Here is a 72,089-nt window from a genome sequence, read left to right on the forward strand (position 1 = left end):
GAAATATCTAATAACTGTTGGATTATGTGATTAAAACAATTCATGAAGATATTGAATTTTCTTTCATTTTTTCAGTATAGCACAAAACACATCATTAGTGCTTTAGAAGAAAAAGGTCATGTTATTAAATGCCTGCTTGTCTGTGGTGGTCTTTCTAAAAATCCTCTTTATGTTAAAATGCATGCTGATGTTACAGGTAACTTACTCAGGTTACTTGTTCTGGAATGATCTGTCTTTTAACTACTCTGCAGGATTTCTAATATATGCATTTCATTTCAAATAGATATTTTTCATTTTCTTAAATATAATACATTTATTGAATTTATGTTGCATGCAGATTTGCTTTCTTGGATATTGAATATTTAACAAGAATGTTGATTTTGCTTGATTTTAACTTAAATTATCTGCATGTAGTATTAACATAATAAATATTTTTATTTACAAATAGTTGATAAAAGAAATTTTTTATATTAAAATTGTTATATGTTTTTAGAAAACTAATTAAAATTCATATTGGAAAAGTATAACACAGTAAGTTACATAGTCATGCAATATTTTTGTAGTGAATTACAAAGTTGAAATGATTTTCTATATTTTAGGATTGCCTATAATTGTTCCAAATAGCTCTGAACCCGTTTTACTGGGTTGTGCTATTCTCGCTGCTAGTGCAGCTAAGTACTATCCATCAGTAGTTTCTGCTATGACAGCCATGTGTGGAAATGGAGAACTTATAAAACCGAACATTAATGACCAAGAGTAAGTGAAAACTTATTCTAAATGTTACTCTAGATTTAAATTTAACATTCATTATCAGTAATGAATAGAATGCAAATTAAAAAAACATAAATGATTATGTTTTTTTTATAATTTCTTTTTTGTACTCATTAATTGCTTCCAAATCAATCCACTCTTTTATTTATGGGATAAAGAGCGCCAGTAAATAATTGATGCTTTTTTTCTGCTAGCCAGATAATAGTCTAAAAAATGCTGAATGTTCTAATTTCCATTAGAGGGAAAATATTTTACAGTACTTCTAGCTTTCTAGGGCTATTCTTTTAGGATCAGTACATGATCCCTGCACACTTCACTCATTCTCCATTTATTTATGCATTTCAGCGAGTAATGAGATTTTATAAATGCATTCATTACTAAAAATAAAGTTAAATTATTTAAATTGCATGAAAATTACTTTTAGTTTTTTTTATCAATTGCTAAAAACTAAATAAATTTCCAAAAATAAATTTTCTTGATACCTGAGATTTATATATAAAAATGTTAGTAGGCAAAAATATAGAATTTTAAGATGCTTAAAAATCAAATTTACTTCTGAGGTTTTGATAAAATGTATTCATCAAAATTGTTTGACGTAATGGACATGGAAGTAATCTCTTAAGGAAGTTAGTATTAATAAGTTTAGTTTAGTCATATCAGTCAACTTGGATGAACTGCATCTTCTGATAAAAAGAGTAATATTATTTTATCCTATTATTTTAAATTTACATGGGCTATAATGAGAGAACATTCTGAATGGTTAAATATACTTTAAAATGATGATGCTCTGTGTGTGCAAATTTCACTTCATACAATACACACTTTACGCTTCTATTTCATTTATTCTGACTGGATCTTTTTATGAATGATTTAAAACTTTCAATTGCAATAACATCTTGTTTTCAACAATTTCAAAAGATAATTGAAATTGTTTGATTTCAACTCAATTTACACATTATCCAACTAAAAAAAAAAAAAAAAAAAATCACTAAAGTCACACATTTTTTACAAGTATGTAAAGAATACAAAATTGTGAGCTGTTGCCAAATGACAATTAAGAAATTCAGCCTGAATTTGCATCCACATAAGGTTATATATATATATAACATTGCTTACAGTAGGTACAAAATATGAACCATTGCTGTAAATTTTGCTTTTTTACTGAATCTATTGTCATTCTGGGCAAGTTATTTCATTATGGCATGTGGTTAATAGTATCTGAAAATCTAATTTGTGTTTTAGATTTGTTTTTCACACCAGATTGAAACAAAAATTTGACCCAAAACTACACTAGTATTTGTAAACTGACATACCAAGTATGATGTATTTAAATAATTTCTCTTTTTTTTAAAGTTATTGCATTTACATTTTTCTAAAAGTACAGACAATTAGCTCTTGTTTGATATAACTCAAAATTCGATAGGTGCCTAGCCTATAGAAGTTAATTCAGCATTTTGAATTTTATCTATCTATCTTCTTTTTTGTAGTCAATGTATCAACTCATATTTGAAGAGCCAGACAAATAGACTTCCTCTGAACAGATTTTTCACAAAATTTGATATAGATTTACAAATTTTGTATAAAGGCCATATACTAAATTTCATCCATCTAGCTCAAATCGTTTTTTAGTTATCTTTGCCACAGACAGTTAGATGCACCTTTTCCAAAAATGTGTTTTCTGAACTCGGGAAAGTCTAAAATGTGGAGATTTTCCAATGATTGATGATTACTATAATTTCCCCTTATATGAGAAAGTAAAAATGTTAGCTGTGAAATAATTTTCTTTGAAAAAACAAAAGTTTAAAGATTTATTAGAAAGTTTATTAGATTTTATGTTTGTTATGTTTTATGTTAAGTTTATTAGATAAACTTAAAGAAAAGTTTATTAGATTTTATGAAGTCTTTGATATTGAAGTTACATAAATATTATTTTAATACAATGTTGTTCAACTTTTAAGAGACTGAAGAAGTAAGGATATAAATGAAAGAAAAATGCATAATCAAAGATATGTATAAAAATTACATTTCCCTTAACATGTATAAAAATGCTGAGAAAAAATTAATTAAACATTTCATAAATCTATATTAATAAGAGTCTATAATATTTCTCTCTTATTCTTAAATCAAATAAATATTCAAAGTAAATTAATTACTGATAATGCATTTGCATTTTAGTTCTGCTTATATAGTGTCTAGAAAAAATATATTTAAAATACTGTGTAATACATTCTTTTAATTTAATTATCTTTCATAGTACAGACATGGAATCAGCTTAAATGTAATGAATGCTTTTCTCTGCATGAAAACATTAAAATTGTAATAATTACCATTTATTGCAAAACATAATTATTGCTTCTTTCCAAAATATGTAATGGAAAACGAACTTATTTTCATGACTTTATATTCTTTCTTCTCTATGTCTTTCAAGTACATAAAAATGACTTTCACTCCCCTTCCATTGTGACAGATGCAAGAGTTATATATGCTGGGACTCATTGAGTCAAAACATTAGTGTATTTCTGTCACCGTTTTAAAACCAGTTCTGTTTAAACAATTAAAAAAAAAAAAAAAAAAGGCTCCAAGTCACTAGGCACTTATGGTGGCTGGCCTCATCCAAGACACTAGCTATCCACAAAAGATATAAAGATTATTCAGAAATATTACTGGTAGGTTGAATACTTTCTTTATTTTGCTGAAATTGCCTGGCATTATCTAGAAAGCAAGAAGCAAACAATTTTATACACATAAATCTGAGGATATTAATACATTGTAAACATAAGAAATCTGATTAAAATCTACTAAAGATATTTTAAAAGACAAGAAAACATTAAAAATAGGAGAGTAAAAGCAGGGTAATATTGTATGAGCTTTTTTTTAAATCTGTAAAAATTACATTCATTATTATATAGTTTTTTCTACTCTCCTTTGCTATTTACTTGTATTAGTATGCACTTTTAAACCCAATGTTACAATGCTCAGCAATCTACATATTGTGGAATTTCAGAGTATTATTGTATATATTGGTCTTCAAAGCTATTATTATGTTACATGTTATTAAGAGACTTTTGTATGTAAGAGTTTGTTCTTATGTTGAGTATAATGTCATTTACCTTATATAATAAATATTAAGAAGCATAGAACTTTTTTTTAATATTTTTCTTCTAAAATTGTAATTAATTAATGTACTATTTTAGATACCATAAGAAGAAATATAAAGCATATCTCAATCTGTTGAAGTGTCAAGAAGATATAAAGCATATCATGACCATTGCTGCATCTTGAGACAAGTTTTTTTATCACATATTTTAAGAAGTAAAACTGGTAGAATTATGAAATTATTTTTTACATTATATATAAAAATGAATAGTAAAATAAAGCTTCATTACTTCAAGTGATCAAGATCAAATGCAACAAGATCTTTTTGTATAAATTACTGTTATCATATATACAATGTTATGAAAACTATAAGTCTTTAAAATAAGTTGTAATATATAAAAATTATATTTGAAATAAATTTCTTTTTTTTTACTGGCTGTAACATCAATTGTTTCTAAAGCATTTTAAAGAAGAAATTTCTTTTGTTCTATTACTATTAACTTATTCTTAAGTTCTGTCATAATAAGATTAATTTATCTGTTTCTAGGGTTTTATTTAGTTATATCATAAAAATCCATACTTTCATATTGAAAAAATATTTTTACAAGAGCTAAACAAATTTGATTTATATACTAAATTATACTATTATTGTACTAAAATATGAGTTTTAAATTCATTTTTAGTTTTTTGTCTAGATTACAAAAAAAAGTCAAATTAAATTAATAATTTTACTGCTTATTTAAAAGATATTAAGAGTATTAATTTTAATTCATTTGCTATTGTTAATATAAAAGTTTTTTTTTTCAAAAAAAATTGTATTTTATTATTTTATGGAAGTTACTAATGCTAAAATCATTATATTCTTTGCAAAATATCAAGTATGTATTATAGAAAAAAAAAATCAGAAAAGATTATAAAAATATAATTAGATTTTTTAATTAAAATTAATATATTATTAATTTTAGATATTCATCAACAGAAATCATAAAAATTTCTAATTAATAAAGATATAATTATGCAAATAAGATCTTAGTGATCTACATTACTAGTATAAGATGTAATTTTTTTCCCCTTTTCCTTTATGTCAATACTTAAAAGTTGTTTAGTTATATCAGTGTTTCTACTTTGTTGGTTATTTAGGTTTCAAATTAGAAATTTTAAATCATGTTCAGATGACACATGTCGGTGTTATCTTTCAAATTTCCATCCAAACTAACAGAATTAAATGGATAAAACTCACATATACTTACTATTTAATTTTTGAAGGAAAAAATATCTTATTTAATTGAAGCATATACATAAAATTTATAATTGACAATCAAAATCTAATCTTTCAAAACTTTTTGCAAATATTGTTGATTTTTGTAAAATAATTTGATATATCGGAATATTTTACTATTATAACAAACTAGTAATGCCAAAATATTTCACCAGGATTTAACTAAAATACAACCAATATTTAAAATTTCTAAAAATGCTAAATAAGTGAATATGCGTAATTTTGGCATAGTACAAAGATACTCATTTATTTTAAAAATTAGAAATGAGCTAATTTTAATAATTTTTATTCATTGCTGATTTTTTCATGTAATATGATTTGATAGATCTTTCAGTTGGACATACTATCTGTCATTTTTTTTGTTGCAAATTTAACTCTTAAAACTAAATATGAAAAATATACAGTTCAGAAATACTGTTATTTAACTGAAATGAACACATTTACACTCAACCAATTAATGCTCAAGGTTTTCATTTGAAAGCAACTAACTGCATTTTCACATCTATTGACTAAGCTGACTTGCTTCCAGTTTCTTTATAATTTTATAAAATCTCAATATATTTTCCCAAAACTCAAGCAGGTTTCTTCTGGGGTATACCATTCATTAAATACATTTGTCATACATAAAATCATTTTGTAGTCATATAAGGAAATTGAATATATTATTTTTTTGATATTTCAAAAATCTTTATTTTTATATAAAAAGAGTTTTAAATGATTTTCTACCAATTTTTTTAAAAAATAATTCAGAATTTTATTTCATAGTTATTTTTAACATAATTTTTAAGAAATGCATGGCTTTAAATTAATTCAGATGTTCATTAATCTCATGAGTCATTCTGTTGCATTAATTTTACATCAAAAATTAAATTTTGAAATATTACCAACATAAAATTACACAAGTATAATTACAGAAAAGTAAATATTATTGGTTTAATGCCTATTATACTATGACGTTTTAAATACTTTGTTCAAGAAAATTTGAAGGCCATGAATAGCAGAAAATTTATCAACATTCCAGATTGCTAAAGATAACTGTTAGTATAATTAATTATAAATAATTTAGATGAATGAAGGATCTTTCTTTCAAATCAATATAATATTGTAGACTACAGAAATATGCAAATTATTTTTAATTAATATTCATACAGTTTACTTTTTGATAAGAAGAAATTGGAATAAAATATTATGATAATTAAATTAGTATCTAAAGAAAATACTTTAGATAATCTGCATAAAAATAAATGTCAGTCATAATTTATTGAGTAAATATAATGAAATAGGATAAATAGCTTTTTAAATATGGCAAGAATATAAAGTACAAATTAAAAAATGCATTTTAATTTTTTAAATACATAACATTAAATGATATTGAATTTTCTTAAATAGCCTCAATGATGTCACCTGCAATATCTCCTATATTAGAGTCATTAATGACAATCATGTAAGTCTCTTCATCCTTAATACTGTTTTCTTCCTCAGACATCTCAGTTTTAATGACAATCTGATCATTCACAACCCAAGAATTGTTGCTGAGACTTGCAGTAAAATTTTCACCGCTCTCAGATGTCGACATTTCATCGTCTGTGGGAAGTGGATCGAGAGTTTCAAACTGTTCATTTCTGTTGCAAGTATTTTTTAAAGCATGTCTTTTATAACTTCCCATTTGTAGGAATTGTTTACCACAATGATTGCAGCTATAAGGTAAGGAACCTGAGTGAGTAACTAAATGCTTTTCAAGATTGCCACTTCTTTTAAAAGATTTGCCACAGACTTCACAAACATGAGGTTCTTCGCCACTATGTATAGATAAATGCTGTTTCAAACCAGCTTCTGCGCTAAATGTTTTGTCACAAACCTCACATGTGAAAGGCTTATTTTCAGAATGAGTAACCATATGTTTTTTCAAATAACCTATTTTTGTAAAATCCTTCCCACAAACTTTGCAGGTCAAAGACAATTCTGCTTCCTCCTCATGTTTTTGTATATGCCGCCTCATGCCACCAACTTGTATAAATCCTTTACCACATATATGACAAGTATGAGGCCGTTCACCAGTGTGAATCATCTGATGTTTCTTTAAATCACTAAGTTGATTACAGGTTCTTCCACAGATATCACACACATGTGGACTTTGTCCTAAATGAACCATTAAATGAAGTTTTAAATGATGAAGTCTGTTGAATTTCCTGCCACATATATAGCAGCTGAATGGCCGTTCTTCTTCTGGCATATGAATGATCATATGTTGTCGAAGTTGATTCATTTGATGAAAACTTTTTCCACATTCTTTACAAGGAAATAAGCGTTCTCTTTGCATTGTTAATATATTGATATATTAAAGGATGACACTAAATAAAATTGTTTTTCCAAATATCCTTCTTGTATCTCATTCACCTCTTTTTTTTCCCAACTGATGGTAATTTCTGTAAAAAATAATAAAATTAGATATAAAAGCAATCAAATTTCAATAATTAAAACAGATATCTTAAATTATGAATCATTACACAACTGAGTGTCATTAAAATGAAAACAATTTATATTTCTTATTCATTTACTGGTTAATTTTGAAGAAAATTTATGACTGCTTATTTGCTATTTAATATATATATATATATATATATATATATAATCATAACTGAATATTTTCATTTTCTTCTTATATGTACACTTCAGAATGCCATTTCTCTCTCCTTCCCCTTTCCAACCTAGATAGGGTCAGAAATTTTTCATAGCTAGTTCAAATTAGAAATGTTTTAATAAAATTTAAGTTAATTTGAGATAACATTTTTTTTTACCCCATAGGGTTAATTTATATTTAAAAAATCCATATTATCACTGATAGCATATCGAAAAATTTACAAGCATCCCAAAGCCAATGAAAATTATAGGAATTATCAATAAAGATAATTTTACTTAAAAATATAGGATTTTATGCACCTATTTAAAATATTAAGATGGAATATTGCAAATTACCCACTAATCCTTCCAGAGAAGGACAGTGTGCAACCAGATAATTATATGAAAAAATTTTAAATAAAAATATTTTGTAAGAAAGTATTAGTTAAATAAAATTAATTTGAAAATAGAATGCAAAAGAGGAGTTTCTGTAAGATCTGATAAATGTTTTTGTGTCAAGAATGTATGGCCAATATGTTACCTCCTCAATTTTGAGCGAGATCTATTAAGACTAGATGAGAAAAAGACAGCTTTTTTTATCAATTGTTAAATTATTTATTATTGACTTTATTATCTCTGGAACTATATCATGAGGCATTCATCAGAGTTTGTAAAACTTTATTTTGAGGAATGAAATAGCTTCTTCTGTTAAACATGATGCTATTTTTGTTACTACATCAAAAATATCACTTACAGGCCAGTTTTATTCGGCATTCATCAGAAGAAAAAAAAAAACTTACGATATCTCTATCAAGAAGTTTTCATTTTTTAAATACTTTTATTAGTACTTATATATTAACTACATGCCTATAATTAAGTACCAAAAAAATCACAAACAATTTCAGGTTTACAATTAATCATATGCTAGCAGTAAGTTGCCAATTAAAATTTGGCTATTTGATTAATACATTAGTAAACATTTTTCAACAATGGAACAATGTCACACAAAATAATAAACAAAGGGTAAACATTTTTTTTTAATTAGCATATATAACAAATAAGCTAATTTTGAAAATGACCTAGTTTTTTAAACAATTTATACAGCAGATAGATTTCACAAGCAAACTCCGTGCAATATTTGGGTACATTTTCAAAGACAATGTGATCACAGTAAACATAGGCTCCTTAGAAAGCAAACGGTTTGTTTCTTAGCAGGCTGTATACAAAAGAAGCAGTCAGCACTTTAGTAAAACAGAAGTATCCTCTAAAGTCAAAATAAAACTTTCTTTTCTAGATAGAGAAGGTTCCTCTTTAAGCAATTTTAGTACCTTACAGAGCAAGCTTTGCATGACAGTTTATTTTATTTTTTGTAAAATCATAAATAAACTCCTATCTTATGGCTTGTTTAAAGTTATAAGTGAAATCCAATTGAATTGCTAATGTGAGATCGAACATGAGAAAAATGCATAGAAGTCCAAAGCTCTAACCACTACTCCATCTCAGGAAAAGTTTATGCAGGTCATGTAATTTATATATGTATAGCCACATATCAGTATTTAGTTATATATATATATATTATTTTTTTTTGAAAAATCGTGGGGTTTTTTTTAGGAAAGACACTTATAAATAAACTTAGAAAGCAAAACATTATTTAAACATAAAATTTGATCCAAATCATTAGAACCATTTCTGAGATACACAAAATAAATTTATATGTATACAATAACTGCTTGTTTAAAGTTACAAGGTAATGCTATCAATTTTACAAAGTGCCTTCGTTCTATATCCAAAAGATGAAACTAAGATGGGTTATTTATATGATTGCAACAGAGACATAATATATGTTAAATAAACAATTACTAAAAACCAAAATGAAATTATATATTTTGAAGGTTATTTTATTTCAACACCATGATGATACAGATAATCATCTAAACATCCAAGGCAAAATTTGATGGGAATAAAAACACAATGAATATAACATAACAGTTTGCTGATTCATTCCTCTCCCCTTTCTTTCTTGTAAGATTTGTGATCAGATAAAATCTGAGGCAGGTGATAATTAAAACAATTCCAGAAAATCAAAGTAGGATAAATTCAATTCATCACACACAAACAAACACATATATAAGATAGAATTTGAAAGAAATTCAAGAATAAGTTTGAGTGGGAATCTTCTACACCCATAAATAGAATAATCTGCACATTAATTATCCTGATATGGTCCTGATATTTACTTTTAGTAACCTTTTCTCTTTCTGGAAATAATTTATAGCTGTAGTTAAAAAATTAGCCTGCTTGTATATATAAATGAATTCAAATTCAGTGCATCAAGATTTTGCTGATAGCCTGAAGCAAACACAGCTGAAAAACTCACATTAAACTAGATGTTAAGAATATTTATAATACTAAATGTACTACAAGTGACTCTCCAAACTATTAAGGTACATTTGCAGATTAATTCTCATATTTTTCTTCTACTAAAAGAGGAGATTGTTAAAAAAAATAAACATTCCAACAAGAAAAAAATGACTATATTCTACAACTTTCTTAATCAAAAGGAACTGAAATTTATATTTTGAAATGTGTAAAAGTTAGCAATGTAATGAATGAATATTACTAATAATTTATAACCTGGGAACAATTACCAACCAGAAAAATAAAGTTTCATTTTTCATTCATATTACATAATATTTTTATATTTAAATAAAAATAATAGAAGAGACAAAATGCTATGATATTGCTTCATTTTCAAAGAAACTATTTGCTAGAACCATGTACAAGAATTTAAAATTCCAATCTAATAGCCTGTTTGTAATAATTTTATTTTCAAGTGTTTCAGAATTAATAACATGCTTTTGACAAATCTTAGTTATGAAAGGCTTACTAACGTCTGGTTTTTGGCAATTAATTACTGACATGTGGTTAAAACAGGCAACAGTAATTGTCATCATAGAAGTAATAAGAGAAAATAAAATTTACCACAATGATCACAAGTAGAATATTTTAAATTAATTGTAATTTTGAAAGAATTTTTATTAATCCACTTATATTTCAACAGCAATTAATAATATCAAGAGAAGAATCAGCCAACTAAAAATGCAAAGAATTACTTTCAATTTTTCAAATTAAAACAAAAGTAGAACCATCTAATAAAATTATATTGGCCAAAAGTTAATTTACAAAAAGCTGCAATACTTTCCTGTAATTAAAATTGATTTATAAATTTTCACTTCTTAAATATACAAATAATATCGGAAAAGAGTTATATATATATATATATAATTTCTTGCTTAAAGAAATTAACTAACAGAAAAATATATACTTTACAAAATATACTTTACTTCATAAAAAAGAAAAAAAAGAAGGAAAAAAAAAACTACAAGTAAGGTACATGCACTATTTAAAAATAATTTTTTAAAAATTTACTATAAACAAAAATATGCAATTAAAAGTCATTATATTTAAAATATATGTTTTTGTTAGATGACATATTCTGTACACTAATATAACAAACTACGCTCAAACAATAAATTAAAGGATGCATTAATCATAAATAAATAATTGTGATAAATATTGAACAAATAAATTAGAAGTAATAATAGTAGAAAAACTTCATAAAAAACTTACATATTCCCTAAAATGTTTTGAACCCTACAATTAATAAACTGCATAATTTCAAAGATAGCAATAAAGCATAGCTAGAGTTAGTCCTTCCATTTCATTATTATATAATAATTTAATGAAAACTCAATCAGAGAACAATGTTATCTGTGATACTAAAACCTAATACATATGAAATTTGCATGAATTATTAAAAGCATAAAACATTATCCCGAAATTTAAAGTACATTACGCTAAAATGTTTACAAACATTCAACAAGAGAATATATGTTTTAGATAATAAGTAACTGAAAGAATTTTCACGAATTAAAAAACTAATGTGCGGAAATAAATGTACTTTTTCCGACACAAGTTATGATCACAAGTTATGAAACAAAAGTCCTTCCAATATAAATTCAAAGATAAGAAGAAATCTACTGCGAATTAAAGCTTGCAATTAAAAAAAATAGATATTGCAAAAATATGACAAAGATTATTAGTATAATCATTAAATGCAAGGAATGGCAAAATATAATGTAAATTCAAACAGTAATTCTCATCAAGCATTAAAATTTACATCTATATATCACTCGGGGGTAAATAACGGCCATATTTGAATAATGATAAATAAATATTTCATATTATTATGAATTTTCAAATTAAAAACTACTCTGAAAGTGTCAAATAATACAAATAAACAAATATTACACTGACAAGATCTTCGTGAAATCAATTCAAACCAAAAACATAAACTTTTCAATCTGGTAACAAAAGTATTACAGCAACAGAACCAGGTTCATGGAAAGAAATACGAAAATGGTGAAGATTTAGGCGTGCGATGTGCCGCCGCTAACTATTATTTACAATAACTATGAATAAAAAAATACATTACTTACTGTATTTAACTATCTTAGTTATACAATTTACAACAAACTACTTATAGTCACTATTTAATAATGAATCCCATTAAAAATAAAATATATAAATATCCCTTATTATATGTTTCTTACGTCATTCGATGAACGGAGAAGAAATTGCGAACAGATGCATGATTTCTTTTCTTAGATTTCTAATACAAAAACGAGTATATCATTAGATTTTATTCTGTATTAACTACTTTTTAGTTATAATTTATAAAATCAAAAGATTAATTCTAATTTTGCTTTTTAAATAAAATATTCCGTTTATGTTTTATTTTGAAAACGAAATCTGGCAACCATTTGCATTGATCATGTTTGTTGTTATTTGTCTCTCGAGTTTTTAAGTGTTGTGGTGTTTATTAATTATTTTATTGTCTTTTTGTACGTTTTTCTATTAGTGCAATGATGCCAACCTTTCGAGAAAAAGTGGGTGGTTTCCTTCGTCAGCTTTCTACAGGACAGGAAAAGAAACCTAATTATAAATCACCATGCACATCTCCAACATCAACTGGCTCCTTTATTCATAAATATTTACTAGGGTGCGTTTTTTTTAATTTTCTTTTTTTAGATTCTCCTTCAGTTTGCTATATAAATGTGGAATTCTGAAATTGTAATGCTACATTCCACCTCTTTTTATTTTCTGTTAAGAAGTTTTTATTGAGGTAAATATCACTGAAACCTGCATTAAAATTTTATTGTTATAATTGCAAAAAACAGTATTAGTTACGACAGGACAAAAAGGAATTTCTTTCCTATACCATTTTGTCCAAGAAATATATATCAGTTTTTGACATTCTGTTGCCAATAATTCTTTCCTGTCATATATTTTTATATCAGCATCAGGCTCAGTTAGCTGCCACTACTTCACAAAGATTTATTCTGAATTATTTTATAAATAAAATTGAAAACATTTATAGTTTTTTTTTTATTCAGCTTGTGAGGTATTTATAGTGTATTTTTGATTTTTTTTTTTTTATTATTAATTTAAAAGCTTAAGGATAGTGCTTCCTATCACAATTCGGATTTTGTAATGAGATGTTAAACTCTTCAGAAATAAATAATTAGTCATAGTTTTTTTGTGCATCTAGATAAACTTTGAAAAATCTCATAATGTCTTGATGAGGAATTCAAAGAGACGAAAATATTTGAATGTACTAATTTTTATTTAGTAATACAAGATTTTCTCTCAATAAAAATTAAAAAAAAAAACAACCCTTTTCTATATTTTTATATTTATTAAGAATGTGCGAATATTAGAGATTAGTACAAGATAAATAGATTATATGGAGAAAGAAATTTTATTCTGATATGCCCAGCAAACATATATGGCGTACCTGGGGAACCGGTAAACATATATATAACGCATCAACACTAAGAGTTGAGAGTTTTTAAAAAGACATTGGCTTAGTTCACGATGCTAAGTAAATACTTAGAATATTACTTTTTATTGTTTAGACTTGTAATTGTATTATGAATATGTGATCTATAGTCAAATATAATGCATAAGAAAATTTAATTTTAAGTGCTTGCATTCTTATACTGCTAAAGATATTTTTGTTGTTCTTATTTTAAAATGTATATATATATATATATCATAATTTAGGCATATATGTGATCGAAAGGAAAGACAAATTTTAAATATATTTCTATGTATATTTCCAGAGGAAGGCAACAATTTGTACAAGGAGACGATAAGCAGAATACATCTGTTGATACTAGAACACATGAGCAAAGTGACAGAAAATTTTCTGTTTCGCGATTTTACTAAAAAATTCTGATAGAGAATTTCTTTGTCATCTGTTAATTTATGGAAGAGAATCTTGAATATCTTTGAAAAAATACTATTGGCATTAAGGACTTTTGTCCTTTGCTTAGAGCATAAAAAAATGCACATATCATGAATTTTTAGAGCATGTGTTAAAAATAATTAAATAGAAAATAGTATTTGAATAAATAGAGAAAATTCTAGAATAAAGTAACTTGAGCTAATTTAAGATAAAAATTAAGAAATTAAGTAGGATTTAAATTAAGAAATATCATTATATATATAAGTATATGTATAAAGTACTTGTTTTTTCCCCATGATCTTGGGATTATTTAGTGACTATTAAATTATATCGATAAAGGTTTTTTGGGAGGATTTTCAATTTGTGCTAAGATCACTATTTTCTATTGCACATAAAATGCAAAGATGATTACATTCCCAGATTTACTTGACAGTTTTCAGATTATTTTAATTATTTTGTTTGTAATTTTTGATTTATCGTAGTATAAAAATAAACAAATGCTAAATATGTGTTTGTTTTATGTATAACTTATGTTATGAGAGTAAATCAGAAAATAACCGTGTGATTTTATTTGTAGGGAAGTAAAGAGGTATCATCCTGAAGTTTTGTATGGAAAATCTTATTATGATTTGCCTGTGAAAGAAATAGCTCCATTATCCAGAACTGTATTATCCGCATGTACGGGACCCCAGGGTGGATTAACTACTGTGGATCTGGAACCAAAGCCATTTGAATTTCCAGATATAGATGTGCATTTCATAGATGAAGATCATAGAGATAGCTCTGAAAATTTGGTAAAATGCAAGGAAGCAACAGAAGAAGGAAATTCTGCTCGTTGTGGTAAAAAAAAACTTTTTTACTATATGAAAAATAGTGTTTCAGTTTTAAACTAAAACTCATGGAACAGATATTTATATTGTTTCAAAATATTTATTTTTCCATATATAAAACACCATCAATGGGACTGGATTATTCCCTGTGAGGTACTTAAGCTGTGAAGTTTTGTGATCCATCCTTTTTTCCAAATTATATAATTTTTATTAATAACTTTAATTAACATCAAAGAAATTTCTCTTACTTCCAAAAATGTCAAATCAAATCTGTTTAATAGCTGATAGCACAATATTTATTTATTTTGTAATTTATATGGTAAAGTGATATTGCTGATGATATACTTCTTAGTAATATACTGTGAAGCACATACTTCTAGTAGAACAGAAAACATATAAAATTCATGCATGAACATATAATTTTTTAATTAAATCTATTAGTATTAGTAAAATATTAAATATGTGACCTATCTAATTTCGAAATCTTAAATATTTTAATAGATACAGAATCATGGTCTGATGGTGATCAGAATAAGTTAAGTGATAATGCTGAGTCCAAAACGATGGAAATTGCTGGTATTAAGGATTGGTTTTCTCCTTGTGAATCAGCCTATGGAATTGCTACAACTTTATATGAATGTCATCCTGTAACAAAAGAAAATGCAGGTACTTTTTTGTAGAATTTAAAAAAAAATTCTCTAATCAAAATCCAATTATTCAGTATCCAGTTATCAGGTTCTCTTTTAAAATAAAAAAAAATAAAAAAAAAAAATGAATTTGCAAACAAATTCCTTTTAAGTAGAGTTATTGATGTAAGAGGTTGATATGTGCAGTCAGTGATATTTTATTACCATATGTCAGTGAATAAAATATAAACAACATTGTTTTTGTAGTAATTAAATTAATACTTTATAACAAATTTCAGGGGGAAGGTACCTTACCCCTTGCCTAAAAATAATCCTTTTTCTAAAAAATTTGATTTTTCTGATATTTTACTATCTGGATTAAATATAGTTCCAGTTGATGATTGAAGTTCTACTATATTATGAATTAAAAATCACTTATTATAGGATAAAAAAAGTAAACAAAAAAATCAGCAGTTGTATTTTGTATGACATCTGATTTTATGCAATTGTATTTTGATTCTCTTTGTATATGTTGGTGCTTATTTTTAAGAAAATTAAAGAATATTGGTTTATTATCAAGAATTACAAAAACAATTTGTTGAACAACCATTGCTGCATTTTGATAGCGAACATTTCCTTGCTTATTTTGTGTAGTTTTTTAATAAAGGCTGAAATCATGTTTTGATATTAATTTTGTTTTTATATATATTTAGGTAATCCCATAGCAGATGCCTATGCTGTAGTGATGAGGGAAAACAGTGCTCTTTTGGTTTTGGCTGATGGTGTGAACTGGGGTGAAAAATCTTGTTTAGCTGCTAGATGTGCAATACATGGGTGTGTGAATTACCTTAATAAAGTTTTGTACAGAGAAGGAGCTGGTGACATTACAACACTGGTAAGTAAAAAACTATACTCTGTGTTAGGAGTTTTTATTTAAATTATGTTGGGGTATCGAGATTGACTGTATGGACTATATTGACATCTACTCATTTTGAAATTAGTATGTGTATATCTGTGTAAATTTGATAAAGTGATTGGGAATATTGATATGAATTAGTGTATGTAAAGTATATTATAAAGATTTCCAAACTTAATAAATGTTGTTAGTGTTATTAAGTAATTATAAATTATCCACAAAACATTACTAATAGTATTGATCAAAACTCATAAATTGACTCTAAAAATTTATACAGTTTCATGACAAATTAATTAATTCTATTTTTGCTTTTTTGCAAATCTATTTTTTGGAATATTCTGATAACCTTTGCATATTGTTTTACTGCACCCTATATATATTGGCACCCTAGCACTGTTAATTCTGTATCTGCATGTATATTGACAATTCAGATACATTAATTACTCAGTATATGTCATAAACTACTTGTAGTTTTATCAGTAGAAAATAATGTAAATAGTGAAATGGTAATTCCACAAATAAAAATATTGATGTTTCACTCACTTCCATCATTGCTAATCAGCTTGATAATGCTCGTCCAAAAATGAATATCGAATAAGATATACAATAAATTATCTGCAACATTTTTAATATTGTACATGTAATAAATGCTAATAATTTATTCATGATAAAATTCTAATTTCAATATTGTTGTTGGAAATTATTCCCCCCCCCCTTTTTTCCCATAGAATAATTTTTTAACAAAAGAAGATGAATATTCAGTAAAGCAGATGTGTGTTTGTCAAGACAATAAAAATCAAATTTTGTCAAAAATCATAGAGAGACAGAGAACAAGACAAAATTAAAAAGGTAGTGAAAAAAAATCAATGACCCAAGCTGATGACAGCTCAAAAATCAATGACAGCTCCAATGCCTCTGAATTCAGTGGAATAGAAGAGTTGTACTTTTCTTTAAATCAGTCAGTTAATTATTGTCTCTGTTGGCTTTCATGGCCTGCAGGATGAATCATCCTAAGTTAGATTTCTTTTTCTTGTTGACTCACTTCTTATTTTTATATTTGTATTGCTTTTTTTTTTCTTTTGATTACCCAACAAAATGAGCAAATAGCAATGGAATTTCAAAATGGGAAGGTTATAAAGCTCAATATGAAAAAAAAAAAAAAAGTAACTTTTAAAAATAAATTAAAGGGAGTTTTCAGCTCTGCCGCCCTTATGGACAAATTGCCATTAGTGTGTTGTGTGCATGCTTATGCACGCATGTGTTAAAATAATTTTTTTAAGTAGGTTATCCAATTGTATTGATGTATGCATAAATTCATTATGATCTTTTTCTTATTGTAGTATGTACTGCTTTTAATTCTAAGATTTTCAGCACAGCATTTAGAATTTAAATATCTTATCTTGATGTATTGTTATTTATGATCATTCATATATTTATAATTTTGACAGGATATATTTATTAGTCTATTAAGATCATTCAGTGAAGCTCATAATCTGATTCTCCAAGAAAATGGAACACTTACCACTTTGTGTGCTGTAGTTGTCGCCCAAATAAAAAAGTCCAGCAAGTTTATAGCTTGTGCATGTAATGTTGGGGACAGCTTGGCTTATATTTATAGTCCAAAATATGGAGTTCGTGAAATAACTCAAGGTAAATTTTATCTTCCCTCCTTTGAGTAATTTTTATAATGCTTTTTTTTCCCAGTTTGATTTTTTTTTTTTTTTTTTCAATGGTGAACTTAGCCTTAGTTATTTGAAAATGCAAAGTTTTATTTTTCTTTTGGTATTAAAATTTAAGTGTTTATAATTAAACCATATTTGTGCAGATCTCTACAAATGAGTGTGTGGAATGCAGAAAAAAGAACTTTAAAAATTAGTTTGATAATCAGTTAATAAAATAATTTATGTATGTATTTGATTTAAGACTGTGCTTGTTTGAGCTGTATAGTAAATTGTCATTGAACATTGAGTAATTGGTTATAATACCATATAGAAGTGGTGTGAAATTAAACTTTCTAAAACCAGTTTGTCATTCTTTGATGTCACTGTTTAGTTTTGTAAGTATTTTCAAAACTGGTTTGATCATGTTTTGTTGAATTTAAAACACTCATGAATCATTTTGTATCAGAGCTAACGCCTTTAAATTCCTTTTTATTGCAAAGTCTTTTTGAAACTTACTATGTGGGAAAAGATTTAGTTTTGCTTATATAATTGTCTTGCTAAATGTTATTAATTTTTTTTTATTTATATATATATAACATGATAAATTAGATTTTCCTAAATTTTTAAGATTTGCTTTTAAAAAATTACATGAATAGATTACCTAACTGAACAGCAATTTAAATTCAAATATAAAAATGCTTTTATTTTAACTTTTATATTGTACAGACTATTGTTGTTTTTCTAAAATGTCTCAAATCTATTTGAAGTTACTTTTAAATGCCTGGTATTGATCTGGAACATAAATATCACAAATCCCATGTTATTACAAATTTTATTTTTGTAATTCTACTTTCCAATCAAAGGAATATCCTTTCTGAATGGATATGTTTTCACTGCTGTGCCAACTAACACTTTTTGTTTTTAATATCTGAGTGTGAATTGCCTGAGTTTCTTGTCACATTTTACAGTATCATTACAAACTTCTCACTAAGATGGAAATTTCAGACTAATTGCTAAGAAATAACATATGTGAATATGTGAATTTTTCTATTATTATAACCTATAGATATATTTAAAGTAGCAAATTCACACAAAAAAAATCCAAATACAAGTAGGAAATTGAAAAATTTGTGGTAAAATTATCATTCTACATTGCTCATCAAATGAGAAAATATCTGATTTAAAAATTGTTCTACAAAATGTCAACAGTAGTCTGAAAAATAATAATTAAATATTAAATAAAGTTTACTTGTCTGAATATAATTTTACTTATTATATTTAGTCCAAATGTCATATTAGAACAATTCTTAAACCAAATATAAAAGAAAACTATCTTTATAGCATAAACAAAATAAAATATTACTACCTCCTCAACTGTTCCATTTATAGATTGAATGGAAAATAGAACATGGCACAAGATTAATAATGCAAATATAATAAACTGGTTTTTGACAGTCGATTTTCAATTTTGAGTTCTCTTAAAAAAATTTCTCCTTAAAAATTCAAAAAAAAGGGGGGGAAATAATGCTAAAATGGCACTTTGAATTGTATAAAACATTATTTCTAAAACAAATACTTTTTTATTGACATATTACATTTAAAAAGAGGGTTTTCTTAAATTTTTACTTTAAAGTTTTTCAGACTTGTGAAAACAGACATTTGGCACATATTGACACATATACAATTAACTATGCTGTATGTTGTAATGTATAGTATTAGTATATTTAATCAGTATATTTAATATGGGTGTTATTCTGTAGAACTGATGGTTAAAACTGAAGAATAAAAATAAATTTGAAATTTAATCTCATTTGATCAGTTATTGCATGAAATAATTACGTACTTATGAAATGATGGATTCAAGAATAACTATGTGGATTACAATCATTACTGTTAGATATTTTCTGAATCTGTATATATGAATTATTAATATATGTGGTATAGAAATTAGTTTTACTACTTATTATCGAGTGGCAACAGTCAAATGTAAACAAATTGCTATATACAAACTGTCAAACTGCTTCATTGAAAGTTTTTGCTGCTGTATATAATTCAACGCATTGCTAATTAACGGAACTACAAAACATTATTAGAAATGCTGTGGAGAGTTGTTGCCATACACATTCCATTCAGCCCAAGGAATAGACTGATAATTTAATCAAGAGCAAAAGTACCCATTCATATAGGTTAATCAAAAATACCCATTTGGCAAACACTGTGACTTATAGTGATTTATGTTATGTATATTCCAAAACTATTATCTCATATAAAGGATTTTTGCATTATTTTAAAATTCAAAAATTATTGTTATTATATAAATTAGATTTCTGTATTTTTTTAATAAAATTTCTTAATTTAATAAATAATTTATAATGTCTAATGAAACTTTATTATGAAAACATCCAATCACATTGTTTTTCTGATGTTAAAATTGAAATAAAGTAAATGCTTTCTGTGGGAATTAATTCTGAAATAGGATTTTCATTTCTACTTTTATTTTGTTGTGCATATAATTTTTTTTGCCTACCAATGGAGTAATTTTGTGATTGATTCAAATAAATTCATATTTTTCCATCTTAATCAAATAACAAAATGAAACTAAAAAATTACATTCCATATTAATAGTGTGACAGCCTAAAAATTTAGTAATGTGGTATACAAATAGTCAAAAAAGATGGTTGTACAATTTATAATATTAATTTCATTGTAAATGTAATTCTTTTTTATAGGTTCTCATGACATTTATTCTATGAGGGATATGAGGGATGCCTTGGGTGCGTTAGGACCCGTTGATGGTATCAATCCTGAACTAAGCAATCTCACAGTTTCCATGTCTGAAGTAGAACCTGACGACATTGTATTTCTTGCCAGTGATGGTATTTCTGACAACTTTGATCCAGTTGTTGGTAAGTTTGCTATTCCAAGAAAGGTTGATAAAAAAGTCAAAACACCCACCGATGCTACAACGACAATCGACAACGCTCGAGGCTCAAATCCTATCAGCACATTAAATACTCAGAGTGAAAAAGAAAATTTTGCAATCGACCTTAATTTGCCTGTAGTAGAGGCTCATCAGAGGCATGAATTAACATTACTGAGAATGGAGGATCTCATTGTTAATGGAGTTAATGAAGGTGATGGACCCTGCAAAACTGCTCAGCAAATCTGTGAACAGATGATAGATTTTGCTGAAAAATTAACCATTGCTAAACGTCGTATTTTAGAAGATCCAGAGCTCTATAAAAATGATGATCTGAAAGTCAATCAAGCTGGGCAACGTATGCGGCGAAGAAAAGTTGGAGAAAAGCTTTCAATGGTTCCAGGAAAATTGGATCATGCCTCAATAGTAGCATATACAGTAGGAGTGCGATTTCAAGAAAAAGTACCGCTAATAGCAGAATGTGAATCTTTTTCAGATTTGAAATGCTGAATTAGATTATTTTGTAAGTCACTTTAATAATTCTATCACCCTTTTAGATAGATTGAAATTTGTAATTTTATATGTCCTGTTAGGTTTTAGGGCAAAACAATCAAATCCACTAAATTTATAAATTTATAACCTGAAGAATTTTAATGCTGTTCATTACTGCGCAGCAAAAGAAAAAAAAAAATTATATATTTTATAGCTTCCTACTTTAAGGATGTTCAAGTTGATCTTGAGTTTCATGTTTGCTCATATAGAATACAGCGATTCCATTCCCACATTTTTTTTTAATCCTCTCGTTATTTCTGAAGAAAGAGTGCATGATTTTTTTTAGTATTTTTTTATATAGCTTTTTTGTGTGTATTTATAGGTTGTCTCTCCCCCCCCCCCCATCTATTAAGAAAAGGTCCATCTCTGCATAATGAATTCCTCAATTTTTTTTTATGTGTTCTAAAACTTTAACTTTGAAACAATCAGTACATGTGGCTTGCAGATTGCAAATGATGTAATGGACTCATTTTAGAATCAGATGCTAATAATCACAATACTGCGTAATTAACTTTTGTTAAAAGATATATGGAGAGTATATGGAGAAAGAAAAAAACCCTGCAAAATAGTTGTGTTTAATTGTTAATTAGTTTCTACTGGAATTTTAAAAAATGTGTCAGTCAGTTGGATATAATATTAGAATTTAAAGTAGTTACAAATTTTGCCTAAAATACACTGATATATGGTCTTAAAAAACCCTTGTGGGAATTTTAGTATTTTTGCAAGTTTCTTTGAAAAGGTAAAAGTAACTCTGTTGGAATGAAAAAAAAAAAAAAAGTCTTCAATTGCTATTGATATTTTGTGTACAGCATAAAAGTTAAAAAAAAAAAAAAAAAGACACCTGCCTGTATATACATTTTAGCTAAAAGATTTTATAAGATTGTTTTGTTTATTGTGTGCCATTTTGTATTTGTCACTGTCCTGCGAAAATATAAATTTTGGTTTGTATCTTTATGTGTATGTGTATTGTATTTTTCTCGGACTGTGATCGAAATATAAGTGACCCTGTGTAACAAGGTTGTGTGATTGTTGAGAATTGTATAGTATATGAAGATGAAATTTAATGTTTATAATTGTATAAATTAATCAAAATCCAAAAATGTTTGATATGGAAATTTTACGCTTTGTGACGTTAGACTATTAATTTTTAAAATTCTATTTAAATAATGTTTTTCATTCCATTCCAAAAGTATTTATTTTTTTGGAATTAAAATTTTTGATTTTTTATTTGCTTCTGTACTATGGGGCTTTTTCAAAATGCAATTGAGGAAATTCAAACTTCTCTGAGAACGTTATAATATTATTTGAATTGCTGTTTAATGAAAATACTAGGCTCATGAATTTTCTGTAGAAAGAAGTTCTTTATCAGCCATTAGCTCAAAGTAATAGTAATAAATAACACAATATGCTTTGGTATGCAGGGAAATAAGAGATTCCTTCCTTTTTAACTTGGTGCAATACTTCAATGAAGTATATATAGAGTGATTGTTAAGAAACCTATTTTATTTTGATACTGTGATGAACTTTTCAAATATGTTGTTTATTGTTCCATGGATAACATATTATCCAATAATATGTTATCCATCTATTTTATGATCAGCAATCCAAAAATAAGTAAACAAATAAATGTCTAGTAATTACAAACTAAACAAATATGCGTAATATTGTCATGTGCAGGCAAGAGTACAGTTGTCCTTATTGTACTTTATTTACAATGCATACTTCACTTCAGTGCTCATTTAATTTGTTGTGCTACATAGAAATAAGATTCCCAAAATATTATTTTAAGTTGGATTATTATAATTCATTATATCATTTTTGATTGGTTCATATTAAGTTCATCGAACCATTTATTGCTACATAAGTTCAGCATGAAAATTTTATCTATGATTTTTTTTAATTGCAAAATAATTTTTTTATCCTTATTAATGCCTTTTGGATTTAAATTTGTGTTTTGACTTTTTTTTTTTTTTCCTGTGCGTAACTGTTTTTATATCTAAAATTAAAACAGCCTGACAAAAATTCACAAGATCAATGACCAAATCATTACAATTTAACAATCACTCTATATATAATATATAGTCAATTTTTCATCTTTGCAACATCTGCTTATTTATAATCTCAGTGCTTTTGTACTTAATTATATTTTTTAATGTATATATTTCATCTGCTTATTTTAATATATTGTCACAATGCATAATTTTTTGGAAACAATAATTATGCATGAATTTTTAATGTCTCAACTACATTTATCATGCATTCAAAATATTGTCATAATCATCAGATCATTTTTGTGCTATATTTATTATTATTAAAATATTTCCTATTTATTAATTTTTTGATATTTAATGATCTTATAAAGTATAAACTTGTACCGAATTTTAGAAAACTAACGTTAAATAACTATGCAAATCATTAATTAATTTTTTTTATACAAATAAAGAAATAAATGCTTTTTATTGTATTTTTTTTAATATTTTTACAAACATAACTTCTTAAATCAGAATGATCTAGTTTTTGTTCTCAATATTCTTTTATGTAATATATTTAGCTTATTAATTCAAAAAAAAAAAAATTTCTAATCATGTCACTTTTGCCACCTACTTCCAACATAAAAACAATAATTGACATATAATTTATAGAGTAATGCAAGTCTACTTACTCTTATAATCATATTATTTATATTTAAAAATTATTTTTAGGGTTTTTTTTTTTTCATATTTTTTAATTGATGATTTTTTTTTAACCTGTGATACTTTTACATTTCAGCAACATTTTCTTACCTTGTTAATTATTTTCATATCATGAATGAAATTTTTTTTATGGTGCTCAAAGTTGAAAAGTTTTTGACTTTTCTTTTTTGTAATTAATCTTATGATTTTTAACAGTGACTTTCTATGACATTAGTCATTTACATATTTGTAATTGTATTTCACATATTCTGGCATACTTTAATCATTACGTTAAGGTAGTTAATTTTTATAGTATTTCTTTTGCAAAAGCTTGTTCTTATATATTTTTTAATTTGACTGTTTTCATCTACAGATATATTTCATTGTTAATATACAAATATTTTCATTGCCATGAATTTAATTTTCTTTTATCAAATGTTCCTTTTTAAATAATATGTTTTCAAAATCATTCAGAACCTTATTTTGTTTCAGTTTGTGTGTATTGTTACTAAGCAAATATTTAATTAAGTTAATAACATTTGAAATATACTTGATTTATATGTGTAAGCCCATTTTGAAATGATCTTTTTTTGGAAATAACTATCAATATTATCTTATATTATTTTTATAACTATGTCAAACTTTTGTTTAGTTGTTTTTGAAAATAATTATATCTTAAAGTCTGTGCACAGCAATTTATCAAAATTTGCTTTGTATTGTATTGCTATTCCTTATTGTGTTAGATTATCATGAAATTGTTTACATATGTTTTAATGTTGTTATACTGCCAAAAATATTATTCTTCACGAAGTTAATTTTTGTTTATCTCCAAGTTTTGCATAATTTATTTAATTTACTGTGATTCATCCTTTTAGGGCAAATATATATATAATATGAATTTTTGGCTATGACCATTCTAATAATATTTATTTTGCATTTTTTCCCCTTTTATTGGCATTCTGGAAGTATTAAGTTTTCCTTATTACTTAATTAAACTGAAATTTTTTGTGCATAATTTTTACTGTATTCAAAAACTTTTCCATATTTAAAAATGGATATCTTTGATGAAAGACTCACTTTTAGATACTTAAGGAAAAACTCTCTCTATATATATATATATTTAAAATCTCTTACAATTCAGAGATTGAAATATATCTTGATCTATATAATCTAATTTGATTATTGAATGTTCACTTGTTTCTGGATATTTTTTTATCATGGAGAATTGATGCAAGATCTGTTTTATATTTTAAAATATGAAGATATATGTAATGTTTGAAAAGTTACAGGGGACAAGTGCTCTAAACAAGTAATACAAATTAATTTAATCAAAAAATATTTCTCTTTTTGTTTCTATAAAATTAAAACTTTTTTTTTAGTCTATATTTTGTATGTTTAAAAACTGGATTATCTAAAATCTATATACCATGCATTTTTTGATGATTTTTTTAATATTTTCCTCTTTACTTTTTATCTAGTCATTTAAAGAAGTATTTCTCTTTTGATATGTCCCACCGGAAAAGATATGCTACTATTAAATTTGGAACATTAATATAGCATGGCTCTCGTGTGTTGGCAGTTGACCTTTGATCTCGAGCAGATATAGTTTGAATTTGCTGAAATAGAGAAGAGTGGGTTGCAGGGAAATAATAGAAGGCTTATTACCACAATTATTCAATGATGAGGTGTATGGAAAAATATCAAGTTATGTTGAACTTAACAGATTCTTTTCTTATTTCTCATTATTATGTAACTTTATGATATTACTAAGGAATAAAGCTCAGATCTTGCAAGCTTTGATTCACATTCATATTCTATCATATAAACATTCAAGCTCTATTAAAATAAACTCAACTGATTTCATTGAGCTCTTTATTACAATCACCAATTCATCTGACTCAGGCAAGACTTCTTGAAAAAGTTTAAACAATGAATTTTTTGAAGATATTAATACATATCTGTCATTGCAAATGCAGTAATATCAATTAGTGTATGAAAATTGCAATGACAAAAAAATAAAATAAAATTGCAATAATTTTTATAGTTTTAAGTGTTATGAAGGCAAACTTAAAGCATTTACTTGTTTAAAAATTTCTTAGGGTTTCCCTCCCACCACCAGTCTTCTTTTGAAACTTTAAATAACTGAACATTATTTATAATTTTATTTTAAAAGTTTAATTAACTTTTATTTACTCTTTATAAAAACCATCCATTCTAAAGGTATTAAAATTGAAAAGGCTACTTTTTTGTTTGTAGCTTTCAGTTTCATAACACATTTATCTTTCCTCCGTCTTGAAATGCATTTAAAGAATTAGTATTTCTCTGATTTCCTTTCTCTATTTTATGATTAAAAATAAAAGTGTAAATGTGAAGTATACAGCAAGAAATCCATTAAATACACTTACTTTCAGATATCATGATTTCTGTGACTAAGATTTGAAACTTTGATAGAATGAAAGTTTAGTAATTAGGTTTGTTGATAGGATATTGTCGATAGGATTATTACTGAGAACTCTTTTAGTTTTGTAGAGAAATAATATTTTAGAGTTTGGTTTTATTTAATTTATAAACTGCAAATAACAAAATAATTGCTTATTTTTTATTGATATTGTTAATTTTTTTTGTAAGAAACTGGGCTTTTTTGTTATTGAACTTCGATCTGGGCTTCAGATTTGAAGAAAACATATTAATGTCTATGATCTCTTCGTTGTTGTTATTATTTTGTGATTATTATCATTATGTGCTTGCCAATTACTGTAGCTCAATTTATGCCATGCCTTATCTTAACATAATGCAACGTGTATCAGTAATAATTTTTCTAAGTCTTTGTTGAACTTGTATTTGTTAAATTTTATTTTGGTGCATTTTACACTGCCTGAAGAACAAAGGCCAGTGCTTTAGCAATATTTTACACATAGAGTAAGCAGGCATAATCTACTTGTTTATTTTAGAGGACCAAAGTATAATTATTGGCTGAAAGTTATGTATTGTAATTTCAAAATGAAAGATTTAAAATCTGTGGTGTTCAAAATCATTTTATATAATCTAAAAAGATGTATTTAGATGATGCAATGTATGCAATTTTCTTATCATTAAATTGATTAGAATAGAAGAGAGAAAAATTCTTTTCAAATTAAGAATTAAAAAATTGATATTTCCTATTGTTTAATCTATTTAAAAATAGTAAATAGCATCTATTCGGCAACCATATATTGAATATATTTAACTTGTTATAACTCTAACAAAGATGATGTTTCATATATATAAATTTTATAAATAATTGAAAACTACTTCATATTAAGTCCACCTTTTTGAATGAATTTTATCTTTTGAATTCAGATTCCTTTATTTCTCCATTTAAAAGCCTTAATTACCTTACAGAAGTTTTGTAATTTTAATTTCCTTGCATTATTTTCATGACTTTTGCCAGAAAGATTTATTCTAAATCATTTGAAATTCAAATATTCCTGCAACAAAGTTAGATTTGGATTTTCTGATTCCTCTTCATATACCATCTTTATCATATGTGCATAAATCAAAACTATAAAATCTATTTTAAAAGTTTTCGTGTTCGAACAAGGCCTTAGTCTGACATATCAATAAGACACCATTTAATCTTCATGTACCTGCTGTTTGTACAAACAATATATCTTTTCTTGAATAATGACTTATTTTCTCAGGATTTTCTAAGGCATAAGCATGCTTAAAGTCAAAATATATGTATTATTTATCTTTAAAAAAGTAATCCCCTGCTAATTTTTCTACTACATAAGATTGTTCTGTAGCAGAATTAAATAGAAAAGAAAATAATTTTGAGTAAACTGTTTTCTTAAAACAAATTGGCTCTTCTTTGAGTTTTTTTTAAATCTAAGTTCCTGATTTTTTTCAAGGAATATAGATATGAAATGTCTCATTATTTTTTTTAAAATTTGTAACTTAATGCAATCTTTAACAATGGCAAACTATCACTTTGTTTTTGTTTTTAATAATTGATACCTTTAATCTGATGTGTCTGTTATCTGGGGTTTTTTATTGTTGTTTTTCCTTCCTTTCTTTTGTTTTGAAGAATTGTATAAAAGTCCATCACCTTTAAAAAGCCTATTTATTTCTGAATAAGGAATAATCCTCACTCAAAAGATTTCTTGGTATTTTAGTCATTCTGAGACATTTTAGGCGACAATCCATTCAGATACATTTATATTTTTTTATGGATATTCACTTGTATAACATAACATAATCTAAAAGTTGTCATTTGTAATATATATTTTAATGAATTGATTTTTACTATGAGATATGCAATCACTGAGCATATGATATAATAGTCCTCTATTTCTTTATCTCTCGAAATCATTATAATGTCAGGATGCAATTGAATTCTATTTATTTTATGGTTTTTGAATTCACTATTGCTAAATATACCTCTCTGTAACTGAATTTTTTAAAAAAAAATTTTTATGGATTTTCAGTTAGCTATTGCAAACAATACCTAAGCATAGGTATCCTTCAATAATGTGTATTCATCAGAACTTCAGTAAGCAATTTGTTTTTTTCCAATACTCTTGTTGGGTATGCTCCAATTTCTTTTTTGAAAACTTTCAGGAGCACAATTGTGTTTTCTTTGTCTCTCTTGAACGAGTGGCAAAATGGGCTTCTTGTTGACCCTCGTTCTCTTCTGTATTTTTTGACTTCTTGTCTCAGCAATTCCCTTTGGGGGCACTTAATTCATATCTGTTACATAATACTATTACTCATTATATTCTTTCTCGCTCACCTTAATCACATGAATTTTCGAAGTTTTGTATTTCTTTCTTTTCAGCCGATTGTGAGTGCAATTTAAAAAATGGCGTATTTAAAGTAAGCAGTTGATACACAATTCACCTCACTGCCATAGAACTCATACTCGTTACTCTATTTTCTTGTTCATACTGAAAATCTGACTTTTCTTATCAAGATAACTTTCAAATCTTTATCAAGATAACGTGTCTAATCAAGATAACTTGTGCAAAACATGTGCAATTACAAGTCAAAGAAGCAAAAATTATTGGAATGAAACTTTTTATGACTGATTATGCATTTATAAATGGTGTTGCAGTTGCAATTTGTTATACGAGCAGTGATAAATAATTTATGTGGCATTTTATTGTATCCTTATTATTATTATTTTCAGTTTCTTTCTTTATTAATATAATTTTTTGTATACTTGTTATATGTACAAAAAGTGTGATTGCTTCAGTAGGTTTTCGAATTGAGTAAATTTGGAGTCAATTCTCCATAGCTGTATAACTGAATCCACTTTTGAATTTCACTGAAAAATTTTGAATCTTGTTTTCTTTTTTCTGTATTATCAAAGTGTAGTATTTGGTGGATCTGTACCCTTCAGAAGTTTATATATACTTGAAATTAGTTGTCTTTAAATCTGATATGGACCAAAGATCTTAAATCTATAATTCTAATTGATGCTGACAAAAAATATTTTTCAAAAGTATCTGTCATTTTAATTTTAATCGTTCGAAATCCAATTTTAATAGACTCATCCCTCATACCAACTTTAAAATTCAATGATGATCATAAAATAATCCACTTAGTAATTAAAATGAAATGCTGAAATCATACGATGTAGATTATGCCTGCCTATTTTGAACTAGAACTATCTTTTAGAACATTTTCTTATGCAATATTAATATCACACGATATGTGCACTACATTCCTGCTCTATTACATTCACTCTAAGATTTTGTATGTTTAGAGCAATCACTGTGGCTATTTTCGAACGCCAACAGTTTAGCCCACCCATCTATTTGCCATTTTATAGAAAGGTTTGCATAGAATGTATATAGAATTATATTATACAGCATAGGCTGCTGTTGTACATTAGAAATTGCTTATTATTGCAGAAATAAATTATTTTATCTCTTCCAGTGTGTGATTTTTTCCCCCTCCTTTAAATGCTTTAACAAAGTTATTAATTTTATTCATGTATAAAACATAAATATTATCGATTTCCTTTGGCGATATCTAAATTTTTTTATGATTTTTATTTTATGTTAATAATGTTTTGCATTTATAGTCTAATAATTTTTTGCATTAAATTTAGATATAAAATTTGAAACGAACTAATAAAAGGCATGTTATTTAACAAGCAGTCAAATGAAAATTATACAGATAGAAAAAGGAATGTAAACTGTTTATCATTTTAAAAATAATCGCCAAAATTATTAATACATTTGTCATACTGTGAGACAAGACTGCCAATACTTTCACGGGAAAACGTTTACGGTTTTCTACGTTACCATAATTGTATCGACGTGAACCTCTTCATCGGGAGGAAATCGACGACCATGAATGTCTTATCTTCAGAGCTGCAAAAATATGGAAATCGCATGAGAAAGGATCTGGTCTATATGTAGATGTGTAAAGACTTCCCAGCAAAATTTCTGAAGTGTGGTTTTAACATCCTTGGCAGCATGAGAGGACATTATCCTACTACAGAATATTGACATACACGGGAAAGAGGTACAGCAAGCTGTACCTCATTCTCGGCCTTCCTAATAATATCGGACGCACACACGATTTGCGGACCTCTCTTCGCGCATGTCTAACAAATAACAGCGGTGAATATTCGCGCTGTTTCTTTCTCATTCTCAATAGAGGGTGCTCCTATACGCAAACCTACCTGCTTTAACAACTTCTGTGTCATGTTTTATTTGACCCGTTTCTTCTGTCCCGTTTTTATTTGACTGACCCTTATAAAACATTTTAATGACAATGCACACGTCTGAAACAATTAGAATTCTTGTGTCAAAAATATATAGAAGCCATAATAACCAATAAAATGAAGTTTCTCAATATACAAGATAACTCGGATATGGCTGTATATTAGAGCTGATATTAAAGAGTGATGTTCTTAAACCATAATTGCCAACTTGCATTTTTCATTTTTGAAGACTTCCCTGTCATTACTGATGCAATTTTTCCAGTTCTTTTGGAAACATCGAACAAACCTTTTTCTAAAGAAACTTCAGGTTGGATCACTCCCAAACAGTCTAGATGTAGCCGTCATTGTCGTAAACTGCATTCTTTGCAAATCTGGTATTAACTCCCCTGAAGCACTTGCAACAATCAACCGCTGTCTATGTTAGACACTCCAGCCTTGTCCGGATGGTCTGTGACTGATTTCCCTGAGGCCGTATTTAGGCACTTATGGTCTTAAACATCTGATCAATTGTCCATGTACTATCATCTGTCCACTTGCTGACCTTATGACATGAAGCATTTACCGACATTTCACAGCGAAGACCGCACTGCCCCAGACTGTCGTGCATAGCAAAGGGTCTTTAATATCCCATAACGTAAAATATAGTGTATTTATGGCCAGATCTGTCGCACCGTTGCTGATAGGAACAAGTTTTACAATATAGTGTTATAGTTAGTGGAAATCCAACCTACCCGAAAGCATGCAGAGCTGGTGAGTTAGAATGTGATGAATTCCATCGAGGAGGATTGATTCCATCACGTTTAGAGACACTTTCTATTCTCTTATCGCCTTAGCAACTCCCTGACAGGAGTGAACAGGTTTGAACCGAGTATAAGGAACGGTGGAGATTATGGATCCACTTTCAAGGTCATACACCTGCAGCATAATGCAGCTTGTTTAGTCAGAAATCAATTTATAATAATTCCAGACTTTCAGGTCGATATTTAATAATTCCTTATACAAGAGGTATATGCGGGAGCTTTCTAGATACATTCATCACTGGTGATAGCCCGTATTCAAAATTTCAGCACCACCATTCAGTCATTCACTAATCACATTTTCTGAATAATAAGCTAAGCATAAATTTTTCACAAATAATTCAATACAAAAATGATATCGAATTCATAAAATCTCGTGTCCCTTAACCCTTTGAAGGGCCATTTTTTTTAGTCATATTATGTTAAAATATTTTTAGGCTTGATATTAGAATAAGGAAAGGGATTCATTTAATTTATTAGATAAATTTAATTGGATTAATTAATTAATTTGGTTAATTAATAATTAAGTAACAAATCAAGACGCATCATTTTGTGTGAGATAAAGAACTGAAGCATTTAAGTTTCTGTCTTTCTAGAAAAATTTGTCAGAACTTATGCCAACCTACATAAATTCACACAAAGATTGATAAATTTGGTGGGAAGCATACTTCCCACTGCCCTAGAAAGGGTTAAAATATTAATTGAATCAATGCGAAAACGACAGTGAGTCGTCTCCTCAAAACTTTCTCGCAACTTTGGTAAACTTGCCATACCTCAAAAGACTTTACATAGCATCGGCGTAAATAGCTATGAAATATTAATTTTTGATGCGAACATAGTATTTTTACTGAATCTATCGTCTCTTCTTGCGAGTTATTTGGCGATTCAATCCTCGCGTGCGTTAATAGCTTTCAAAAATCAAATTGGTCTTTTAAACATGTTTTTCTCAAATGATTTGAAACAAAAGTTTGCCACGAACCTGGACTTGGAGTCACAAAATCCCATAGCCAATTCGACATATTTAAGTCATTGCAGTTTTGAAGTATCGCATTTACGTGTTTTTGAAAATACAGATCGACAACCCGTCTTTGTATTTTGCTCAAGATTCGATAGATGTCTACACTATGGATATTAAATTTATGTACCGAATTTTATCTATTTAATTCTCTTCGTTTTTTTTACTTATCGTGTTAACTTATATTGGAATAGCTAGACTTCCTCTGAACAGATTTTATACAAAATTTCATAGAAATCTGCAAATTTGGTGTAAAGACCGTATACCAAATTTTAACTATTTAGCTCAGGTCGTTTTTGAGTTATCTTTGTCACAGACAGGCTGACATGGTCTAAAAATGTGTTTTTCTAACGCGGGGAGGTCTAAAATGTGCAGATTCGACAAATTCTGGAGTTCGGTTTTTTTTTGTTTTTTTTTACGATTACTACACTTTTTCTAAACTACGTGAACGCGATTATTAAAAGGAGATGTCTAAATAATAGAGATAACTGCGCAATTAAGGAATTAAATGCAATTGCATTAGTTTATTAACATTAACCTCCTATTCGTCAGTACCCCTCACCGAAGCTAATCGAAAACAATTTAACATTCATATATATTAGTACTATGAAAAGACAGAAACTATCATGAAAACTCTTTTAAAATAATAATAATAATAATAATAAACATGCAATGCCATAAAACATCGAAATGCTGATATAGCTATACTTATATAAGGCACTCTACAGGCCAGGCCATTTGACCTACAGCTACCAAATTTGGTACATGTATACCTTAGAGATCGGGAATGTGCACCTGGAGTCCCTTTTTTTGAAATTTTTAATTAGAATTTTAATTATTAATTAAAAACTAACTTTCCCGCCAAAAAATCTTCCATTTTCTCCACCGCCAAATGAGTAAGGCTTCAGGTTTTTTTTTTTCCAACAGTCATGAGGCTAGGGTTAACATTTTTCGGCCGATTATTTCAAACGATTCTGTTTATTTTCTTAATGTTTTATGCATTTAAAATGAAACATTGTTAATGAATCGATCTTTCAGATTCATTCTGAAGTACTTTTGAATTAAAATAACATAGAATAAAGGAAATTAAAAATGTCTAATCTGCATAGCGTTACCCAACTGGCGTAGAAAATTCACGCATTTGCGTTACCTTAACTGGCGTTGAAAATTCACGCATGCGCATTGTGATCTGATTGTTGGCAATATTATCAACGGATGATTCTTGATTTAAATTATTTTTAGGTTAATTGCATGCTTTTGTAATTAAATTGTATTTATGTTAGTTATATATTTTTTGTATATGCTTATAGTTTTAAGTACATCGTTTTTTAGTAGTTTTTTTAAACCTGTTTTCGACCGATTATTTTAAACGATTCATTTTATTTTCTTAGTGTTTGATGCATTTAAAATTAAACATTGTTAATGAATCGATCTGTTCATGATGAATCTGAGAAAATTTTGTTGAAAAATTCTTGAGATATTACATAAATTAAGAAAGATATTCTTTAGTGCCCATAGAATTTAAACGCTCAGTGACTCTGTTATCAGTAATCATATTATTAAAAAAATGCTTTGTTTCAGTAAAAAATATTATTATATTAATTGCAGATTAATTCTTTCCACTTTAATTTAAAGCATAAATTCTATGGGAGCTAACAGAAAATGAGAGAGATACATATTACATTATGACTGAAGGCCTTTCTATTATTATGAGTTGATTATATGATTATCAAAATTTGAAGTTTTAAAATATTTTGATGAAGAATCTTTTAAAGTAGGAATTGCGTAAAATATTTAATTAGTAAAATTGAAGCGAACGTTAAGATTGGCGAACCAGCTGATCGCCAAAAGCGGCTAGTAATTCAATAAATGCCAAAACTTTGATTCAAAGTTTTACTGTTTCATAGTTTTGATTGTATAAAACAAATGTATAAATATTGTTCGGTAAGTTTATTTTACATAATAATGAAGATATCGAAAATATATTAGATTTGTCTGACAGCGTTATGTATCAACATGCAGTACCCGCATAAATGTAAATGAAACAATTAAAACCGCAGTAATATAAATTAAAATTATGCATGAAAGCAAAAATGATATGGATTTTAAATTTTAGAAGTTTATTGCTTGCCGTATACGAGGTAAAGAGGAAATATTGTAAGCATCAAAAAATTCGAATTCAAGATTTTTGGTGAATCTCCGCGTTTCAGACGTCTCTAAGTCGGAAAAGCACATTTTTATAATCATGTAAACATGATAACTCAAAAACCTTTTGAGCTAGATGGATGAGATTTGGTTTATGGTCATACGATTAAATGTGTCGACTTTAACAAATTTTTAACATAATCAATTCACAGGAAATCTGGCTGTCCGATTACAAATCAATTCCTTAATTCGGTAACTGTAAGTCAAACGATCTGACCTGTAAAGCGCCAACACACTCATATTTATCAATATTATTAGTAGAGATAACGTCTAGTAAAGAATTAATTTTAGATAATAAGTTAAAAATATGAGGTATCCTTACATGAATCAGTAATGGATTTAGATACTTCATGACCCAAGATTAGGGTACGACAATCTATTAAACAGAAAAAGCTATTTTTAGAACTATATGTAAACTGCCATGAAAGAGTATATTTCGGTAATTTAACAGAATTCCTAATTATTTCATGAAATGAATGATCATGATTCATCAATTATTTCATAAAATATCTCGTTATTTCACGGGGGAAAAAACTAATGACATCTCTATATTTAAAAAGCTTAAGTAAGTGGCATAGAAATCGTTCTTATTACAAACTAGCCGCCTTTGGCGACCAGCCGGTTCGCCGATCTTAATGCACGTTAAAATTTTAATAATTAAACCTTTTATGGAACTCCCATTTTAATTGCTTCTTCATTAAAATATTTTAAAACTTCAAATTTTATTAGTCATATAATTCACTCATAATATTATAAAGGCCTTCAGCCATAACGTAATATGTATCTCTCTAATTTTCTGTTAGCTCCCGTAGAATTTATGTTTTAAATTAAAGTGGAAATGATTAAACTGCAATAAATATAATAATATATTTTTTACTGAAACGAAGCCTTTTTTTTAAATATGAGTACTGAAAACAGAGTCGCTGTGTATTTAAACCTTAAGGGCACTAAAGAATACTTTTCTTAATTTATACAATATCTCAAGAAGTTTTCAACAAAATTTTCTCAGATTCATCATGAACAGATCGATTAATTAACAATGTTTAGTTTTAAATGCATCAAACACTAAAAAAATAAACAGAATCGTTTGAAATAATCTGTCAAAAACATATAAAGCCTTTAATACCAACTCCGTATCCGTTGTCAACAATCAGAACACAATGCGCATGCGTTCATTTTCAACGCCAATTATGGTAACGCAAATGCATGAATTTTCTACTCCAGTTGGGATAATGCTATGCAGATTATAAATTTTTAATTTCCTTTAATCTGTTTTATTTTAATTCAAAAGCACTTCAGAATGAATCTGAAAGATCGATTCATTAACAATGTTTAATTTTAAATGCATCAAACATTAAGAAAATAAACAGAATCGTTTGAAATAGTCTGCCGAAAATTTCGTAAGCTTATCCTCTTTAGCGTGGGATACTCCTTACTGATTTGGCGGTGGAGAAATGAAAAGATTTTTTTGGCGGTAAAGTTAGTTTTTAATTAATAATTAAAATTCTAATTAAAAATTCAAAAAAAGGAACCCCAGGTGCACATTCCCGACCTCCAAGGTATACATGTACCAAATTTGGTACATGTAGGTCAGACGGTCTGGCCTGTAGAGCACCAACACACACACACATTGAGCTATAGTATAGATATCGAATGGCAAAATGTCAAACATAAACAAACCACCTTATGGACGTTTGCAGTTGGCCAGAAATTCAAATTATTTTCATGGTTTCATTAAATATTTGATTGTATGATATTCTTCCGTTGTTAAAAGCTAAAGAAAAAGGATTCTATTTAATGTCTGAATTATTTACAAAACGAATAAAAAGTGAAGCTACAATGCCGCGAAATTTATAAGATAGATTAAAAGAATAGTTACGTTTTATTAAACGCTATATTGTCATGAGATTAAATATTCCTATAGGTCATCAATAGGAATGTTAATGTATACAATAAAAAGATTATATATAACTCTGCAAAAATAGTATGACTCTAATATTTAACAATTTGCTCGCATTATCGATAAGAAATCATATCTAAACAATTTAACAGACGTTAATATCCTCAGCCAACCAGCTGGTTGCCACAGTCTACTAACATATCATATAAATATAAAATTAAATTATAAAATAAATGATATAAAATTAAAATGTTTTATTCTTAAATTATAAATATTCTATTTAGGATGCATTGATACTTAATCGAAAAACACTTTTATAATTGTACATATCCTTTCGTTACTGTTCATTTGATAAAAATTTCAAAAATCTGATAACCCACTAGTATATTTGATTTAATCCACAATAATTTAAAAATATTATTTTCCTTCCCTGTGACAGCGGCTTTCTTTATAACTAGTAAAAACAAGTCTTAAACTATAATTATGTTATTCTTGTAATGCTGTTCGGTGTGTGTGTGTGTGTGTGTGTGTGTGTGTGTGTGTGTGTGTGTGTGTGTGTGTGTGTGTGTGTGTGTGTGTGTGTGTGTGTGTGTTTTCTAAGCCAAGGTTCTTTATTTATCAAAAAGCCATATAATAAACTCTGATACTGCCTTAATTTCTATTTTCTTCTGCTTAATATACTGCTTCATATAAATCAATCTCTTTTTTGTTCAAATCTTGTTGACTTGGCTTAACTTTGATACTTACTTCAAGAATCAATTGCTAATAAAGACAAAGTCGACAATTTGTTGCCTCTTATTTTTTCCTGATCCAATTAGAAGTTTGGAAACTCTTTAAAGATCAGCTCTGACTGGAGATTAAAGACAACTGATACAAACGATCGTGTCTTCCGATTACGATGAAAGGCTGCTATAAATAATCGTCTTCGAAGAAAGTGGACGAATTTTCGTCACGGCTTTACCCATAATTCTTAGTTTCCAAGAGTTTCTGCCAGCTATCTCGACATCGCAGCCGTAATACAGTTCTCATAAGTTTGAATGAAGACCGGATTGGCGGTTCGGAGTGTCAAAAGAGGGGACGAGTTTCTGTAGTTTAGTGCTGAAAAATATCGACAGAGTGGGTATCGGATTTAGAAGGTGTAAAATCACATAATCTCAAAGTGAAAAAATCTATAAATATCATGGAAATTGGAAAAAAAAAATGTATAAATATTATAAAAATTGGATTTACAATTTATTGTCTGAAATTTAAAAATGTGGATAGATTACAAGGTATCCTGGATGGTATTCTTTCACATTCTTACTGTAAGCAAATATTTCAGATTAATTAAACAATATCGAGAAAACCGAGGTTAGCTAGTCAGATTTTTTTTTAATTCTTTTTTTTTTCGGAAAAAATATTTAGATACGAATCATTTACTGATATTTTCTACACGTGAACTGATCATTTAAATAAAAAAAAATCATGAATGCACTTAGTTTAACATGTTATTCTAAACAATCTGCTATATTACAATATTCATTTTATAGCTTCTCTTATCATTACTTATATTTTTGAACTTACACTCAGTCTTACCATGGTGAAAACGGATCCGAGATGGCGCAATATTACAGTGTCAGCATGAGAACAAATAGAAAAAGGCTCTAATAGTTAATTATATATATATGTGTGTGTGTGTAATGATATTTTAATTCTTAGTTCAATTTAATTAATTTCCAAGATTTTATCTTAATTTAGCCCATAGTGACTTCATTCTAAAAATATTCTCTTATTTCGTGATCTAATTCCACTTTCGGTTTAATGAATTCCTTTGCAGAAATAATGCGCCATCAGTACTACGTATCATATGAAAGTGATCCCTTCGGTGCCCTTGAAAAGGTGTCAAAGATCACCACGTGTATTGAATCCTATGTTATATAAGATATATGTGGCCAGAAATCCTATGTTATATAAAACAAGTGATCATTTGTTTCGCCCTTCTTTACTTCTGCTTTTGTGCGGCTCTGCGTCTGCTTGTAAATAATTATGCTTTCCTGGATGGATATTAAAGAGAAATTGAAAATACAAAGTCTCGTCACTGCTTGTTAAATCTGTATTCTGCGACAAACAAAATAATGTTACATATATATAACTTTTTTTTCCTGCGCCTGTATAGATAAACTTAAAAAACAAAAATGTTAAGTATAAATACATAAGTCAAAAAACCGAGAAGAACCGAGGACCCGCAACACACATGCCATTCATGTTGTTCTGACCACTATACTGCACTACCCACACTTCGAAGTGGAACTTGAATATACTTATTCTAATAGTTAGTTATGAATATATATATATATATATATATATATATATATATATATATATATATATGTGTGTGTGTGTGTGTGTGTGTGTGATTTTGTGTAAAATCGCCTTTTTTCAGTAAAGACGCCTGATGTAGTATGAGCCCCTATGCTACTCCCTCTACATCGCTGACAGATGGCAGTAGTGTTCCAACTAGAAGTATAAGTGAGGCAAACGGCAGAAGAAAGACACTTGGTGTGAGAGTGTGTGAGCTTCGAAGTTGAAGGATAACAGCCGTACTATGTTCGCCTGAACTGCAACCAACCCTATACTTTTGTTCTTTTGCTTAATGTTCGTGTAGTCCTGTGTTCGTTTATTAAAATATGGAAAAGACAAACGTGTAGTCTTCTTTCGATTGAGGACACGATCCTACATAGATAAACTTAAAAGGCAAAACATTATCTAAATATAAAATTTAATCCAAATTGTCAGAGGCGTTTCCGAAATATACGAAATAAATTTTAATATATAAAAGAATTGCTCATTTAAAGTTATAAGATTTTTTTAAAATATTTATATTTATTAAATTTATGAATTTAAATTTCCAATCTTCGTTATGTAGGTTAGGTGACAAAATGTCTTGGATTTTGATTATTTGTCCCGAAGTGAAAGATTTGCCCGAATTTGAGTGCAATGTTCCGAACATTTAAATATGTAACTAGATGTGGATGAATATTTTTTAAAAAATATATTATTAAATATTTATTTCAGATTTTTAAAATATGAGATATACAGGGTGGTTATAATTAAAGTTACCCTGTTTAGACCTACGTAGTGTCCTCTCTAGTGGAAGGATGTCGAAGAAACTTGATATTTAGGTTGTATGGATCACGGGGAAAAGAAATCTGCAATAAAAAATAGTTTATGTTTCGACCGATATATGGCGGTTTTCCTGTATTATAAAGGCCGTTATGCAAATTTAGAGTAGTTTAAAAAGCCAGTATTCACTGAGGCAAAATCATTTTTCACCATGCCGTTAGAGAAAAAAAGAAGAGCTTTACTGAGAAAGTTGTTTTATCAGAACAGCAGTAATTTGTTAGCTGCAATACGAGAATATCGGAGCTTGAAAGACTTACGGAAAAAGGCTATGTCCAGGCAGGCTTTGAGAAAGATGATTATTAAATCTGAAGAGACTGTAGAGTTGGGTGTGGTACAAGGAAGAGGGCGGAAACGGATTTCAAATGGAACTGCGGAAAAAGGTTCTCTTGCCGTGGTCGAAAGAGCATCCGATTCGCAATATTCTTCATCAAATGCTTGAGCGGTGGCACGTGATTTTTCCCTTCCTTGTTCAACAGTACGAAAGGTTCTTCAATCCATTGTATAGTGGTATCCATACAAGATCCATCATGTGCAAGCGCTGAATCCTGCAGACCCGGTGAAACGAAATCAATTTGCTAGAATTTTTTTTAACCAGAATAGCCGTTGACAATTCATTGCCTTGGAACATTTTGTGGTCGGATGAGGCTCATTTTACCCTAGACGGAGGAGTTGATATTCAGAACTGCCGCATATGGGGTACTGCAAGTCCTAATGATGTGCATGAACAGTCTCTACATCCTGGTAACATTACCGTCTGGTATGGTTTTACTGTTGATTTTATATTTGGTCATTTTTTTTTTGATGAGAACACTCCTCATGGCTCTCGAAGGTGTTCCGTTACGGGCGCCCGTTACCGTGACCTTATTCAGTAGCAAGTCATTCCTGCGTTACAAGAACGAGAACATTTAGGGACTACTGTCTTCATGCAAGATGGTGCACCACCTCACATTGCTCGATCAGCGACGACATTGCTTCGTGCCCGTTTCGAAGATCAACCGATAATTTCAAGAAGTTTTCCAACTGCTTGGCCTCCGCGTTCTCCGGACTTGAATCCCTGTGATTTCTGGTTGTGGGGATTCCTAAAAGATCGTATCTATGGAGGAAGCATACAGACTCTGCATGAATTGAAAGCAAGCATAACACGTCATGTTGCTGCAATGGATCGAGAAACCCTTCGTGGCACTGTTGAATACGCCATAACACGCTTTGAATATGTGCTTGACGTAAATGGAATGCACATTGAACACATATTTTAATTAAATAAAGTTTTTAAGTTCCAAATTGTGTTTTTTGTTTTCATGCGCCGCCTTCCCACCTGGCGATTGAAATTTGAACTACTTTTTTTTTATTGCAGATTTCTGTTCCTCATGATCTATGCAACCTAAGTACTAGATCCACTAGAGCGGACACTACGTAGGTCTAAACAGGGTAACTTTAATTATAACCACCCTGTATATAAATGATATATTTCAGATAAGATATATTTAAATGATATATTTCAAATAAGATATATTTAAATGATACCTATAAAACAAAAAAAATATCATTTAAAAGCCAAAATATTTTGGAAATTATTATTATTAATATTATTTTGCTAAAATATGCATAAAGCAAAAGTTTTCATTTGTTAAATGATTTATATTTTTCCAAAATTTTGCAGTTGATTGTGGAATATTTTACCTATTTCCTGAATTAAGAAATAATCTGTATTCCCATCAAATCATTTAATACTCGAGTTAAACTGACAACGGATATTAAATTATCGTTTTTTCCCCTCTCTTTTTATGAAACATTTAAAAACCTGTAAAGCTTTTTCAATCGAACAAACATCTCATTCTGTAATTCAAGAAATGCAAAACACATCGAAAAAAGAATTATATAAAATTTGTGTAAATATGTGAATTATATTTTAATCTATAACTTTTTTCATAAAATGATTTTTAAAAAATTTGGAACTCTAGAGAATAGCATTTAAAGTAAAATATAGCATTAAAACCTTCATCAAATACAAATAAAACAAGCCAGAGAGGGTCTCCTAGGAAATTTCTCACATATTCTTTAATAAAAACACCCCTTCTCCCACCTACATAAAATTGTAAGCCTTGGGAAAGATCGTGAATTCCTTGAGTGCTCAGATTTTTATTTTAAAACTCGCTACATGAAATTGTCCTTTCTAGTATAAACATCTTTCTTGCATAGTATTAACTGCATTCCTTTATCGAACAACGGTTATGAAAGGATTTATTAACGCTTGATATTTGCCGCTACTTTTTTAGCGATTAATTTCTCGGGGTGTGATTAATACACAAGTACCAGAAAGCTGAATAGGCATCTTGGATACCCTTTTAGCGACCATTTTGAAATCAAAATTTATGCTTTTCTTTATTTCTTACTAGCCGCCTTTGGCGACCAGCCGGTTCACCAGTATTACCGCTCGCTACAATTTTCAATTAAATATTTTAAGTAACTAGTCTCTTAATAGCTTCTCAAACAAAACATTTTTAATCTTCAAATTTTGGTAGTCATACCAAACTTATACTGTTGTTTAGATCGTTTCGTTCAATTTACTATATATATTTTGCTAATTTGTTGTCATTTCCGGTAAAACTTCAACTTTAATTTAAAGTGGAAATGCTGAAATTGCAATTAATGTAAAGATATTTTTTAATGAAACCAAGCATTTTATTTATCATTTTTGTTGTTATTTATTTATTATTATTATTATTGAATATGAGTACTGCAAACAGAATCGTTTGGTATTTAAGTCTTATGTAAACTACAAAATATTTTTCATAATTTGCGTAATATCTCAAAGAATAATTCAACAAAAATTTCTCAGATTCAGCATAAAATTCAGTTTTTAGTTATGCTTTCAAAAGGATTGAAATGAAATCAATAAAAATATTTTGTTCCGGCCTATAAATGTATTTCAAAAATTATGAAGTCTAAATTTTATGCAGTAAGGTATCATATTCTGAGAAATATTCTGGACACACCAAATTTTAAATAAATGAATGAATGTTTCTATTTTCCACGATTAACTAAGACTGATTTATGAAGTTTTGAATGTTAAAAATTTAGAAAAACTCAACATTTTCATAATCTTAGGCCAATTAATCTTGAGAAACCTGCGCGCTGATTGGCGTATTTTCTTTAAAACGATCGATGGAAAATCTAAAATTATCCTTTTTTTATTGAATAGTGATATTCAAATTTTTATAAATCAGTCAGTTTAAGTGATTGATTTTGTTGATTGGAAATTAATTCTTTATTTAAAATATTAGTGTTTCAAGAACATTTTGTTAAACTTGATTTCCACAGCAGAAGCTTTATGTAAAATCAAAAATTCGTTATATATTAGAGTATTTATTGGATCAAGTTACATAAAATATAATCATTTTCCATTTAGACCATTTTAGCAGATCTGTGTCTATTACTAAAGGTTTATAAATTAGCAGTGTGGCCCTGATTTGAATGGATATCCTGTTCATATTAAACAAAACTTGCCTTAAAATAAAACTGATTTATTGGATTAATTATATAGATAGTGTAAAAGATCATAAAATAATTTTTCTTGAATTTATTTTTTAGAAAAAAATAATATTTCATATTTGTTTCATTTCCTACAGACATGTGACGAAAATCATATTTTTGCAGATTTCATTTCCAAAAAGATTTAATTTATTTTTAAATGGAGCTTAAATCGATGTGATGGCAACACTTTGAAAAAAGCTAATTTTTTCCCCTATGAATGCGAAACGTGCTCGTGCAGGTTAAATTTTATTTTTATTTTGTACGAAAAAAATTGTTGAAAAATATAGTTAAGATATTTATTTAAAAATTCATTAAAAATAGAAATTTAATTTTAAGGTTAAAACATTGGTATCATTTAAAAGATAAATTTTTGATCTTTAACGTGATGTAAAAATCTTTTTTGTGCGGTAATATTTTCGGAAGTTATAGCAGAAACACGCTAAAATTTCGCTTATTTTTTAAATAAATAAATTTTTAATTAAAAATTCGAAAAAATAACCCCCAGGTGCACATTCCCGGCCTCCAAGGTATACACGTGCCAAATTTCGTAGCTGTTGGTCGAACGGTCTGGCCTGTAGAGCGCCAACACACACACACACACATTCACACACACACACATTGAGCTTTATTATAAGTATAGATTACTTATCTAATTTTTAAATTGTTGACATATATATAAACATCATTTTTAATGACATTGGATTAGTGATTTATCATTGCTTAACGTAAATACTAGTTTGTTGCTGTGACGAATTCATTACAAATAAAGCTTTTGAAAGCAAATGAAACATGTTTTCAATAACAGCAGTAGCTATGCAAAGTAACCAAAGTGTTTCTTGTTTTCTCTAATAACTTTGGGGAAAATTATCCTTGAAAAAATATTTTTAAACCATCTTAAAACTCGAAATTTATCTTTTAACTGATAACAACGAGAATTTTTACGATTTATATTAATTTAAAAAAGCAGTTAGCACAGATGGTTTGAAAATAAGGAAATTTATATGTACTCGTTCGCTCGGCAATCTTAAAACTTTAAACTTCTTTGCAACTATTTTTTTTTAAAATTGCTCTTTTATTTTAATAATATCTGTAGATAATATCTATGGTTGTTTTAAACTAGTGATTTCACAATGCTCAAATGAAAGCATAAAAACATCTTTCAAATTCAACAAAAAAAATCTTTCATGAGCAAATGAAATAGTTTTATTGCTGACGGACAATATTACGTACAAAGAGCTGTTGCCAAAACTTATGAATATAATTATAAGAAAAGACTTTAGAAACAGAGAGAGATAACAATTTGCATACGGAAAACTGTTAAATTTTTTTTCCAAATTTTTCTTCTAATGAAAAATTAACTCTTTAATTAATTGTCTCTCAAAATAATCTTTAAAATTCTTTTTTTTTTACATTTTAGCATTTGTGAATAAAGTTTGCAGGACTAATATAAAAAATATTTCAAACTTCTGGAAAAAAACCATCTGTGGTTTTTAAAATTCGTCTGCTACAATTGATATTTTAATTTTAATTAAAAACATTTTAGGCAACAAAAGGATTTCCTTATATTGATACTGTGAAAAGATAGGATTGTAGATGATAAAAATTTTATAATATTTTAAAGGAAAATAGCATTTATATTTTTAAAAAAAATTACGCATGAAAAGATTTTAATCCCAGGCAGCATCGGGTATATCATCTAATATGCTTATAAATTTTAAATTTTCAATATTTTCTGTAAGTATAAATTTATCAGACTTCCTGAATTGGCTTGAAGAATCTTAATTTTAACTTCATAATGGGTTGATAAAATTAAAGAAAAAATTTGCAATTTTTTGTTCTTACTTTCCGATAAATAATTTATTTCAAAATAGAGATTTGGTTTTCTTTCGTGTCTTTTATTGTATAGTAATGGGATCATCCTAATAAAACCAGTGAAAATGTATAAATGTGATGAAAATATAGTAAAAATACTGTTCCACAAGCAGAGTAAATCTTAAAAAGTGAAAATACAAGGATTAAATTCTCTTGTGGCGATTCGTGTACTGACACTTTTTGCAAGAAAAAGGTATTGTTATGAATTTGCACTACTGCTTCCCTATTTAATCACTTTCATTGTAAGGAAGAGAGTTTTACAGATAGTTTTAAAGAGCACGCGTTTGCCAGAGGCAGTCAAGTAAACGAATGAAAGCTACGATACCAAAGCAACAAACCACCATTTTAAAGAAAGCGGACGATATTACCAGTAGAGAGCCAACGTGTACATACGCGCTCGCACGTGCGCACGCACGCGCACATCTGAAAACATATACACATCTAGTACACACACACATCTGAAAACATATGCACATCTGATACACACACATATCTGAAAACATATGCACATCTGATACACACACATATCTGAAAACATATACACATCTGAAAACATATACACATGTGATATACACACACATCTGAAAACATATACACATGTGATACACACACATCTGAAAACATATACACATCTGATACACACACACATCTGAAAACATATGCACATCTGATACACACACATATCTGAAAACATATACACATGTGATACACACGCATCTGGAAACATATACACATCTGATACACACACACACACATCTGAAAACATATGCACATCTGATACACACACATCTGAAAACATATACACATCTGATACACACACACACACACACACACACACACACACATCTGAAAACATATGCACATCTGATACACACACATATCTGAAAACATATACACATGTGATACACACACACATCGGAAAACATATACACATCTGATACACACACACACACACATCTGAAAACGTATACACATCTGATACACACACATACACATACACACACACACACACATCTGAAAACATATACACATCTGATACACACACACACATCTGAAAACATATACACATCTGATACACACACACATCTGAAAACATATACACATCTGATACACACACACACACACATATCTGAAAACATATGCACATCTGATACACACACATATCTGAAAACATATACACATCTGAAAACATATACACATGTGATACACACACATCTGATACACACACACACACATCTGAAAACATATGCACATCTGATACACACACATATCTGAAAACATATACACATGTGATTCACACACACATCTGAAAACATATACACATCTGATACACACACACACACACATCTGAAAACATATACACATCTGATACACACACACACACATCTGAAAACATATACACATCTGATACATACACACACACATCTGCACTAAGCTAGACAGTTGCCTTTTGAGCTCATGAAAGGAGCAAGTGGTGAGGTGTTAAGATATTAAGTATATTCAAGAGAAAAAATTATTATCCTTTAAGGCATGCGACCACGTTATAAAGTTGATTTCTTGAGAAATTACGATTTTTTTAAATTTTATATTCTTAATGTCTGAACTGATTTCTTTATAAAACAGTCAGAATTTTGTTTCAAAGTCTATTTTTAGGAAGTTGCATTGATTTTTATACTTGCATTTATACACATTTCAATGTTATTTCATCAAATTCTAATTTTTGATAGATTTTTCTTATGAAAAATCTCATAAATTAAAATCAAAAGCATATTTTTTGTTCAAATGTGGTAAAATAATTTCTCAATTTGAGAGAATAAGTAATCTATTCACTTAGAAATAATTTAAAGTTGTTTTAGTGCTTCGAATTATGAAACAAAAATTGAAAATATCACGTTATTTAAAGAATGATATAGTATAAATATTCTAACTATAGTATATATATTCTATTTATTCTTTAAATATTGGAATATCTTTAAATATATATATTCCAACATTTAAAGAATGAGTAGAAATAAAACTTATTTTTTAGTTCAGAAACTATATAACATATTTCTTAAGCTGTTTGCAAAAGTTTTAGAAAATCATTTGATAAATCTCAAAACTAGAAGATTTTTTTTTCTTTATATTTCTTAGACGGCCCCAAAAAACCCCTATTTGTAATTTTTAAAAATCTTTGCCATTTAACTGGTGTATTTTGATTTCATAAATGTTTTTTTTTCAGTATTTTTTTATGCAAATATTCAAAAATATAACCATTTTCGAACATTATTCAAAAAATTCATCCCGAACATAGTCAGTTACTTAATTTGTGGAATCTTTTATTAGAATTTGAGCAATGTTCCACTAATAATATAATATCAGTAAGCAATATTATATATATAAAATTGTTTCTTTTCTTGCCTCTCAGAAAATATTGTATAAGATAAAGGCTTTACATGTCTATGATAAAATAATAAATATTTTATTAAATTGATGGCTGCAAGCATTTCCAAAGACTTCCATAAAAGCGAAGATTATTTCGGCAGAATTAGTTCATGAGTAATTTCCCCCATGATAAGAGCTAGTAATATCGAAATGCCATTTTCCATCAACACCTTTCCGTAGTTTATACTTCGCTATAAAGATTTATATTAAGGAGCAACTTTGAGATGCCAAATACGGAAAGAGGCAATAAAAGTGAAACTTTTCTTCGTCCTTCCTAAAAGCCTTCAGCATTTTCAATGTCTCCTCTTCTCACCCCCCCCCCTGGGTACGTCAGAGTTTCAATAAGCCGTCGCTTCAGTTTTTCGAAAGTGACTATAAAATTCCTTGGCGATATCTTGAAAGGAAGGTGGTTCAGTATTTGGCAGGTAATCTAATTGATTAAATGGAATTTCTTGGCTTTAAAGGAAACTCTGCCGTCTATTCCAAATCCCAGTGTGGGCAGCCATTAGGGATAAAGGATAAAAAGAACAATGAATTATATATTGGGCAGAGTTTTAAGAAAGTAAACACGACTTTTAATATTTTCTTTAATAGATGAATAAAGATCTGTCTTCGACGATGCTTTTTATTGCACTGCAAAAGCTGTTACAATCAAAATAATAATAATCGCTCTATTCTTTCAGAAATCTCAAAAATAATTCGAGATTTCTGAAAGAATAGACCGATAGACAGTTAAGCCTTAGTTGGATTTGGCTCAAAGTTTGACAGGTGTCTATACTATAGATAGTGAATCTGTGTACCGAATCTTATTTGTCTAGATCTCTTAATTTTGTAATTATCGCGTTAGTAATATTCGAACAGTAGTATAGAGGACTTCCTTTGAACAGATTTTACTCAAAATTTGAAAGAAGTCTGAAAATTTGGTATAAAGACGATATACTAATTTCTATAGTCTAGCTCAAAGTGTTTTTGAATTATTTTTGTAACAGGCAGATAGATGGACAGACATTTTCCAAAAATGTGTTGCTGGAAAAAAATGTGCCAGAGAGGTAGAGGTCTAAAAATTAAAGATTCATCAAAATCCCGAGTTCGAATTTTTTAAAGATTTCTAGACTTTTTTGTTTATACTACGTATACGAGAAAATAAAAACCAAGAATGCATTTTGGATGCTTTTGGTTTATTTATTGAAATCAAAATTTGGCACAGAAATTGCAGTTTAGATTTAGCACTAAAATTCATTTATTTAAATAGTTGTGTTTGTGAGTTATTTTGATTATACGTAGGCAAAAGTACAGACATATAGATTTATTAAAGATATCTATTGATTTTTTAAAATTTTTTAGTCATTATTTATTATTATATTTATTATAGAATCTTAAAATGAAATTTTCTTAAATTCACAATCAAATTTTAACACAAATATGAAGTTAAAGTAACTTCAACGATCGATTCATAAGTAAATTCCAAGAGAATTAAAATCCTGTACAGTCATAAAGAATAAAAATGTGTTAAGAATTCAAAACTCTATCTCATCAAAAAGTAAAAATTCTGTTGCAGAAAAAAATATTCCGCTAATTATAGCCTCTGATAAAACCATTACAAAATATAATAGAAAGAGAAATAAGTAATGTACATCAAATGCATGATATATTAAAATAAATATTTTCCAGATTTAAATCAAAATACTTATTCTGATTTAAATGACTATAGAAAAGAATTAAATCAGATTATTTCATGCTATCAAAATTGTTATAAAAGTTAGAAAATAATGAGCTTGATGTTAAAAAATTACCTATTTGTAAAATCAACTAAGATTTTTTTTCATTGTTATTATATGGCACTCGAACGAAGAAAAACCCTTTTTTATTTCTCATCCTAATATTTGGAAAAAACGTCCCTCCTTTTCTATTTATTATGCTACAATGAACATCCAACGATAGTTTATATCTGTATGCATTTATAGATAGATTAAAATAAACCAGTTGTTTAAGAGCAAATAATGCAAAATAATTGAGTAAAAAATAATGCAAAATTCAGGAAAGAGCAGATTTTAACTGATTCGAAATTCCTATATAAACTCTATTTATCCTAAATTTGAGTTAAAAAAAATCTTCTATTAAAAATACAAAAGGAAACGATTAATTTTAAATTAAAAAAGGAAAACAAGGATTCATTCAAATTATTCAGCATTTTTAATAATAGGTACATAATTAATGAATAAACCATGATATTTTATAAATTAACGAAATAATGTTTGTTAACAAAAACTTAATAATTTTTACAAACTCAGAAATAACAATTTTTTTTAAATTTTTTTATTGGATACATTTAATAGCAATCAAATACCCGAGGGAAACTAAGGGCCTCAAAATGTCATTTGTTTATGATCACGGTTTACATAAAGTGCGGCTAGAGCTGTATTTAACCCATGGAAGTTATTAGAAATTCTTTTTAATTTGATTTTAATTTAAAAATTTTGTAAATTTTGAAAAGAAAATATAGATGAGTTAATAAAATCCCAAAACAGTTTTTTTTTAAACCTTGCTTTATTTTTTGTAGTGAAATAAATACTGAAAACAAAATTTGATCAAAACTACAGATTTTTAATTTTCATAACAATCAAAATAATAAATAAGGAAATGAAAAATAGACAAAAAGAAAATGATTTTACAAAAATAATTTTAATAGCTAAAAATATTTGGCATTTATAAGATATCTTAGTTTTCTCTTTGAGTATTTCTGTGTGCTGTGCCACATGGAAAATAAAAATGTATGTACGAAAAAAATGATAAAAAGCAATTTATTAAACTCATGAATGTGGGCGTATTTTATCAAATGTATTTGAGAAAATTGTGTTTTCATCCCTTTGCACTTGAGACACATAAATTTCATTTATGTTTCAAAATGAAAATACGTAAAAAAATATTGCCCCGTTTTTATAAAAACATTTGTACGATCCTCAAAGTGTATGTTGAGTGAATTTAAAGCATTCATATATATATTTAACAAATCGCAAGGCAATGTTATAAATGTATATCGCAGAATCATAAAATTTTGAAACAATTTTTAAAAATAGGAATAAACTAGTAGTAAATATCAGTTTGAGGTTTATGAGTCTAATAAAATTTTGACCATTCTTTGTTTTAAGTGAAAATATTTTTTAAAAACAGCTGAGATGAATTCACATCTTTTTAAATCTCGTATAGTTGCTATTCACTTAAATTACACAATATTTTTAACCCATTTAAAGAATAATTATGTTTCTGAAAATTCATTTAACCGGAAATATTTTTGGTGAAAATAAAAGATTATGCACTTACGGTTAACTAATCATTGAGAGAGAAGAAAGAGAATATATAATATATCTTGTTTTACTAGTCAGGCACAGAAGCACCAAAAGGAAGAGAATGATTCTTCGAGACATGGCAATTGAAGCCATCAAATAAAAGAGTACTGCCGCCTTAACAGTGATGTGCAGAGGACATTTATCTCTGCAAAAGTCCTAAATGTATAAAAAGTTTTACGCTATAGAAATCCATACTATTGAATAAATTTCTCGAATTTTGCACCAAATTAATGCAAAAAAATGAGAAAAATTTTAACAAATTTATTTGAAATTAATTAGTTGTTTTTAATTAATTAAAATTATGTTCCAAACTATTTTTTAAAGAAAGCAATCTTCTTTATCTTTATTAATGCTGTTCTTATTAAATGAAAATATTGGAAATAATTTTTAACTATTCTATTTTTTTTGTCTTTGACTTGCTACTTGCAATTTTAATTAAATTTAAATCATTTTTTGAAACAAATAATAATTCAGGAAGGAAATTAAATTATACGGATTGAAGAATTGCTACTCTGACTTAAGAAACCAGCAAGAGTGATCTAACCTATATTTTCTGGCATGTTTTCTAATAAATGTACTTGTGTGATGTTAACAGAATTAACTAACAATAATTAAAGAAGCGTGTAGTAGCGAACAATCTTTGGCAAATATCACTGAGATATGGCTAATAAAGAAATACAAAAATAAATGTCTTTTAGATACTTTTCCCCGAAATCCTGAATAAAAATAATTTTCTGATTGAAACGAAAGCACGATACAGATCTGCATTTGCAGTAACAAAGTCACATGTTATTATACGTATAAGTCAATGCGCTTTTGGTTCACCGTCTCTACATGCTTATAAAAGGACAGAATGAGGGGTGGTCATTCTCTAAAAGGATTTGCTTCCAATTTTATAACATATCTGCTATATAGATTTTCTAAATCTCTTCGTTTTGCAGTTAAACTACTAACTTATATTCGGACAGTCGGACAGACAAACTTCCTCTGAATGAATTTCGTTCAAAAATTTGATAGAAATATACAAATTTGATCACATATGAAATTTCTTCGATTCTAAACGCAATAGCATTAACCTTCGGACATTATTTATAATGCAAAATATAATTTATTTTTCAGATTATCAAGTCACACGACATCTATTATAACTAAAAAAATATTAGTAGTATATTTAAATTACTATAAGTTTACTGTAATTAACAAACCTATGCTCATATATTATATATGAAGTGAAATTTGTGATTATGAACTTAAAAACCATCACATCGCCACATATCTCCGATGTATCATTAAAAATAACACATATTTTAAGAAACTGCTTTTTCGAATGTTTAATTATTAAAATAAAGCATTCTTTGTATATATTCTAAATTTGCACTCATATATTAAATTTTATTTTCGAAAAAAAATTCCCCTTTATTTACAATTAAAATTTCGGCAAATTTCACTTTCGAGAAAGTCCCAGTCCCTTTAAACAACATTTAATTTAATAAAAGACGCAAACACGTCTCTACCGAGAAAGAGCGAAATTAAAAATAAGATTAAGAAACGAATGTGTTCAGTTCAGATTTAATACTCGTATTTACGATAGAAGTTAATTGGCTCAAATCCAAAAAGGATTAATTGATGGAATCACTTATTAATTTGAAGCAGTCCAATTATTATGGATTTTGGTTCGTAAGTATGTATGTGGAAAATTTATATTAAATTTCCTAACAATTCCCCACTCATTTACTGAAATTTAATTTGCTATATATTAATAGATTATCCCAAATATTCAAAAGACTGGAATTATGAAAATCACTGAAGTCAGTACTTCTTTATCCTCTGCCATAATAAAAAAAATTACTGTCGCTTTTTAATTTGGAGAGATCCGATTTTAATGGACTTTAGTTCTAATAGAAGTGTGTGAAAAATTCAGATGAAATTTCCTAACAATATTCTATTTCTTTACTGAAATCTAATTGGCTGTAATTTAATAGAATATCCCAAATATTCAAAAGATTTTAGTTATGAAAATCTCTGGAGCCAGGAAGAAAGTAATTATAAAAAAAATATTACCGCTTTTTAATTTGGAGCAATCCAATTATTATGGATTTTGGTTCGAAAATCCTACTGGAATATTTAGATAGAATTTCCTAATATTTTTCCATTTATATACTGAAATCTATTTGGCTATAATTTAATAAATTATCCCAAATATTCAAAAGACTTGTTGAATTATAAAAATCACTGTAGCCAAGTAGAAATTCCTTTATTCTCCACCATTATAAAAAAAAAGATATTTTGAGATTTTTCCCACCAGTAATCTAAAGTTCATTTTGTATTTATTCAAATTCGTGTCAAACACATGCATATATTTACAATTCTTGGCAATGTATGTTCTTAACATGACTTTCAGATCCATTTGTAAAAACACATTTGGCTACAGCCTTATAATGTATTCCAAACAGTCATAAGGCTAGAGTGAAGAAAGTCACATTTAGTTGAAGAAAATGCTGAACTTCCCCTCCTTTTTTCCCAAGATAAATCTTTGTAGACTTCGGTCTTAAAAAAGGGGGGTTCCTGAGACAGCCGGGAGCTAGAACGTGATGTCTTTGGACACGTGGAAGGGTAATGGGCGCGAAACAAATGAAACATAAAACAATGGGAAATGGAAATGCCCGCGGCAAAATGGTCAATTTCATCCCCAGTTTCATCCGACATGGCTTTTAAGATGTCAAGCGGATCGCCTAGAAAGTTTCGCGGAGAACCTGACGTTTACGACGAGCTTTCGCAGATCTTTGGACATTTGGTAAAAGGGAGTTTGGTTTTTGATGGGTAGAAACCTTTGTTCTTTGGTAGTATAGAAGTATCAGATGTATTCTTATTTCGATTTTATCGCAGACTCTCGTATAAGGATGTCTCTTGGATTATATGCGTGAACAAAGCTGATTAAGTGTAAGTTTTGCGAGATTTATATATTTCGAATGGCATCAATAAAAATGATTGTAAATGTTCAAAATTATTCTTTAAAATAGATTTGATTGTACAGCAAAAAGTGAAAAATATTTTATATTTTTTATGAGACAAAAGGCCAATATGTAAGTCAATTATCAAATAAAAACAGGAAATGCAAAATTATATTTATCTATCGTAAATGTCAGTAGAATAATTAATTCTTTTTATTCCTTTTTAGAATACACTATGCTTTAAAATAGATTTAATCGTACACCGAAAAGTAAAAAAATATATTTTATATTTTTTATTAAACAAAATGGCAATGTGTACGTTAATAATTAACTAAAAATCGGAAGTGTAAAATTATTTTGATTTATCGTAAATGTCAGTAGAATAATTAATTATTTTTATTATTTTTAAAATATATTATGATTTAAAATATATTTAATTGCATACCGAAAAGTAAAAAAATATTTTATATTTTTTAGACAAAATGTCAATATATACGTTAATAATTAACTAAAAATTGGAGGTGTAAAATTATTTTTATTTATCGTAAATGTCAGTAGAATAATTTATTCTTTTATAATATATTGGGATTTAAAATAGATTTCATTGTATACCAAATAGTACAAAATATTTTTTTATTTTTACTTGACAAAATGGCAATGTGTACGTTAATAATTAAATAAAAACTGGAAGTGTAAAATTATTTTTATTTATCGTAAATAGCAGCAGAATAATTTATTCTTTTTAGAATATATTAAATATATTTTTTTAGAATGGAACTAATTATTAACTACAATATATAACTATTTTTTTAGAATATTTCAATAAAGAGTTGTTCAGATTTTTCTTTCTTTTTTTTATCAAGTTTTAGTTCAGAGAGGAAAAGATACAATTTATTAAATAAATTACTATTTATTAAATAAATTGTAATTTGTAAACTATTTATTAATATTTTATTAAATAAATTACCTCATTCAGCTATTGGTTTGAACAGCAATCAAATAAAAGAAACGAAATTTAACGTAACAACTAAAAGTAAAATTTTATTCATCCATTGCATATTCATAATCTTTAAATCATTATTCTTTTATTAAATCCTTATAAAATCATCGGACAGAGTGCATATAGAGCGAAAGAAGAGAGCACACTCAGATATTATTCTAAAAATGTGTCTTTTCGTACTAAAATACCGATCTAAAATAAAAATCTAAAATAACAATATTTATCAAATTTTATAGGTCAAGTTTTTCAATGTTCACAATATTTTCACTATGCTTTCTTTGAATATAAGAATTTAAAACGCAACCTTATATAATACTTTAAATTATCTTCAGAAAAAATGTTAAAATTCATAAATTTGTATTTTGATTAGTTAATAAATTTGATACTTCTTATCAATAAATCAAAAATTATTGATAGAAAACTAAGCAATCTATAATATAAAATAAAAATTGATTGGTATTGTCCTAAGAACTTCTGCAAAATAGAATACGGTATCGGTATAAAGTTGACATGTGATTATGGAATCTGTTTCCCGCTAAATTGTGTCGTCAATTTTTTTAGTTATTAGCAGAAAAAGTGAGACAAAATTTCGGTATTTTTATTAAAATTTACCCCACTAAAGTAAAAAAAAAAAATTACTGTAAGAAAATAATTTATATGCCCTCTTAAGAACTAATATTTATTTTTTTTAATAACATCACTTTCATTTTTGGTTCTGCTTTGTTTTAATCTTTTCTCTAATTTTCATAAATTATTCAAAATTAATTTTAAGTACTGTCTGTAACAATGTTTTCTTTTGTAGTCATAAAATTCAATTTCTCGAGTCAATTTTAAATGAAATTCAAGCCAATCAAATAATTCATATGCACGTTTTTGGCCTCTTTTAAAATTATGATTGAAAAATATTGCTTTTTTAATATGAATACAAAAAGAGAATTTTTATTTTCGTTTTAATTCCATAATATCTATGCCTTTTAGTAGTCACACAGTAATCCAATTATTTTCATTTAATTACTAAACGGTATTTCGTCTAATTTTTACAATTTTTTTGATTGAATCTGATCTCTTTGTGAGATCACTTCATTATATTGAGTCCCGAACTGCGGGAAGTAGAGAACAGAGATATAAAAATATTAACACTAAAAAGTAGTTTTTAGGTTGGTACTGAAGCAGTAAACAGAAAATAATCGTGTTTCAAATCCTAATTATGAAAGCCATGATATTGTAACGAACCTATAACACTGTTTTTCTGCCATTTTAATCTTATGGCACAAAAAATAGATTTACAGAGATTCTAAATGGTATTAAGTCAATAAATAACCTTGAACTTAAAGACAAACTTCGCAACTTTTGCGATCATTTTTGACTTTATTGAGAGAAATGTAGGTTCTGGAAAGTGCAAGAATTCCGGCTCATCTCTATTAGAAGGAGAGATCTGGAGATTCTTCTCGAAAATTCCATGTGATGTCACACCTTGTCGAGAGCTATATATATTTGAAATGCTCAATTAATCATCTGTTCCTTTCTCTAGAGTTCTATTTCAAGAGCGATTTGGTAAGCTATAGTCACCATGTTCTATTGATTGTGCGATTATTTGATTTGTTGGCTGCTGTCCGTTTATGTATTGTTAATTTTTGCTAGCGCTATTTTTTTTTCACTTTAAAAGGCTTACCGACCGCGGAGGGTGCAAGGACGGCTCTGATGTCTTGGGTGCCAACTCTAAGGGAGCGTCATGGGGATAAAACATTAGTGCTTTCATGCTATTGTTTAAAGTCAAATTTAATAAAAGGAAGAAAAAAATTAGTAGCATTGTCCAATATTTACCTTTCCTAAACAACTACTGCCTAAAGGAGGGGGGCTAAAAATAATATTTTTTCTGTTGTCATTTATCTTTACTACGGCATTTAGCTATGTTTTTATTACCTGTGCTTCCTATTTTTAAGAATATTCATAGATTAACGTTTTGTTTTCCATAATCCATATTGTATTACATTTATCAAATTTCACTGATTAATTTTCGCAATGATATGAGAGAGCTTCTACTGTTCTCATAATAATATAGAAAGATGGAATTTTTTATATTTAATAGAATTATTACAAATGGCTCATATATGGAGACAAAAATAAGAGACAGATTTAACTGCTGGCTAAGAGTCAGACGACAAGGAAGAAGTGAATGAAAATCTGATAAAGAGGCTGTAACAAAAAAAAGCGGCTTTTTATTTAAGTTTTAAGACTTATATGTATTTAGACTAGAAAATATTTTTTATCCCAAGGAATGCCTTATATACCAACTAGTATTTGGAAGGAACTGTATGCATACATCTTCGATTTCACACAAATTATTTCTTTCACGAAGAACGAAAACAGAATTCTTTATCTCTAATTTAGGCACAAATTCAAAATATGAGGACCAATATAATATGTAATGAATTAATCAAGAATAAAACTAAAACAGAGTTAAACCAGCGGGAGTGATTTCCACAAAACTATCTCGCATATTCGCTATTATATGTGTCATACTAGAGTACGCCTTATATGGCATTGGCGTAAAATAGCTACAAAACATTATTTTTTGGCTTGAAGTTAGCATTTCTATTTACTCTGTCGTGTCACCCTTGGAGAGCTATTGGCGATTAATCCTTGGCATGTATTAATAGTATCTAAAAGTCAAATTTCAGTTTTAGACACGTTTTTTTCAATCGATAGACATAAAACTGCACTTGTAGTCACAAAATTCCCAACCAAATTTGATATATTTATATCATTGCGCTTCGGATTTATAGCGTTTACATGTTTCTGAATGTACAGACCGATAGACAGTCAAGCCGTCGTGGAATTTCATTCAAAATTCAACATGTATCTACACTATAGATGATAAACCTGTGTACCGAATTTTATCTGTCTAGCTGCGTTAGTTTTGTAATTATCGTGTTAACTTATATTCGAACAGTCGGACAGACGGACTTTCTCCGAATAGATTTTACTCAAAATTTGACAGAAATCTGCATATTCGGGGTAAAGACCTATAACAAATTTCATCTTTCTAATTCAAATTGTTTTTGAGTTATCTTTGTCACAGACAGACAGATAGACGGATGGACATTTACTAAAAATGTGGGTATCGTACTTAAAGATGTCTAAAACGTGAAGAGTTGTTGAAATCTCGAGTTTGAATTTTTTGACAATTACTATACTTTCTCCATACTATGTAAACAAGAAAGTAAAAAAAAAAGCAGATCGAATTCATAGAGTATGTAACTCCTGTGGAAATAAAACCCAACTTTTCTGCTTCAGTTTTAAACCCCATTCTTCATCAAAAAACAAACAATCCATTTACATAAACATCGCAATGTAAATGCCAACATCGAAATAGTCAACATTTAATTAAAAAGACTATGGATAGACTTCTTTTTGAAAAAAAAAAAGTCTGGCTTTAATCTTGTCGAATGGAAATGATATTCATTAGAAATTTCTCTCTGATTTAATCCATTCGATGGAACCAGCTGCTGAAATTTTAATTACTCTTTCAGCTTTACGAGAGTCATTTTTCTAGAAATCCTTTGTTTCCTAGAAGAAAAACCGTTAATTCACGAAAGGAAACTGCGAAAGAGAGGATTTTTACTAATTTCACCTGGCCGTTTTAACAATAAATTATGGATGAAGAATCTGGCAGTACCATGTTTTAATTATAATGATGTGTTTCTTGAAATGAAGCACGGCGGAAGGAACTTAAAAGGCCCAAAGAAGTGAAAACTTTTTATTCGAACTTCTTAAGTACTTGCTTCATTATTTCTACATCTATGCTTCATTATGGGAACTTGCATTTTAATTTGATGTAATTTTTCTTTAGAGAAAACTTTTTCTGGTAATTTTTTTTTTGGTTAATGATAGTAAAAAAATATAATTAAAATGAAAATTCTCTAAAGAATTAGATTAATTATGTTGGAACGTGAATTATTTAATAAAATTAAGCCAGTAACTAAATTCTCATATTGATATCAAGAATGGCAGAATATAGGTTCACGAATGTAAACATAGTAAAATTCGGTGTCCATAAAGAAAGCATTATAATAATTAGAATTATTATCGCTAAAGTATAAAGAATGTAATTGTGTAATGAAAAGTATATTAATATAGTGCAAAATCAATTATAGTTTTCACAGGCAAAAACTCTAGCGGCCTTTTTGAAAGATTTCATTAAATATGCAATTTATTATTTATTCGCATATGAAGTATGCAAAAATAAACTATTAAAAACGCCAAAAAATACAAATTCGACATTTTGACTAATCACCACGTTTCAGATTAAAAAAAAAAAAAATGTTGCCAAAATTTTTAGAACTACGTCACTATTTTAAGTCATCTGTTTGTGAACACATTAACCCAAAACTTAACCTATCGGGGGGGGGAGGCTCCTCGAAATGAGGATTAGATTCTTCCGATATGGTGGTTGGATCTCGCCACCCTGATGGGCATATAAATAGGTGAGGCGTGTGACTCCTCCCATCGATAACGGGACTTACTTCCTTCGGGAAGGGTTGTATCGTGACCGGTGATGGCCCTTAGGTAAGTATGCAAAGATAAACTATTAAAAACGCCAAAAATACAAATTCGACATTTTGACTAATCACCACGTTTCAGATTAAAAAAAAAAATGTTGCCAAAATTTTTAGAACTACGTCACTATTTTAAGTCATCTGTTTGTGAACAAATTAACCCAAAACTTAACCTATCGGGGGGGAGGCTCTTCGAAATGAGGATTAGATTCTTCCGATATGGTGGTTGGATCTCGCCACCCTGATGGGCATATAAATAGGTGAGGCGTGTGACTCCTCCCATCGATAACGGGACTTACTTCCTTCGGGAAGGGTTGTATCGTGACCGGTGATGGCCCTTAGGACTCAACCAGACCACCACTCCTATAACATCGGAAAACCCATCTCACCACCTGCACGACAAGACTTCCACCCAGGCCCGGAAACTCCAACCACCAACGCAGCGCATCCTCAAGCTCAGACAACTCCATTCAGTCCTGCATAGCCCATGACATCCCTGCTCCAACCCAACCTAAAACCAACCATTCCTGCTCTAACCCAGCCAAGTCAGCTCCTCACCAGTCTAACCGAATTCAGCTCGCCTACTCCAATGCAACCCACTGCAGCCTAAAAATCTTTAACCCAGCCAACTACAACTCAGCCAACATCAGCTTCACATCATCAGCCCAATCACCATTACCTCCACATCATTAGCTTAGCCATCTGCAACTCTCACTCTCCATGTCCACCCAACTGTTTAAATAATCGTTAAGATTATAGTCGCAGGGGCATGGAGAGGTGTTAAGTATTCTTTATCCGTGTGCCTTCGGGCGGGTCGGAGAGTCAGTGACATGACTTAACCCAAAACTTTTGAACTAGGAAGGAGAACTTCAGTATGTAGATTTTACACTAAAAATGCAAATTTTGAGCGAAATCTACTTAGAAGAAGTTGGTACATTTGTCCGAAACTAAGGAAATGTAATAACTATTAAATTTTGAAAGGATAAAGATAGATTTAAAGATAGATAAAATTTGGTTCGCAGCTTTGATATTTAAAACGTAGATTAGGATAAATTTATGAATCAAACCGACAAAAGGTTGCTCTTCGGTCTGTCTGTACGTTTGCATATGCGATAACTTAAAAAAAATGCAAAATCTTAAATAAATGAATTTTGTTACCTAAAGTGTATTCTGTGGTAAATCTTGTACGTAAGTCTGTACTGTATGTAAGTTTGTGCTAAATCTTTTCCCTAAAGTTTTAAGTATGTGCTAAATTTTAGTTATATAGTAAAGTTGTTTCCCTTCTCCCCCCCCCCCCCTATAAAATAATGAGCCCTTGAGAAAGCTATTATTTATGCTTTTGTTTCATTGTCACACATAAAAATTGTGTGCTCAATAATATAGTAAAGAACTTGATTATTAATTTCATGGTTTTTTTCGAATAATAATTATGAAACTAGCGTGAATCTTGCATGCGATATTTAGCAATTAATTTTTGACACTCAATCAATAAACAAGTAATAGAAAATCGAACATATGTTTTTACAACTTTTTCCCTTATTGATCGAAACAAAATATTGACTTCCAATAGCAATTATGGTCAGAAGATCACATATCGCAATCTATTTATTTGATCATAGCACTTGTAGATATTAACAACAGAGGCCGGTAGTAAATCGCTAAATATAAAACAGTAATTATGATCCTTGTAAACAAGATCATTCTTTTTGTGATCAAAGCTCAAAGAGGGAATTAAATTTTCCATGAAAGTTTCGCCTTTCTTTAGGATGTGATGTCGCATGGAATTCTCTAGAAGAATCTTCACATTTCGGGTTCTAATAATATAGGGCCGTAATTCTTAAAATTTAAGGAGTCTAGTTTTTCTTCAAAATCGCTAAATTTGTCGCTAAAGTGGAGTCAAGAGTCAGCATGCTTTCTGATTATGGCAGATTTTCCTTACTGTAAGCTAAATATAGTAATAAATAAAGACTCGGAACAATACTTATATTAAAAATGAAATTACCCTTTGTTATTTTAAAATTATGTTTGCATTTTAGCAGATAATATTTTCATATATCATCTCATTTTTTTTTTTTTTGCATTTTATTTAGTTAACATTTTTGTGCATGACTTTTTCTTTTTTAGTGAAATAAATCAGGGTAATATAATTCATGCTCTAGATTAAAAGGAAAATGTTTAAAAATCCTAGTATAAATATATAATATAAAATAATTAAAACACAATACGGTGGAAATATCCATCACATCATGCAGATTTACATGTTAAGCTCAGTACAAAATCTTCATTATCCCCTAATAACTCTTCTAAATTTCTCCACTCATTGTCAATTTTATTAGCTAAAAAATCTCAGAAATCCCACGTTTCTTCCAACACAACATACAGCGGAATAACAAGTTCAAACTAGCTATAAGGATTGTGGCATTTGATTTCTTTTTTTGACAGCTACGTTTCTTATTGCTCAATAATCTAGAAAGAAGTTGCCAGCTACAACCAATTTACAGTATGCCTGTTTTGAGTACAATTTTTTATTAACTAAATGTTATGATGGAAGCTTCCATCATCATGCAAAAAGAATTAATATATTAAAAAAATAAATTTGAAAAACGTACAACTTTTTTGAAAAAAAGAAGCAGTTACTAGTTATTAGCTGAAAGCATCATTTTTAAAATCTGTACCTTATATTTATCAATAATTGTTAACACATAAGAAAATACTTTTTTAAGAAAAAATACAAGTATCCTCCTTTTCTTTAATTGTAATAAAAAGTTGAAGGAATAAAAGGACGGACTTTTTTTTAATGATAATTCTTCTCAAAGCATTTCCAGAAAAAAAAATTGGCAGCTTAAAATAAGTTTTGACAAAGACATTTTGAGCATTAAAGAAAGGCATTTTAAAAAAGATTTCTTGCCGAATTCTTTTATGTTTCGACAGAAAATTCTTTTGAGGACGAATTTCGATTTGATTCATACCATTTCTAGCCAATTCGAACTTTTTCTCTGAACGGCATAAAACAATTGAATGATGTTTTGTTCACCCAATAGCCTACATATTAGCACCCAAATATCTGAAGTATTGGCCTAACAATTAAAAGGAAATGTACCTCACGTATCGTGGAACTTTATCAGACGCCCATCCAACATCAGAGCGGAAAGCTTTTTATGAAGTAAAGATGAACGCTCCATAGAAAACGTTTTTTTGCGAAGAAATCATTCTCGTCTGCTATTTGGTATCGTTCCAAGGCGCCAAACGATATTTCTTTCTTGGAGAGCAAGATCATCATCTCGAAAAAGCACTTTAAGCTTAGAAAAGGAAGAGCAAGGAAAACACAATGTGTTTCCATCGGCGTAGTTGGGAGGAATAAAGAGAAAAAAACTTTTTTTAAGAATTTTTTTTTTTATTTTGAACGAACATACTTATAGCACGATGTCTTTGATTAGTTGTTATAGGAAACTAGAATTTAAAAAAAGAACTGTTTTAGAAACATCAAAAGTGAAATAGTTATAGAAAGGCTGGGAAGTATCTGAAGATTAAAACAAAGTTACAGCTACAGCCCCTTCAAAGAAGGATAATAAAAATGATTTTCATAGAAGTATTTTTAATTGAGTTTTTAGAAGAATGTTTTCAAATGAAGCATTTTATTAAATTCTTTCAAAATAACCATTTTGAAAGTATGGAGTTGAAGTTTTTTCTTGTAGAATATTAAATAATGATTAAATTTTAATTTTTTCATTATGATGATCTTTTATTGACATTGTAACATTGTTTACTATTTTTAATATAATTAATATTATTGCTATAATGCATAATACTATTTCTAATAATATAATAGCAACCATTCAACAAACATTAGGACTGTCTGTAAATCTCCTCTTTTTACTGTAAGATTAACAAGGAAGAAAAGATTACAGATATGTGATACAATATACTCCCGAGTATCCGGTTCTCGACTATCCGGCTCCCGTACTATCCGACCTAGTTTTATTTTACCTAAATTAAATGAGGAAGACAAGGCGTTCAATGGCAGCATTGCTAAGGCATAAGTAGAGGGCATCTTACGATCCTTCGACGAGTCGTATGCAAAATACAAGTAGTGCCAGCAAAAGAGCAGCGTTCTGTTCGTTGTTCATTGTTTTGTCAGTGTGTAAAGAACCTCTGTTGTTGCCGCTGTTCCTGATTAAAATTCCACAGTAGGTACAGTATTCGTAAATTATTCTTGGGCATACTTAATATTTTTTAAGTGTACCACAGCGAAGATTACAGAATTTATGTTAAAATGTGAACAGTTTATATTCTTTAACTTACTTTTTCTCTAATAAATTCTTGAAACGTACAGTGCAGTATATAAATATATCTAAACTACCAGTACACCTTAGTGGCAACTGCTTCCATGATTCATCGGGCAGGGGCAGCGTTCACAATCTACGGCTTGAGATAAATAGAGGCTTAGTACTGTAATGATTCAGCTTCTTCCCTGTTTGACCATGGTGTCGTTTTTTTTCCCACGCTCCATATTTAGCATGCAGACAGTAATATCAGCAATGGCGACGCCCTACCGCAGTGTAAGTGCTTCCAGAAGTGCCAGGTGGTCAACTCCTTTAAAGTAAGGACATCTGGGCAATTAGTGCGAGTCCAGATAAGGGACCCCACCTGCATTGTATTTGAAACAGATGTAAACCTGCATTCTTTACATTGTGAAAGGTGGCTCTCCAACGCATTCCCACGGTCGACGGTAGACCAGTGAAGTTGTTGCTGAACGATTATTGGATAACCGGGAAAATGGTCCGATGTGACTGAGGGTGGAAACAGGATAAAAGTGCGAGAAGATTGGAAGAGAAGGATCGGGGACACTGAGGCGGAAAGCGGAGTGTCCGACTAGAATTCCACCCGAAAAGATTCGGTGGATCCCTGGAGCTACGCCTGTTTGCGAGAACGCTACGAGGCGGCTAGCTGTTTTCTTAAGAGGTTTCTCCGAAGTATTCGAGGAACTATCCTTGTTGTGTCGAATAAAAATCATTTAACCTAGAACTCATTTAACCTAGATGATGAACTGTAAATTTATGTAAATAAATTTAAATAAAGAATAATAAAGCTGTAAATAAAGAATTTGATCATAACACTACCTTTTATTGGATCGAGACTTTACAGTACCAATAAGAAATGAGATCATACGTTTTATAACAGCGAATTTTTGTGTAAACACTTTTTCTTCTGGTATTCGGGGTGGGGGAGCAAAGGAATGTCTTCATAGAACTCTGGCCTATCCGGTTTTTTTGTTGTTGGCCTTTTCTTCAGCCACATTAAGCCGGATACTAGTGAGTGTACTATACTATTAATTGAAACATTTCTTATGTAATTCTTATCAAAACTGCAATAAAATTTAATATTTCCAGACTAAATAGGGTAAAATGAGAGGGATGTTACTTTAAATAGGGTCTGAGAAGTATATATTTATACCTCCTCGCTAGACAAATAATGCTACGGAAATTATCCATAGGGTATAAGATGAAAGAAGTTCAGTGCAATCAACTGGAGAGTTCGCTCTGCGATCAGTACTCTAAAACGAGAATTGACTGACTCCATCTCTTACTTATGAAAGTTTTAATGCATATAGCTTTTCGTAAAAACATTGAAGCATAATTTTTCGCAAGAATCGTCTTATCTCATTATTAATAGAGAAAAAAAAAATCTGGCATTTTCCAGAACTACTATTTTTCACCAAATCTCCTTCAATCTTGAGGATCATTAACCTTGTATTCGTTAAATAAACATTAGGACTCCCTATAAATCTCCCCTTTTTACTGTAAGACTAATAAAGCAGGAAGGCTATGTTAGAAATCTGTAATACTACTAATTGAAATATTTTTGATGCAATTCTCATAAAAACACACTTTGCAGTAAAATTTAATCTTTCTGGATTAAATGGGACAAGACTTGATCTGAGGGATTAAATAATGGTAATATTGCATTTCTTAAGAGAAAAGAAAAATCTAAATTCACATTTAAAGTCCTAATTTAAAGATTACAAAAACGATGTTAACTCTCTCTATATAGAATACTGTATTAATGTGCCATCGCATAAAAATGCAAATGCAAGTTGTTTCGCTTTCTTTACTCTGACAAATATGTTAAAAAATTTCTTTTTCTCATAAAAGTAATCCCTCTTTCACTCACAACAGTAATTAATGATTTGTCTTCTGGAAAACTAAAGTTTTGATAACTGGACCTCTTCATACATTGTATCTATTCGAATGCTCCGGTGTCAAAACCTGTAAGCATTATTTATTCATACTCATATTTTTAATCTTTACTAATAATAAAGATGAAAGTGTATGAGTTTTGGCGCTCTAAAGGTCAAAAACTCTTTGACTTAGAGCTACCAAATTTGGTATATGCATACTCGAAAAGGTAGAAATGCGATCCCCGAGGCAATTTCTTTTTGCAATTTTTATTAGATTTCTAATTAATTGAAAATTAAATGAAATGACGGCATTTTTCTGCGATAACCATTTTGAACTAATTATTCTAACTAAGAAAATATTTCACAAAAATGTATTTTATACTATTTTAAAATTCTGAAAAAATGTCATTTTAATTTACCAATTAAGAGAATTTTTTTCTGAATTTTTGTAATTTTCTAAAAATATTTTGCCCCTTATTTTCAAATATGTCTTTCATTATCGTCCTGAAATTCAAAACCATTTTTATTGTTTCATGAAATATTAAATCACCTGTTTTGTTGAAATCTAAGGAGGTTGTATCCTGCTTAATATCGGTGTAATTTACTAAACGAATAAAAAAAGGCAAGTTAGAATGCGACAAAATTTAGATTGTAGATTAATCTGATACTTACGTTTTTAGTAGTAATATGACGTTATGGGACTGTCTCCATTAAAAATGTTCATGTATGATAAAAATAAATTTTAAGTAAGAAAATTAAAATAACATGACATTAATATCTGACAATTTGAAAGATCCATGGACATGAATTTGTATCGAAATGATTTATCTAAAATTAAATACAATGAATATTCTCGGTGGACCAGCTGGTCGCCTGTGGTGACTAGGTACAGTAATAAAATTATTACATATTATTGCAGTGTTATTTAATTCACTTGACAATAATACAACCAAATCACAGCAGTTGTAGTTCCGAAACTATCTAGTATATATGCTAATAAAGAGCAGCTTCCTCTTCCTCAAAACTAAAATTCGTGGATTTTGAAAAAAATCGTGAATACCATCAGTGCTCAGATTTTTATTTTCAAAGGTCCAAATCGCGCGTTTTCACAATTGTAATATTAGGAAAACCATAGTATGGGTATTTGGACGCCTTTATCTCAAAATTGAAGTCAAAATTTGACATATTAATGCAATTTAATTATCACATATATTTCATTTTTCTAAACACTCCGTTTTTTAGGGATTGCTTTTACATGCAAGCTAAAGTAAAGACAATAGACGATCAATCCACTAATTGTTCTAATTCAATAATTGATACGGTTCTATATTTTAAGTGCTAAATCAGTGTACCAAATTTTATGCATCTAGCTCTTTTCTTTTTGCTATTACCACGGTCACTTGTTTTCGGACATACAGATAGATAAATTTTCTGTGAATGGATTTCGCTCAACACTTGAAAGAAATCCCAGTAATTTTACGACAACGTACCAAATTTCATCCTTGTAGCTCAGAGCGTTTTTTAGTTATGTTTGGAAACGATACTATGTTCTATACTTTAAGTGCTAAAACAATATACAAAATTTTATGCATATAACTCTTTTTTTTTCTATTATCATGTTCACTTGCACAAGGACATGCACATAAATAAATTTTCTATGAATGGATTTCGTTCAAAACATGATAGAAATCCCATCATGTTTTAAGACAACGTACCAAATTTCATTCTTGCAGCTCAAAGAGTTTTTGAGTTATGTTTACAAACGATACCATGTTCTATACTTTAAGTGCTAAAACCGTGTACCAAATTTTATATATCTAGCTCCTTTCCTTTTGTTGTTGTCAAGTTCACTTGCATTTGGACATACAGAGTAGACAAATTTTTTGTATATGGACTTCGTTCAAAACTTGATAGAAATATAATTATGTTTTAAAACCACATACAAGATTTCAACCTTGTTTCTCAAACTGTTTTGGGGTTTTATTTACAGAAGATCAACTATAATGATAAAAATATGTTTTTCAGAAAGGTCTCAAACGTGGATTCAGAAAATTCTCAAACGTGAAGGTTTATAAAAATCTCGAGATCGAATTTTTATTTTTTCTCTGTATACTTTCTTATTTCTTAGTATATGAGAAAATAAAGCAAAAACAAATGAAACAAAAACTTGGAAAGTCGTCAAATTTTCCAAACTCTCAAAATCCGAGTATGACAACTTTACCATTAAATAAAAGAAAACTGTTTATTTGAAATCAGACCGATTCGTTCTAGAAAACTTCTTCGAAAAACGGAATCCCGTTTTTTAGAAAAACCCAATTAAATCATACCAGTGTTGCTCGACAGCAGGCAGACGAGAGTTCACCCTATCATTTATGTGTTTATTTAGCCTCAAAAAAGGAAGGAAAACTAACGATAACAGTTTTTTTTTTCCTTTTTCAGCTCTGCTTTACTTTTTGAAGCAATTAAGGAAAAACATAAGCTCCTCTCTTCGGAGGAGCTTAGGAAGTTCTTCTCGAGCTTATATATATAAATAAAAGGTACAGAAATAAGCTGGACAGCAACGAGGCACGGCTCGTTTGAAAGCTCCAGAGTTGTTCTTCTTGTGAACTAAAAAATAGTTAAAAAAACTTTGTGAAATACTTTCTTCGATATGTGTTCTTTTCTTGTTTCATTTTCTTTTCTTTTGTACGATTGTTTCAGATAATAATAATTGCTTCTGCTTCTTTTTGGAACAAGTTAAACGAAATCGTTTGCTGTACAGAGATGGATGATATTTTAAGGATGACGTCAAGACATTATTCGACATCATTATCGTCGTTTCTGAAAATTACCTTTTTTTTAAAAACATATTTCGTGTCTTTAGGCCATTTTGGAAAATAAAATTAAATAATCATTCTTATCATGTTGTAACTGAAATAATTTAAAGCTTTGAAACATGAAAAACACAAAGTTCATAAATTTTCTTAACAACTTTAGATTGTACTAGATAATAACAGACGTTGTTCAACAAATGGCATAGGAATTCATAGAATTCTGAATTTTATATGACAATATGAGAAAACAAATAATTCGCCTAACGTCTAATCAGTGTTCTATTCCTTTAAATAAACATTTTAATAACTTCACGGCGATAAATTCAAATGCTGAAAATCCATCTGTGGGATTGTAACATCTAGTTCGCATATCGAACTCGAGTAATTGGTTGGAACAATTGTTTTGTTCATACTGCGTCCGAGAGTCTCAATGCATTTGAATAACTTCTGCATGAACCAAGCTATACAATTCGCTGAACTTCCTCTTGTAGTGTCCCTATTTTTCATCAAATCTAACCACGTGAAAAATTACTTTATGAGCTATTCTGTCATATTTTGAAAATCGTTTGTTATTACTGCAATTTTGAAGTTATTTAAATCTGAAGTTATAAAGATAATTGTGAACATCATTTACTATTTTGATATATTAGCAAAACAGTAAACAGTTGCTTCTAGTGAAAAAAAAAAGACCAAAAAAAAAAACGTATAGTTTCTTCCATGCTGTGTTCGAAACTTCTTTTGCATTTGGGTAACCAGACTATACTCTGAACCTTTCACTTGTGGTGTCCTTGTTTTTTGTCAAATTTAAACACGCAAAAAAACAAAAACAAAAAAAAAATTATGAGCTATTCTGTCACATTTTGAAAATCGTTTCTTATTATTGCAATTTTCAACTTATTTAAATCTAAAGTTATAAAGATAATTGTGAACATCGTATATTATTTTGACAAATTAGCAAAACAAAAAAAGTTGCTTCTTGAAGGGGAAAAAAAGTATAGTTTTTTTCCATGCTGTGTTCAAACTTCTTTTGCATTTGGGTAACCAGACTATACTCTGAACCTTTCTCTTGTGGTGTCCTTGTTTTTCGTCAAATCTAACTACGTAAAAAACCAAAACCAAAACAAAAAAAAAGAATTATGAGCTATTCTGTCCCAGTTTGAAAATCGTTTGTTATTATTGTAATTATGAAATTAAATAATTTCAGAATTATAACTTTAGACATAATAATTTAATTATAATTATAACATAATTATAATTATAACTTTATAACATAATTATAATTTTAACATAATAAACTTTATAACTTTAGACTTAAATAAGAATAATTATGGATGCCTTACATCCTTTTAACATATTAGCAAAAACAATCTGCTTCTTCTGAAAAAAAATTAGTCTTATCATATATTTAAAAATACATTTTCTCACGTATTGAATGCAGAGATTTAATTGACTGTTCTCACGATTTTTCACCTGATTTATTATGACTCAATAGATTGCAATTTAAAATAAACTAATTAAATAACTAGATGTACTTAGGGCTTGAAATGCGTTTGGATCGGTTGGAATTTAAAAATAGTATACTGCATGAAAACTTTTTCTCCAACAGTTATGTATTTATTTAAACTAAGCTTTTAATTCTTAATGTATTGGATGAAATAAATATTTTCGCTACATGTATTTAAGTTCATGTTAAAGGTTTTTAGCTAAATATATTTGTTATCTCAACTAATAATAAAAATGAATGTGCATATCTGTTAGAGTTTGTATTTTAAAATTCTACTGGCCAGACCCTTTTGACCCATAACAACCAAATTTTGGCTTTTCCCTCGAAAACTTCTGAAAATATTGCTGTACAATAATTTTTTTCATTTTTTTCCAAATTTAAAAATTGTCTTTTAATAATATCAAATTCATCGTCATTCAAATGTTTTTTGAATTTCTGCAAATTTTAAAAATATATTTTGGCAATTCCAATAATAGTGTTGCTCTGAAATTCAAACCATTTTCATTGTTACATCAAACATACGAACACTTGATTCTGTTCAATATATGCATAGTTTAGAAGACGAATAAAAAAGTGAAGTTTTAATACATCTGTAATATCTTGAGAAGGAAAACATAGTTTTAAAAGCTCACAAGACATTTATTCACAGACATAGACAACAATTAACATGAAACACAAATTAAAAACAGGTTTAACATTTTAAAATCCTTTGGGGTTTTCAAAACCAAACTAATTTAAAATAGCTAAATATAAGGAGTTCAGGATTCGGCCATCACACAGAGCAAACACCAAAGTCTCTCCCTCCTTCTTGCTTCATCCTTTCTTTTTATTACCATCGAAGCCCAGTTGAAATCCCAATAAGACTGAAGAGGTTCCAACAAATTTGGCTCCAGAGCGACTTGACTTTAAATGAGCCTCAGGACGGTACACACCGAAATCTAGAAGACAGACGAAACATATGTTTTTAATAGCGCCATGATATTTAAAATATATCCCTATTAGAAAAGTTCATGTAAACTGTAAGACAGTGAAAAAAAAAAGCAGTAAGACATTTAAAATAACATGGCTTTAGCGTTTGATAATTTAATGGAATCAAACACATGAAGTTATATCTGCGATTTAACTGAAATTAAATGCAATCCTGATGAAACACCTGGTGGTCAAAAGCGGCTTAATATAATATATTTGCAAACCCCTCAAAATATTGTTTCTAGAAACAAAAGTTTTTTTGTTATAGAACTATGAAAGAGGATTTTAAAACATGCTAATTTTGCGCTTTTATTTATTTATTTATGTTTTCGTCTAATTATCGATTTCTGGTAATGGAAATCGATAAATAATATAATAAATCGATAATAATAAATAATAATAATGGAGGGGCAAAAAATAAGAGTATGAGATAATCAAAGTAGAAAGCGCCCTACAGACCTCCTACATCCTCTTAGAATTTAAATTATGTAAAAATATTTTAGATTTTCTAATTTGCCTCTTGCAAAATCAAAGAAAAAGTAAAACTTTTCCTGGCACTGTAGAAGTAAAATCAACCCATTTTACGGATCATCCTTGCACTGTTGGAGGCCACGGTGGCCTGGTGGTAAGACCTCATTTTCGGGACCCGGGGCGTCCAGGTTCGAGACCCGATTCCCCGAAGAACCATTGTGTAAGTGGGTCTGGTACACGTTAAATCTGCCGAAGCCAAATGTCCTTCAGTTGGTGTGGTGTGGAAGTTTGGCGAGGAGGGTGCTAGCTCGTCACCTTACCTCGTTTCAAAATTATGAAGTTCATTCCAAAATATTCCTAGTGTTGATTTAAAACAGGTCGTTAATACACCTAAACTAAACTTTGGATCTACAATTCGAGA

The 72,089-nt window shown here is 28.6% G+C and overlaps 3 protein-coding genes across 7 annotated transcripts in view; 2 read left to right on the forward strand and 1 right to left on the reverse strand.

The window, feature by feature from the left end:
• LOC129985113 (FGGY carbohydrate kinase domain-containing protein-like) overlaps positions 1-4,299 on the forward strand; it is a 21,792-nt gene extending 17,493 nt beyond the window's left edge. For both annotated transcript variants that reach the window (XM_056095024.1, XM_056095025.1), the window contains exons 13-15: positions 76-196; positions 600-756; positions 3,966-4,299. In XM_056095024.1, the coding sequence (XP_055950999.1) occupies positions 76-196; positions 600-756; positions 3,966-4,053 (366 nt within the window). In that variant the 3' untranslated portion in view covers positions 4,054-4,299. The remainder of the gene's footprint in view (positions 1-75; positions 197-599; positions 757-3,965) is intronic.
• Positions 4,300-6,460: 2,161 nt separating this feature from the next.
• On the reverse strand, positions 6,461-12,350 carry LOC129985300 (gastrula zinc finger protein XlCGF8.2DB-like). Of its 4 annotated transcripts, none has more exons than XM_056095279.1 (2): positions 12,265-12,350; positions 6,461-7,572 (listed from the first exon to the last, which is right to left on the reverse strand). In XM_056095279.1, exon 2 carries the CDS (start codon positions 7,464-7,466, stop codon positions 6,528-6,530), a length of 939 nt encoding a protein of 312 aa, XP_055951254.1. In that variant the 5' UTR covers positions 7,467-7,572; positions 12,265-12,350; the 3' UTR covers positions 6,461-6,527. The 4 variants fall into 4 exon arrangements, with proteins under 4 accessions (XP_055951254.1, XP_055951252.1, XP_055951251.1 ...); XM_056095277.1 differs by lacking the exon at positions 12,265-12,350 and adding an exon at positions 12,083-12,168; XM_056095276.1 differs by lacking the exon at positions 12,265-12,350 and adding an exon at positions 12,077-12,168.
• A 257-nt stretch (positions 12,351-12,607) lies between these two features.
• Positions 12,608-23,598, forward strand: LOC129984099 (PP2C-like domain-containing protein CG9801). The gene is made up of 6 exons (XM_056093880.1): positions 12,608-12,827; positions 14,653-14,915; positions 15,407-15,571; positions 16,245-16,426; positions 17,896-18,097; positions 20,838-23,598. The coding sequence occupies exons 1-6, from the start codon at positions 12,691-12,693 to the stop codon at positions 21,536-21,538; spliced, it is 1,650 nt and encodes a 549-aa protein (XP_055949855.1). The 5' UTR covers positions 12,608-12,690; the 3' UTR covers positions 21,539-23,598.
• Positions 23,599-72,089: the final 48,491 nt, after the last annotated feature.

Source organism: Argiope bruennichi, chromosome 9, assembly GCF_947563725.1.
Source record: "Argiope bruennichi chromosome 9, qqArgBrue1.1, whole genome shotgun sequence".
NCBI classification, from domain to species: domain Eukaryota; kingdom Metazoa; phylum Arthropoda; class Arachnida; order Araneae; family Araneidae; genus Argiope; species Argiope bruennichi.

Excerpts from the sequence above, each read along its gene's own strand:
- LOC129985300 (XM_056095279.1), bottom strand. The coding sequence starts at position 7,466 with ATGCAAAGAGAACGCTTATTTCCTTGTAAAGAATGTGGAAAAAGTTTT.
- LOC129984099 (XM_056093880.1), top strand. The coding sequence starts at position 12,691 with ATGATGCCAACCTTTCGAGAAAAAGTGGGTGGTTTCCTTCGTCAGCTT. Across the intron at positions 14,916-15,406 it reads AGGAAATTCTGCTCGTTGTG|ATACAGAATCATGGTCTGAT; the intron begins GTAAAAAAAAAC and ends ATATTTTAATAG. Across the intron at positions 18,098-20,837 it reads AGTTCGTGAAATAACTCAAG|GTTCTCATGACATTTATTCT; the intron begins GTAAATTTTATC and ends TCTTTTTTATAG.